Below are 72089 nucleotides of genomic sequence, written 5' to 3' on the forward strand. Positions count from 1 at the left end.
CGAAGGTGAGTCCTCCAAGATTGCCTAGATAGGAGTCTCTGGAGCAGCCATTTTGGAAACCACTGAGACCTGGTCCTCCAAGGATTAGAAGGGTGAGCAACAGCCAATCAGGGACCTGGTGGCCCAGATAAAAGGAGCTCCTGACCTTAGCTGTTCAGATAAAGCACAAGCTGGGGTATTAGTTGGTGTCTGCTACAGACCATGAGATAACAGTAGGGAACAGGATGACTGTGTCCTTATGCACCTATCTGTAGTGAATAGGGAAAAAATGCGGCATTATCATGGGGAACTTCAGTTTGAGATGCTGGTTCCGCCCCCTCCCAGCAGCAGCCTGCAGCCCTCCCACGCCCCCCCCCCCCCAGCAGCAGTCTCAGGGTCAGCCAGAGCAGCTCCTCCTCAGCAGCCCCCAGCAGCTAGTGTTGCTGGCCCCGGCACCCCAATCTAGGAGCAGCGGCCCCCCAGGGTGTCCCACCCACCACTGCCCCCCTCCAAGTTTTAGTCAAGGGTATAAGACAAAAAAACAAACTCTGACCTTGGAAACAGACAAGCAACTCCACTGCCTTCAATGGGAGCCGAGCGCATGCGTCTAACGGCAGAACATCCCCCCAAAGAGGCAGATAGGTGACTTGGGAACACATATAGGAGCAGCTATTGGCCCCAACTGAGATCACAGCCCCATTGTGCCGGGTGTGGCGCTGACACGCAATGCGACAGTCCCTGCCCCACAGAGCTCACAGGCTCAATAGACAAGAGAGACACGGGAAGGGTTATTATCTCCATTTTAGGAAACTGAGGCCCAGACAGGTGAAGGAGTCAGTGTCAGAGCTAGAAGTGAACCCAGGTCCCAGTCCTGTGCCTTACACATCAGATCATCCTTCCTCTCAGCGCAGACACCCGGGGGCAGAGTGAGGAGCAATGGGATGAAATTAAGAAAAGGACGTTTGAGGGCGAATGGCCCCGATTCTGATCTCACTCACATCAATGTGAGTTCGGGGTGAGTCCCCTGAAGCCAGTACAGTCTCTGCATTTACAGCAGCGCACCTGAGATCAGACTCTGGCCCCGTGTCAGGAAGAACAGCCTGGCAATGAGATCTACCAGGCCGGGGAATTGCAACGTCTTGGGGGAAGGGCGGGAGCCACATTTAATGCTAGAGCCCTGAGGGGAACAACCCCGCCCTGGGCCCCAGTATGGGAGGGAAATGGATTAGACGGTCCAATGCCAGTCACCTTCTCCACCTCTGCTTTCCATGATCCTGTCCCACAGCTCCACTCGCTGCAATAGCCGCCCAGCGTGTAAAGCAGTGATACTCGGACCTCAGTGGCTCAGGAGCCAAATTAGCCATCACCATTACGCAAAAAAAACACAGTAGGTGAATTCATTGTTTCATTTACTATAGTACTATTCATATTGAAACAGTGTGACGGGAAATATTTAATTTTATATCTATATATATTATTCTCACAGCAAATAATTTAGTAGCTTAGTGTAGGTTGATAACTTAATGGGTTAATAATATAGTAAAAGCATCCAGATTGGTTAATAACTTAGATCTGCTAATAATTAAATCACCGTGTTTTAATAGCATGTGCTGCAAAGAGCTGCAGGAGACACATTGAAGATCCTCTTGCAGCTTGCGAGCGGCAGTCTGAGAATCACTGATTTAGAGAGATGAAAGCTCCGGAGCAGTCCCACGTGGGGCAGGCTGTGTGACACTTCCCCTCTCTGTTGTGGATTCAGGGACTCAGCTAGCACTGCTGTTCACAGATCCAGTGCTCAGTCAAGGAGCAGGTGGCATCGTTCCACTTCCCATCAAAGCGCAGATGGACACAGTCCTCCCCGTGCTGCCCAACATTGTTGGGTTCCCCAGGCCCCCAGAACCTGAGAAGCAAACCGAAGCCCATGGAATTAGAGGTGGATATGGAAGTTCTAAAAGGGAGGTGGGGAACCAATAACTTTGGATGGAAGGACCCTGGTGGATGTCAGCTGCTTCACACAGCTCTAGCTGCCTTTCAATGTCACCATCCAAACAGCAGGGGTTGGCAGGCCAGGTGGTGCAGTAGGTGGGTAAGAGGAAGATGGGTGGATGGAAGAAGGCAGAGGATGGGTGGCTGCTCATCACAGCACAGAGGACAGTCAGGGCACAAAGAGACCTATGCTTGACTGTGCCTGCACTGCAGATACATGATTTGAATGGCTGTGATCCTAGAGCAACTCCCACTGGTGGATGCTGTGTATCCCAGCACCCCAGCAAATGCTCCACTTTGTGTAGGCTTCCACAGGTTGCCCCTGCTAGCAGTCATTTCCATCCCATTCCCAGTGCGGCTGTGGGTCTTAGCAACAGAACAGAGTCCACATGTGTACAGCGTCTCTGGTTCGAAAACCTCCTCCATGCAGCGGATGTGAAATGAGCCAGCTCCTAGGCGACACGTCTCCACGTCACTGCCACCAATGGGCACTGACTGGTCTGATAGTTTTAGCAGAGAGAGTCCAGGTGGGCATGGACTGATCTCCTACTCACTCCTTGAGGGGGTGCCTGCAGGTCAGGGCCATGGCAGGTTGGTGCTAGCCACTGAATAGGGGGAAGCTGGCCCAGCCACTGCTCAAGCTAGAGCTGTTCTCCGCTTGGATGACATCAGTTTCCAGTGCATTTTACAGGTGAGGAAACTGAGGCATAGAGCAGGAAGAGACGTGCCTCACAGTCGGCCAGCAGAGCACACTCATGGGGCTGGGACTAGAACCCAGGAGTGCTGCCTCCTTCTCCATGGCCCTGTCCCCTGGGCCATGTTGCTGTTCTCCCCAGCACCGTTCCTTAGCAGGACATTCAGAATGCCCCACGGTCAAGCAGCTTTCTGCTCCCCAGGAACATCCCAGGTCCTGCCCTGGCTCTGTGTTGACCCTGGATGACATTAGTATGGAGGCAGTTGTAGACTCATCATCTTCTTTAAGTGGTTTAGACACTAAAGAAGACCAGAGACCCCTTTACTATCAATTGCATTGGTATGAATGCTCCGTCTGGCTCTTTAGCAGGACAGGAGATGAAGCTGAAACAACTGATTGTAAGGGACAGTTCTCTCTCCAAAGAGGCTGAAGAAAGGGGAACTTGCCTGACAGACAGGGGGCTGTCATCCACCCAGCGCCACTCCCCTTCCTTCGCTGAGTCGCTGAGGCCGAGCCAGTACACGTCGGGCTCAATGAGTTGGTTTGACAAAAACGTCTATGTGGGAAAACAGGTGAAGGAGACAATCGTGATCCCAAGCAGAAGGTGAGGGGGGAGGTGAGGGGGTTTCACGGGGCCTGTGTTTGTGGCCATCAGAGTCTGTCACTGTAGAGTCTCACCCCTCCCCCTGTTTTTCCAACCCTTTACATTGGGGCTGGCCACCTTACATTCCCATGATGCACCAGGCACTCCCATGATGCATTGCTTCCTCTCTTCAAGAGGAGCAGGGCCGGCTCTAGGTATTTTGCCACCCCAAGCAAAAAAATGTTTGTCTGCCCGCCAACCCAGCCCTGGGCTACCCCCCGCACTCCCCTGCCTCCCCAGCCCTGGGCTCTCCCCCCACCTGCACCCACCTGCCGCCCCAATTCTGGGCCTCCCCCCACCACACCACCCTGCAGCCCCAACCTTGGGCTCTCCCCCACCCGCACCCCCTGCTGCCCCAGCCCTGGGCTCCGCCCCCCACCCACACCTCTGCTGCCCCAGCTCTGGCTCCCTCCCTTCCCCCCCACCAGTGCCCACACACACACACACACCCTACTGCCCCAGCCCTGGGCTCTCCCCCATCCACCCGCACTCTCCTTCTGTCCCAGCCCTGGGTCACTGGTAACTCGCTCCCAGGGTGGGTCATTCAGCAGGAATTTTAGATGTGCACAGAACACAGACAGGATTGGTTCCCATATGGTTACAGAACTGCAGTAAAGTGGAACAATTTTCAGCTTGTGTGACTGGAGGATATCTGGATGCATATTATGAGACTGTCCTCCAGAAATGAGGAAAAGTTGAGGTGCCTTTATTATTCTTTTGTTCCACTCTTTGTTTCTATGGGGAATTTGCCAATGCAAATCACTGTCTTCCTTTTAAACAAATAAAAGTAAAAACAAAAAACAAAAAAAGGCAATGGCTGTTGAAAATAGCAATTCCAGTCCTAATAACCACTGGGAAGCATTTCTTGCTCAATTTTATCCTATTTTTTCTACAGCAAGTTCCAGTGGATCAGTATATTTGATTTGGGAGAAATGAAGTAACAGCCGCCCAAATTGAGCTTGAGCAGTCCTGAATTTGGAGGTGTTCAAATCCGGAAGGCAGGTGCTAGATTCCCTTTCTGAATATTAGCTATATCTGGAAAGGAAAAGTCAATTTCTGCTTCCATGGCTCAGAAGTAGAAATCCTCCTAAGTGCCTGGTACTGTATCTAAAGCTGCCCAGGTCCAGAGCCTCCCCTCCCTTACTTTTCATTTTAAATTCTAGTGGGATCCACGTACCTCCCTTGCTAGGCTTCAGAGAGAGAGGGGCACCGTCCATTTAGTCCACCCAATTCCTTCTTTGGGGGCTGCAAGGTGAGGTCACACCGGTTTCCCTAATCCAGGCTGGGGATGTCTTCTGAAGGGGATAGCTGGGGCCTTCTACTCCTGCAGCACACTTGTTCCCCGTTCACAGTGCCAGCCCGTTCTAGCAGTGAGCTCTCCGTTCACATCAAGCTGCAGCATGAGGTTTCAGCTACAATACTCCCTCCCCCTCCCTTTCCTGTTGATAGCGGCCAAGGGAATGCTGGGAAATGTAGTTCTTTCCCTGCTCCAGAGCTGGCTCTACAGGCAGGGAGCTAATGAAGAAACTACAGCTCCCAGGGCCCCCTGTTGGTTCTCAGCTCCCATGCTGGCTCCCTGCCGGCTGCCACCCCTGCAAATGTGCCGCCCCAAGCACCTGTTTGCTTTGCTGGTGCCTAGAGCCGCCCCTGAAGAGGAGTGACCGTTGTGCATCATGGGAGATGTAAACTGACTGGGTAACTGACCTCTAAAGAATGGGGGCCTGAGACATCCAAATTAAAGCCCTCATGGAGCACTGCAGCAGCATTTCCAAATGGAAATGTTTCAGTTTTCATTCAAAAATTTGCCGTATATAATTTTTTGCCCAAATACATGAAATTTTCCACAGGAAAAAAACCCGCTCATTTTCTGACCAGCTGTACTTCATATGCATCATCTCTGCCCTTTGCCCTGCAAATCTCAACTTTAAAATGGGAGAGGAACACTGGGCCTGTTTCAGGCAGGGACTTTCTTTTTGTGACATGTGTACAGCACCTAGCACATGGGGCTCTGATTGGTGTTTCTACATGCTATCTCAATACAGATAAGTGATAATAATAAGGCTGAATATTACACTGCTGTTCCCTGAGGACTATTTTCAACCCTCCTACAGTTGCTGAGGGCCTGCTTTTGGGGCCCGTCAATCCCATGGCCATAGGTCTCCTCCATGCAGGGGGACCAAGGAATCATCTTACAGTCCCTGTTAAGTCCCATTCTGCACCCTGGTTACTGGGCGTACCTTAAATCCAGGCCCGAGGACAGGATGGCAAAATGGACACGCTATGAGCTGTGCTGCTCATGCATCAGATTTTGGTTCTGATTCACACCAATACCTTGCCCACCTCTGCACTACATGGGCATCCTCCCAGCACCAATTAGTCTCCCAAATCCTGTTCCCAGCAGGCACCAGGCTCAATTTAAAACTTAAAGTGGATCCTCCATCAGGGCAGGATTCCTTCTGCAAAGTCCCAATGAGGAATCTGGAGTGGGGTCTTCCATAGAACATCAAAAAGCCTTCCCTAGCGTTGTAGTGAGCTGCTCTGAAAAGCATTTCACCTACGGGTCAGCAGCTGAATTCCTGCCCAGGTCGGTAGCAATCAAATATTATTTTTAGGTCCCTATGGGACTCTGTGATTTGTATTCGCAGGGGATTAGAACTGAATCACGTGAATTTTGATTCATATCAAATCATCCACATCTGACACTGAGATTTCTGTTCACAAAGCTCACTCGACAATTTTCAAATGACTCTAAGTATACAGGTTCCCTCAATTCTTCTTGAACAGAAAGTTACATCCAAAGATATTGCTAAATTCCTGTAGAACTTGGGCCAGACTGTGATCTCAGTTACGCTGGGGTAAATCTAGAGAACTCCAGATTCACCCTGGTGTAACAGCACAGAATCTGGCCCCTTGTGCTTAATCCCTTCCATTCTTCATGATCTACAGTAGGAATCTGATTGGATGGTTTACCTGTTCCTGTTTGTTGTTAACAATAACCAGGTGAGACTCTTGACTGGTACAGAACTGCTTAGCGTCCAACCAGGATTTAGTCGATGTTGAAAAGAAGTAGCAATTTTTCTCAAAATGCTGCCAGCCAGGTGGACATGTTGTGCAGATGATTTCTGAGAGAAGTAAAATTATGGGACAAGCCTGCATCGGAGAGTCAAAATGCAGTCTAACTGAAATGCAAAAACTCCTCCGTGTCTCCATACTCTTTATTTACTTCTGAAATTCTCACTGGGATCAAGAAAATAATTTTCACCGAATTTGCATATTCCCTGAAATTAGATTCTTTTTTTCCTTCGACCAGCTGCTCTCAAGCTGTCAGAGACTGAATACCGCTGACATGCTTGGAAAAAGATCTTGCAAGCTGATGTACAACACCACCATCTGGTGGCTTCTGCCATACAGTATTGTATCCATAACCTGTTAGGCTACATTATGTATTTAGCCAAATTATCAGCTGTGTCCAGGGCCGGCTCCAGGCACCACCTTGCCAAGCAGGTGCTTGGGGCGGCCGCTCCAGAGAGGGGCGGCACGTCCAGCTATTCGGCGGATGGTCCCTCACTCCCACTCAGAGCGAAGGATCTCCTGCTGAATTGCCGCCGCAGATCGCGATCGCGGCTTTTTTTTTTTTGCCGCTTGAGGCGGCAAAAACCCTGGAGCCGGCCCTGTCTGTGTCCATTTCCATTACGTGTAGGGCAGGTATCAGGGAATTGGTTATGGCTCTCTGAGGCTTTGGCTGGTTCTACAACAACTCCGGTGCCCAAGGAATGGAAACAATGATGGAATCATGGTCAGGCAGGACTGTGGCATGGAAGACATCGGTGGTGGTTCTACAGCCACTGGGGACTCCCAGCTGGGAGATGTGGTCAGTTTCAGTGCAGGGCGAGCTGCGCAGGCCATAGGCCCTTTGGGAACCTGAAAGTCGAATGCCCTGTTCCCTGTTGCCTTTCACTGATTCTGGGCATTTGCGATTAACACTGTCACTGGTTTCAAGCCCTGTCTGGTGCCCCCTTACCTGTGATGTTCCGTAACTCGTCCTGCACCCTGCTCAAGACCTCCTGGAGTCTGTCATGGTCCCGTCTCACCTCAGCCAGCTCCTTCGACATACTGTGCGTTAGGTTCCTTATCTCTGTCAGGGCAGGCAGGGGGTAGAAAAATGCCACCGGAATCAACAGGTTGATATTTCTGGGCTGGCTCAGACCTTCCTTCACAGCAGCTGGAAATGTGTCCATCTATCTGCTAACACACTCTCTGTCCCCTTTCCAGCCTTTGACCTATCTATGGTCTGATACCGGAGTCCACCATTGTATTATCAAAGCACCTGTGCTATCCTGGGCTCATTGATTTTCCTTCAAGCCAACTGTTGGATTCAGTGAGGGAATTTTTACCGCAGTAGGCTCACAATCAGGTAGCCCACACTCCACTTCTCCATCATGGGCCTCTTCTTGGAAGTCTAAATCCATAATCATGACACTGACACCAGCAGAACCAAGATCAGACTCCAGCTCATGTTTCCACTGGATGGGCCTGATACCAGAAAGGCTGAGCATTCCCAAATTCCTTCTGCAGGCCATGGGAGCTGTGAGCTCTCAGCAGCGCTGAGCGAACCAGAGCACCCCACCACCGCCACCACCACTGCCACGTATCTACAGGGTACTGAGACCACAATGCAGCAAAGCACTTAAACACAAAGCCAGTGATTTTCATCCTGTTTTCATTTTCGGACCCCTGAACTTTAGAATGGAGGTGAGGATCCCTTTGGAAATCTTAGGCATAGTCTGTGGACCTCCACGGGTCTATGGACCACAGGCAGAAAACCACTGCTCTGAACATGTGTTACACCACACAGTAATCAGGAGCGTAGAGTTGTTTGACAGCTGCTATTGTGGGGAAGAACTTGGGGATTGAACTGGCGCCCTCCAGGGCTAAAAGCAGGAACTATTTCAGCTTGAGATAAAGCTGCCGAACCATCTCTTAGATCAGCACAGTGGGGGACCTGTCACACTGCTCACCAATGGGTTACACATGCCTAAGTGCCTTTGCTGGATCGGGGTCTGAGTTCCAAAGTTCTGCTGCAGCATGAACTGGGCTCAGGATAAAACCTGGGGTGGCCCTTGGGAGCAGGAGGCAGCTGATTCCAAACTAAAATGGGATTATCCATGTAGGGCTCCCGGCTCCATCCTCACACTTCCCTTTTCTCATCCTCCTTCTCTCCTTCCATTGCAGCTTGTCCTTCACACGGGAAGATCAGACCCAGGAGTCCCTATACAAGGAAGTAGTGGTGATCAGACGTTGGAAGGAACTGATGTTTCTCACCTGTGGCATCCTGGAGATGTGATGGGCCTTTCACGTTATCAGCTTGGATCTCCTCGATCCCCAACCTAACCCCAGCCAGCTCCTTGGACACTGCAAACAACAGAGGGCAGAAAAGAACTGCTGTACATGGGCATGTCAAAGGGAGAGACCCCACCCATGGGCAACCCCCATGATTTTATTTCATGTCTTGCGACAAGGGAACTGTTTATGCTGAAGCTCTTGAGAAACATCAACAGAACCTACCATTAAGAAGTCGACTGTTAAACACGTTGAATTCTTTGGACATCTTTAACTCTAAAAGGAAAATGAGAGAATGGGGAATTTCCATTTTAAATAATAACACAGAACCTCATGCTGCCCACGCACAAGCTCGACCACTGAGGAGCACTGGATAAGGACCATTCATCCTGGAGTCTGTGAAATTTCTGGAGCAAGCACAGACATTTGCAAGGATGTAAATGGGTTTCACTTATAGCTATTACTGATTTAAATTACCGTGCTATCTACAAGCCCCACCTGAGATTAGGGCCCCTTTGGGCCAGGTGCTGCACAAACCAGAACTGAGATTGGGTACCCTTGCTCTGGCACTGCATAGACACTGAGCGAGAGACCGTTCCAATACAAATAGACAAGAAATGTTACGCATTTCACAGATAGTGAAACTGAGGCACAGAGAAATGAAGGGCCGTTTGCTGGGTGTTTGGGGGCACACTATCACACTCTGCTGGGCAGACTGTGGCGTCCACTGACCCATATTCCTGCTTCCTTTTTTCAGATGGTCAGGGGAGTGTCCTGGACAAGACGGGTCTCAGTTCCCACTCACCCAAGCAGTAGTTGTCTTTTTGGGGGCCCTAGGCATCTGCCTACTCCTTGTACAGACAAATTCCACTCATGCCCATGGCTTCCCCAGCAGGATAACACTCTCAGCCAATGAGACACTGATAGAAACGTGACCTCATCACAACAAAATGTCATTGGATAATCAGTGATCCTAGGAGCAGGACAATGTTATCCAAAAAATCTAAGAGCTGCTTCCACCTCCTGTGGTTGTCCCACACCCCACAATAATCTAGAGTGCTGTCTGAGCTGTGGTCAGATCCCCAGCAGATGTATGTCTGCTCAGCTCCAATGAAGTCGAAGGAGCTACATCAACTTCACCAGCACTGCAACTGACCCCTTGGGCCCAACTCTTCCCTCCCTTGAGGTGTAAGGACAAAAAATAGATCCGCGAAGTCTAACAAGGAATAGAAACATTTCCTTTATCCTCTCACCTATATAGTCCTGGTGATGTGACAGATTTCTCTTGGCATCTCTTTCTATCGTATCTCGATCCAGCTGGGCTTTGGCAAGACCCTGGGACACTGTAAACATGAGACTTTTCATAGCAGGGTAAAATATATCAGCAGGGGAAACCCATATCTTTGGGGACATCCGTGCTGCTGTAAAATGCACTTTCCTCCCAGTTACTACCCAAGACTTCTGATGTCCATTACCTTATGCTAGCTGTGATCCTCCGCTACAGGCACATTGTGCTCAACACCGCGATTCATTATTCTGAATATCAGCTCGGTCCTCGGTACAATGTAGAGCTGCGTTGGGGCTGCTCTATGTTACACTGAGCTGTCAGTGGCCCCAAGATGTGCGGTGCAGCTGCTACTTCTACACATGGGTGCAGAATGTGGCTGGACAGCTCAAAGGGGCAGAGCAAAGCTGAGAGTGAAAAGGTTCAGCCTTCCCAGAGCAATGCAGGGCTCTGACTGCTGTGCGGAGCAGAAAGCCGCCTGCTGCCACGAGGAGCCTGTCTCGGTTTGTGTGTGGTTAGCTGGTTGCAAAGTTAAAAAGGGAAGGAATGCATTTGTCGGGCCCAAGCTCTCCTTGTGTTAATGGGGAAGAGGCAATTGTGGCAGCGCACTGTGCCATGCCCCCGTTGCATTGTTCTCACTCCCAGACATTCCCTCGCTGCTAGCGTGATCGGCCGACAGCCCTTTGCACTGGCCACAGAACACGATTCACAAAAGAACATTTTTGTATGAATATTTCACAACCTTCAAAATGTCACCACAAACATGCCCCGGTTACTGATTTTCAGTGGGATTTTTCTGAGATTTACGAGCACAAGTCCCATGGAAAGCTAGCGGGAGTTATGCTAAGGACAAATCCCACCCCTTTGAAAATCCGGTCACCTTAACTCAGAGGTGAGTGAAAGTTACCTAGCAATGGCAACTGCTCCATAATTAAGGTCACAGCTGAGCCTCCAGTCTCAGCCCAATTTTGTGCCCCACTGCTAAAATCCACCCCAAACTAGTCAGAGCAGCCTCACTCTTGGCAGGTGAGATCTGAGGCCGAGGTAGAAAGGAACAGGAGACTTACATTTCCCACGGTTCACCACGATGAGAGCTGTGACCACTGCAATGCAAATCGCCAGCAGGACATACAGGATGGCAATGGCCTTCCCTTGGGTGCAATTAGGGAGGCAAAGAGCTGTGGGGAGCAACACTGGTTAGATCTCTCAATGTGGGATCAACCCCTCCTAACATTCCCTTTGGGGAGCGACTCCAGGCACTGAACATGGTTCTCAGCAAGTGAAGATGACTGGACAAAGGGAGGGGAGGGATTCACCACAGTTCTCAGCCTTCCCTGTGTTCCATTTTCCATGTTGGGAATCCCTGTACCTTTTGGCAATATGGAAAAGGCAGGGTGAGTGTGACCCCCAGATTGAGAAGCCCCTGCCTCTCAGGCTCTAGAAGTAAGATATGGGCAGGCTCACAGGACCAGTTTCGTCCCTGAAATAGGAACTCTGAAGGCACTGGAGTGACCCAGGGATGCGTTTGCCCCATGATAATAAAGTAGTTTATGTGGATGATGAGAATAGATTCATAGATTCTAGGACTGGAAGGGACCTCGAGAGGTCATCGAGTCCAATGCCCTGCCCGCATGGCAGGACCAAATACTGTCTAGACCATCCCTGATAGACATTTATCTAACCTACTCTTAAATATCTCCAGAGATGGAGATTCCACAACCTCCCTAGGCAGTTTATTCCAGTGTTTAACCACCCTGACAGTTAGGAACTTTTTCTTAATGTCCAACCTAAACCTCCCTTGCTGCAGTTTAAGCCCTTTACTTCTTGTTCTATCCTTAGAGGCTAAGGTGAACAAGTTTTCTCCCTCCATACTTAACCAAGAAATGAATTGTGAGAGAGAGAGAGAAACTCTCCTGGGTGCAGGCAACGGCTAACCTCAAATGAGTGAAGCCATGAATCAGACACAGGCCTCTTGACTCCCAGGGCAGCTCCTTAATCACAAGACCACCCTTCCTCAGGCCAGCTCACCTTTACCGCCTCTCCCAGGTGCACTGCTCGCTCCCTCCATTGAGAGTTCCACCTCTTCTGAGTTGTCCCATTTGTGATAGGAGCTGTCTGGCTGCATGGCTGCAGATGTTTCTGTTCTACTCCTTGCCTTCGGTGCAGTTTATATTGATAGGAGACGTCATCATGCCTTTCCAGGGGAACGGATGCCTGTGGTCACACTTCCCATTCTCACAATTGCCAGGTCAGAGACTGTGGCCCAACCATTTCCTCTCCAGATCAGTGCAGAATCATAGAGTCTCTGTGGTTCCAGTTTCTGGTCCTTAAACCTCCAGGCTCTGTGATTGCTCAACTCCCATTGACGTTTATCAGAGCACGTTGAAATCAGCACTTCTCTCCCAGAGGCTGCTGAAGACAATCTGCCGCCCAAGGCAAAACTTCAATGTTCTATCCCCCTCCTCAGAGGCCTAGGGTGGCAGATTTAGCTCAGTCACTCCAACATCGTGAAGGAAAGGGCCGCAGTGCCAAATTTCATTGAGTGGCAGTGTGGCCTTGCATGACTGGGGGGCAACCAGGCTAAATTTGCCGCTGTAGGCAGCTTCCCAGAAGTCTGCCACTGTAGACAGCTGCCTACATTGCATGTACATAGAGCAGCTTCTGCCAGCACCTCACCTTATGGGATCCAGTGCTATTTCTGGACACACTAGACAGGATGGCAGGTGGGGTTAGCAGAAGGCTTCATGGCCAGAAAAAATGTCAGTCTCTCACCAATAACTGGAGTCAGACTCACTCTTCCAACTGTTAACTTGTGACACGGGCTTCCTAATCCCACAAGGGCAAATGAACACTTGAAGAACTAAGGGGACATTCTACACCAAGCTGGACTCCCCAGGGTCTGCTGGATCAGATAATCTCCTGTGGACTTCTCAGGGTTTTTGGGAACATGTGCAAGAGTCTGTGGGGCATTGGAGCTCGCCACACCAGCTGTAACCCTGCCAGGGGCTTGTCCACAACAGCTGGTTTAGAGTTTAGGGGCAGTGTTCTCTCTCTAAGCACTGCTTGTGCAGCTGAAAGAAGTCAGAGACTATATAGTGCCCATCTTTAAAAAAGGGAAGAAGTAAAACCTGGGGAACTAGAGACCGGTTAGTCTCACCTCAGTCCCTGGAAAAATCATGGAGCAGTTCCTCAAGGAAACCATTTTGAATCACTCGGAGGAGAGGAAGGTGATCAGGAACAGTCAACATGGATTCACCAAGGACAAGGCACGCCTGACCAACCTGATTGCCTTCTCTGATGAGATAACGGGCTCTGTGGATATGGTCAAAGCAGTGGACGTGATATATCTTGACGTTAGCAAAGCTTTTGATACAGTCTCTCGCAGTATTCCCGAGAGCAAGTTAAAAAATGGGTTTGATGAATGGACTATAAGGTGGATAGAAAGCTGGCTAGATTGTCGGGCTCAATGGGTAGTGATCAATGGCTCGATGTCTAGTTGGTAGCTGGTATCGAGCGGAGTACCCCTGGAGTTGGTCATGGGGCTGGTTTTCAACATCTTTATTAATGATCTGGATGATGGGATGGATTGCACCCTCAGCAAGTTTGCAGATAACACTAAGCTGGATGGAGAGGTAGATGCATTTGATACGGTCTCGCATGATATTCTTATCGATAAACTAGGCAAATACAACTTAGATGGGGCTACTAAAGGTGGGTGCATGACTGGCTGGATAACCGTACTCAGAGAGTTGTTATTAATGGTTCCCAATCCTGCTGGAAAGGCATAACGAGTGGGGTTCCGCAGGGGTCTGTTTTGGGACCGGCTCTGTTCAATATCTTCATTAATGACTTAGATATTGGCATAGAAAGTACGCTTATTAAGTTTGCGGATGATACCAAACTGGGAGGGATTGCAACTGCTTTGGAGGACAGGGTCATAATTCAAAATGATCTGGACAAATTGGAGAAATGGTCTGAGTTAAACAGGAGGAAGTTTAACAAAGACAAATGCAAAGTGCTCAACTTAGGAAGAAAAAATCAGTTTCACACATACAGAATGGGAAGAGACTGTCTAGGAAGGAGTATGGCAGAAAGGGATCTAGGGGTTATAGTGGACCACAAGCTAAATATGAGTCAACAGTGTGATGCTGTTGCAAAAAAAGCAAACATGATTCTGGGATGTATTAACAGGTGTGTTGTGAGCAAGACACGAGAAGTCATTCTTCCGCTCTACTCTGCTCTGGTTAGGCCTCAGCTGGAGTATTGTGTCCAGTTCTGGGCACCACATTTCAAGAAAGATATGGAGAAATTGGAAAGGGTCCAGAGAAGAGCAACAAGAATGATTAAAGGTCTTGAGAACATGACCTATGAAGGAAGGATGAAAGAATTGGGTTTGTTTAGTTTGGAAAAGAGAAGACTGAGAGGGGACATGATAGCAGTTTTCAGATATCTAAAAGGGTGTCATAAGGAGGAGGGAGAAAACTTGTTCACCTTAGCCTCTAAGGATAGAACAAGAAGCAATGGGATTAAACTGCAGCAAGGGAGGTCTAGGTTGGACATTAGGAAAAAGTTCCTAACTGTCAGGGTGGTTAAACACTGGAATAAATTGCTTAGGGAGGTTGTGGAATCTCCATCTCTGGAGATATTTAAGAGTAGGTTAGATAAATGTCTATCAGGGATGGTCTAGACAGTATTTGGTCCTGCCATGCGGGCAGGAGACTGGACTCGATGACCTCTCGAGGTCCCTTCCAGTCCTAGAATCTATTAATCTAAGTCTTAAAATGGGTTATTACAGGACTGGCTACAAGCACTGTCTTTGTTGTGAGATCTAAGATTCAATTGCCCTAAGTAAGTGACTGGTCTTTGGGGACAAGGTCAGGCTTGACAAAGCCCTGGCTGGGATGACTTAATTGAGGATTGGTCCTGCTTTGAGCAGGGGGTTGGACTAGATGACCTCCTGAGGTCCCTTCCAACCCTGATATTTTATGATTCTATGATTCTATGCACTGGAGGGTAGGAATATTGTCCAGAGTTACCTAGACAAATTGGAGGATTGAATCAAAAGAAATCTGATGAGTTTTAACAAGGACAAGTGCAGAGTCCTGCACATAGTACGAAAGATTCCCATGCACGGGTACAGGCTGGCTAAGCAACAGTACTGCAGAAAAGGACCTAGGGGTTACAGTGGACGAGAAGCTGGATATGAATCAGCAGTGTGCCCTCATTGCCAAAAGGCCAACGACATATTGGGCTGCATTAGTAGGAGCATTGCCAGCAGATCGAGGGAAGTGATTATTCCCCTCTATTCGGCACTGGTGAGGCTTCCAGATCACCTATTTTTGGTAGCTTTTCTGCTATTAGACGCAGATATTCAGCTCCCATTGAAGGCAGTGGAGTTGGTTATGTGTCTCCAAAGGCAGAGTTTGTCTCTTTGTCTTATATCCCTCACTAAATCTTGGGGAGGGGCAGTGGTGCCTGGGGCACCCCGGGGGGCGACTGCCCCTTGGTTTGGGGGCAATGCCAGCAGCACCAGCTGCTGGGGACCGCTGCTGGGTGGGGGAAGGGCCAGCGGCACCAACTGTGGGGGGCCATCCCAGGAGCACAGCTGAGGCCCACCAAGCAGAGGTGGCTCCTGCAGCCCCTGGGACCACTGTTCAGGTGGTTCCGGGGGGCCAGCCTCACCCCGGGCCAGTTGTACTGGCCGCTGCTCAGGGGGTCCCCAGGGCCAGCTGCCTAGGGTCACCCAATCAGTGACCGGTTCAGGTGGCTGCGGGGCCGCCCAAGTGGTGGCTGTGGGCTTCTCCAGCAGTGGCCAGTTTGGCTGTTCCTGGGGCCACCTGAGCAACTGGCTCCAGAGCCAGCTGCTTGAATGGCCCTGTAGTCAGCCACACTGGCCACTGCAGAAGTAATGGAGGACACGGAAAGTCACAGACAGGGGTCTCTATTTATGATGTTTAGAAATGCCAAGGATGTTTTAGTACCGGCAGCATGAGACTTCCAGCATGTGTCACTCAAACTGACCACACGGCATTTTTTCCTACTCATTACAGATAGGGGCATAAGAAGATGGTCATCCTATTCCCTACTGTTATCTGATGGTCTGTGCATATCTGTTAGGACATTGATCCCCAAGCATTCAAGATCCTTCCTAAAGAGGTTATAACAATTGATTTGAACATTCCAATCATGGGAATCATCCCCCCAGGTTTCAGTAATACCAACTAGATCCAATTTATGCTAATAAATGAGCCATTCCAATCCCTCCTTTGTTACCTAGCTCCTAGCATTGGTATAAAGGCAATTCAAGAATTCCTTCTCTTCATGGCCTTTGGTTCCATGATTAATTTTGTTCTCAACCTCTTGATTTTGTGCTGTGCTCATATCTTCCCTCTTTTTACCTTTCTCTTTTGCTATTGGTTTAGCCCTTTTGATAAACTCAGGACAGACAGCTGCAAGTGGGGAGGGGGGTAGAAATCAGTCTCAGAGGGTTGAAAGGCCCTCCTCCCTATCAACTGAGGGGTGGTAACTACAGGTCACTCAGGTTCAGCTGAGAAGAGGTCATCAGAGTATCAATTAGCATCAGCTGAGGGGGAGCTACCGAGCTCAATTCGGATCAGCTGATTCCAACTAAGGGCTGCCTGAGACCTTTTTAAACCCTCCCCTGGTGAGAGAAGAGTGAAGGAGTCAGTAGGTTAGGAGTAGCAAGATAGTGAGCCTCTCCAGATGGGGAGGCTGTATTCCCTCCCATAAGGGAGAAAAACAAGCTAAAGAGACTGGTGGAGACAAGTGTTAGGATATAGCTATTCAGGCCTGTCTGTAAAGGCCTATACTTTGAGAATTTAGGTGTATTCTTATCACTTAGCTAGTTATAAAAGAGAGAATCAAAATCACTATCTGTCTGTGTAAGGGCCTTCTCTTGCTGTGACAGTCTGAGGCCTGGTTTTTAGGCTAAGGCCTTTGGCTAAGCAGCAGAGACAGCTGTAAACTGGGAAGCGTCTGGTCACATCCTCACATTCCAAACTAGTCCCATTGAAATAAGGTGCTATTGGGCTGTTAGGAATCCAATCCTGTCCTGATATTCTTATCACCTCCAGAGAAAGGGAAGAGCCTAGAAGATGTAAAAGGAAACTTAGTTTGATAGCACCCTGTCTGGCAAGAACTCACTTATCAATAGCTGGGATGTGAAACCCTCATTTCTGTATTGTTCTATCACTGTAGTCTTCACTTCCCTGTTGTTTGTTTGTATAATCTCTGTCTGGTTCTGTGATTGTTTCTGTCTGCTGTATAATTAATCTTGTTGGGTATAAACCAATTAAGGTGGGATATAATTGGTTAAATAACCATGTTACAATGTGTTAGGATTGGTTAGTTAAATTTCAGTAAAATGATTGGTTAAGGTATAGCTAAGCAGAACTCAAGTTTTACTATATAGTCTGCAGTCAATCAGGAAGTGGGGGGGCAATTGGAATCATGTTTTGCTAAGGGGGGGAATGGGAGCAGGGACAGCTCTGTGGTGTCAAAGCTGGGAAGGGGGACACTCAGGAAGGAAACTGGAATCATGCTTGCTGGAAGTTCACCCCAATAATAAGGATTTTTTTTATGGATAAGGAAGAACCAGGGCCCATACCAGGTGCAGGGGTCAGCCTGGGATGAGATTAAAAAAGAAATGGCGGCAGTGTTAGGGGACCCAGTGGGATGGGGGTTGGCTAAGGAGCCCACCTTCCTTGGTATATGGGTAGCAGAAGAAGGTCCCTGCCCATTGGGACTGGATCCCTTCCAGGGAAAGGAGGCACTTCAGTCCACTTGTGAGAGGTTTGAAGTAAGGGCAGCATTAAGGGAAGCTGCCAGTAATCTTTCAAGTTTTGGTGCTGTTTCAGCAAGGGCTGCTGAAGGGTTGTAAATTAGTTAGGCGTGGTTAAAGATGATTTGGCACAACAGGGTTTAGAGTCAGAAGCAGAGTTAACAGACCACCTTTAGAGACAGGAGCTGGGACTTGGTCCTGGGGGAGTGGAGGGAGGGAAAAAAGGTTTCAAAGTGAAAAATGGCAGGGTTTGCAGAAGCAGGTAACAACCTCCACTCTTCTCCCAGAGCCAGGATGGGAACCTGGGGGGAAGGGTTCCCAACTGTTTCAACCCGGGGAGCCTACTCTTGGTTCAGAGCTAACGATATCCTTTTCTTCTTCTTTTCCTTCTTCTTTCTTGCCATTTACTTAATTTGCTGCTGGTAGCCTGTACTTTAAACTGACCTGACAGGCTTAAATGATTTCTTTCCACCTCTTCCCCTTCCTCTCTCCCTGCCTTTCCACACTTTTTTGTTTTTCTGAAGTTTTAATGGAGGGTACTTTGAATACTTATGTGAAATGTTTTGTTTTGTTTGGGACAAAGTATGACGGAGGTCTGCTGTAGTCCACTGGAATTTTTGGAGTAAAAGATCCATGGAGGCAAATGTTTTACTGCCTTTTGAACGGTCTCAAGGTAAAGACAGCATGGGTTAAGGCAGCTGTGTGGCAATAATTGTACTTGGTGGCTGAGTTGTTAGAAACAGAGTGCACTACCTTAAAGAACTAAATGTAGGAGTAAGTGAAAAGTTAAATACCTTTTGCAAAAATTGATGATACAGGGTTTGGAGGAAAGCAAACATTTGGGAGTTGTGAAAATGGTACAGAAATGGAAACAGGTGGCCCTAGCTAAATTAAAAGATGGAAAAGGAGACAACTGGAGTGGAGGCTGCACTGGGAACATATGGAATGAAGCATCCGAGTTGGGGATGGGCTTGCAGATTTTCTGTTGAACATGGGGGCTGGAATTCCTATAGTAAAATATGTATTTCATATATATCCAGTTGTGGAGGCTGTACAAATACAGGGCATATCAGGACCTAAGCCAACATATGATGTTAAAACCCTCCCTCTCCAGTTTGGTGTACGTACCATTCAGGAGAAGTGTGCTATTGCAGGGAGAGAAAAACTAATTGGGGCAGAAACTATTAAATAATTGGGAATACTCCTGGACTTCCCAAATATGTGTATCAGACAAACTGTCACTGTAATGGGAGAAATAAATAACGCTAACCTGATCTGGGGCTGGGGGGCTGAGATTCAAACCGTCTGGGCAGTGGACTCCCTAGATATGGGGAAAATACAAACGTCCATTATATTAGAAGGAGACATAACCCCATACATAAAACAATACCCAATACCTCAGGGAGCAAAAGAATCTGTAAGGCAAGTTATAGAAGAATTGGAAAAATGAAAATGAATTCGAAGGTGTTCAGTGCCTAACGCGCAGAACTGCCAAACGGGGAGCACCAGTAGTGGCTGCTTACCCAGAATTGTTGGAGGTAGTAGCCCCTGACATGAAGTGCGTCTCAATATTTGATGTGGCAAACGGCTTTTGGAGTTTACCTTTAAATCCAGAGTCTCAATACAGAACATCTTTTGTATTCCAGGATGTGCAATGTTGCTGGAAAGTTTTGCCTATGGGGTACTGTGACACAGCTACAACATCTCATACTGTAGTGAGAAATATGCTAGAGAAGGAGGGACTGTTACAAACGGGAAGGATAGTCCAGTATGTAGATGACATTTTTATAGTCAGTGAAACAGAACAGGAACATGAAGCGTTAATGCGGCAGTTACTGACTTGCTGCCAAGCGTACGGCTTGAAGGTTATCCCCTCTAAATCCCTGATTAAACAGAAAGAAAAGTCCAATATCTTGGAATTCGACTCAGGACAGGGGGGAAGGTCTGTGGATAAGGAAAGGGTGAAGTGTATTCTTAACCTCCCTATGCTGGTAAATACTAAATCTTTGCAATCTTTTTGGGGGCTCACTAACTTCTTCAGGGAATTTATGGTTGGATATGCAGAGAAGGCAGGTCCCCTGTATGAGGTACTTAAAAGACCACAGTGGACCTAGACAGAGGAGGCAAATAATGCATGGGAAAGCCTGAAAAAAGGTTTAATGGAGGCACCTACCTTGACAGCCCCTAACAACGATTTCCCCTTTCTATTGTACCCTAGTGTGAAGAATGTCTGTATTGTTAATATGCTTACACAGGATACTGGTGCTGGGGAGAGACCCATTGCTTATTATAGCAGAGCATTAACAGGTCCAGAAAGCAAACCGGGAATTTGTGAGCAAACTGCTCTCGCTGCCTACTGGATACTACAAAAAGCTCAGGCAATAATCGGAGCAAGCAAGGTGATTGTAAAGAGTCACCATCCGCTGGGAAAATTACTCAGTCAGGAAAATCTGTCTAAAGGACATATGAAAGTAGATAAGGCCATTCAATGGGTCTTTGCTCTCATGTCCGAGAATGTTCAATTAGTCCCATTGAAAGAACCTGAAATATGTGTATGGGGATTGACTATGAGCGGTCGAGAACATGTTTCTGAACCCCAACAGGAATCCAAAGCACACCCTGTCTTTAACCAACCCCAATTGAACAGGTGATTGGAAAAATCATTTGGTTTGTGGATGGTAGCTCATTTTACACTGAAGGAAGACGAGTCACTGGCTTTGCAGAGATTTGTTTAACTGGAAACCTGCAAATAGTTAACTTCATCCAGTACAAATTGATCAAAGGAGGAACACCATCTGCAGAAGTGTCAGCAGTCTTGGAAGTTTTAGTTAGAATGAAGAACAAGCAAATGGAGCTAATAATAGGAACTGATTCAGCTTATGTTTACAAGGGAACCACCACCTACCTACCATGGTGGAATAGTGTAGGTTTTACGGGAACTGACGAAATAAAACACAAGACCTCATGGCAGCAAATAGAGAAATTGGCAGGGCAGTAACAGAGAATCCAGATGGTTAAAATAAAAGCCCATAAAAAGGACAGGTCTGTTGTAAAAAGGAAATAAACACGCAGATAAATTTGCTAAGGAAGCAGCATTCACTGGAACACTGTGGGACCCCACGCCTGTGGCAGTAACCATCCAGGCACAGGCAAAACAAAAACAGGAAAGTGAAGAGAACAACCAGAAAGAGCTACAGCTTTTACAGGACCTGCAAGCAATGGACAGTAGAGTGCCCCTCACAGTGGCGGGGTGTCCCATTGAGAAAGAAGGGAAACCTAATTCTGGCAAAACCAGAAAATGAATGTGTTCTCGTAATCCCTCAGCAGATGCAGTACCTCCTTTTAGCATGGGTACATGGTTCAAATTGTGGGAGGTCACCCAAAACAGGAAGAGGCATTAGAAAAACGTTAAAAACTGGGATGGTGGCCTGAAATGAAAGAGGATTTAAACCTGCATATTCATAGCTGTTTAATGTGTGCTAAGCAAGACCCTGCTAGAAGAAAAAGATGTGGAGAGTTAATGCATGAAGTGTTAAAAGGCCCCCTCCAACGTTCACAGGTTGATTTCGTGGGACCCTTCCCTACTATTCCTAGGGGAAACAGATTGTTGTTTGTTATTGTGGATAGTTTTAGCAAATTTTTCCTAGGTGGGGGCTGCCACACAGCATTGATTCTGACAATGGTCCTGCTTTTATTGGACAGGTATACCGAATTATGGGGACATGGGCTGGTATTCCCCTACCATTACACGTCCCCTACTGCCCTCAAGATGGGGGACAGGTGGAAAGGATGAATAAATCTCTTATTGAACTGTCTAAAGTGTGTAATGAGCTGGGAACAAATTGGGACATGGTACTTCCATGGGTTCTGATGAGAATCAGGAGCCATTCAAACCACATGACAGGATTTAGTCCCTATGAAATACTCTTTGGAGACCTATGCCCAGCTGGAAAAACTTGCCAGTGCTGTAATTGTTTCCCAATCTGGGGGATACAGCAACTACCACTTGGATGACCAGCTTTAAATATCGGTTGGGCACAGTTCAAGGAGCAGTAGCAGTGCAGCAAAAAATGAATCGGGCATTTGATGAAAGCAGTGATATCAAACAATGGTGAATTGGAAGCCAAGTTATGGTTAAAACTGAACCAGCTCCAAAAATCTTTTTCCCAAAGGACAGTGGTTAGGTCCTTGGCTAATTTTGGATAAATTAGGACCCTCTCTGTACTTGGTTGAAACAGAGGAACAGCCTCGGTGGAAACATGTCATGCAATTAAAGGAATACAAGGGTTAAACTGCATAGTACACGTTCTGTGCTTTTTTACAGAAAAACACACAGGATAAGTGGTTAAGGTAAGCACAATGGAATCTTTCCAAATGAATAATGGAAGTTTTATGAGCTTTAATCTCCGAGCTCCATCACCACTCTGATTATTTATATATATTACTTCCAGTCAATTAAAAAGTTTTGATGTGTCCAGACTGTATCCCATTAGACAATTGAGAGCAAAAGTACAAATTGCTTGGGGTATTGGTAATGTGATCGCCATCTGGTGGAATGATAAATACATTTCCGTGTGGAAGCTGGACCAGGTAGGGAAACAGCCTTTGTGGATGTTGGGACCAGGAATTTCATGGATTAATACCACACATATTGTTCCCTTGGGAATAAGATTCTTGTTCCTGAACCCCCTAAGTGACCAAATGACGCCGGCATTATTGAACCGGGATTATATTCCTGTGGAGCAGGCCAGCAAAAAACATATACGGCTGGAGTGAAGTTAAACCATTTAGGTCCTATGACATTAACAGTTTGACATTACCACTGCTACTAATACTACTGCTACCTTAACCTTACATTATACACATTTACCTATGAAAGAGAAGCGAGTGTGGTTTTATATTTTAATAGGTTATGATGCCAACCTGGATATGGAACCTGTTGGGTGTTCTGGTAGTGGCCCAAGGGGCAAAGAGATGGGTCATTGTCAAAAAGATCAATGAAACGCATTCAGTGACCACAACTCTTTGGACAGAAACAGTTAATAACTCCACTGTATTGGATGCAGCAACTGAAGGAAAGCAACAAATGGAGCACCTTTGCTATTAAGATGGCTTTGATGATGAATCCAGTGATATTGCTGAATATTTCATCACCTTTTTGAGACTGTGCACTCTCCATGAGATTCCTGAAGATCAAAAGATGACTACTTTAGTTGCAAAATTTACTGGGAGAGCTCTGGACATATTCAATACAATGCCTATTGATGATGCTTAAACTATGGTAAATGTAAGGAACTGGTTTTGAAACCGTTCCAGATTACACCTGAAACCTACAGGGTAAAATGCAGGAGTCTTAAGAGGGGATCTGGATTAAGTAATGTAGCCTATGTAAATGAAATGGGAGATTTGTTGGATAAGTGGGTGAGGGGGAAAAGGAATCAAAAGCTTGGAAGAAATGTGTGATTTGGTTATTCAGGAAGAGTTCCTGAATATGTGCAGTGATAATGTAAAACAGTATTTGTGGGACAAAAAGGTGGATTCAGTGGGTGAATTAGCTGGGTTTGCAGACTCTTACGAGCAGTCACAAGCTTCAATTAAACATAAACCACTGGAAGAGGGGGTACAGGGTTGGTGGAAAGCAGAATCTCCGTTTTACCACTGGGCAAAAAAGAGGCTGGTCAGTCACCTCCTCAATCCCCTGTTACTTGTCCCAAGTCTCCTGTTCAAGCAGAGGAGCCCAGAAGGTGCTATCATTGTATGTCCACTGAGCACCTGAGGAATAAATGTCCTTGTGCTGAGCAGCAACAGGCACCAGGTAGCACATGAAGCTACTGCCTCTTACCACATAGGATTTGTAAAGGTTGCTTCTGCACAACCAAGCAGTGGGCCTATGCATGCTGTTAAGCTTAATGGCAAAGTGCTCCAAGGTTTAAGGGACACTGGTGCAGAGATTTGTGTGGTTAGGAGAGACCTGATCCAGGAGAAGGATTTTTTTTACCAGGAAAAATGGCAGAATTAGAATTGGTGGGAGGTTACAAAGTAATTGCACCTTTAGTTAAGGTACACAAGGAAACTGATGATTTGTAGGCTGAACTGACTGTTACAGCAGTGGCACACAATTTTTCACAGTTTCTACTGGGGAATGAGGGGGGACAGGAGGGTTTGCCTACCTTTTGTAGGGAGGCTTTTCCGCAGGAGGAGGGTGAAAGATCTGCATCTGAAATGCCAGACCCCTCACCTGTGGATCAAGTTTTAATGGAAGACTGGGGGTCAGATCTCCTGGAGGGGAGAGTCCACCCAGCTGACATTTTGGGAACAGAGAGTGCGGTGTCTAAGGGGATCTTACTAATTCAAAGCATTCCACTGAAGATGATGTTCCTGCTATGCTTGTAAGAGAGAAAACTGTTTCTTCAAGGCATGAGGAAGAAAAACTTTGCAGTGGGGAAGCTTCACAATTGGGTGGGGCCCAACACAAAGATTCCAGAGGGAGGGACTGAGGCCAGGCATGGTTCCTTGCTGAAACCTCAAACAAAAGCCTGAATTGAGAGCCTTCCACAAAGAGGCAGGAGTACCTGTATCTGAACACCTACCATGGTACACAAAGGGATTGGAAAATGGAATAGACACTGAACAAGCCAAACGGTGTGAACAAAGTCTGTCTGCCATAAATTGGCTGTTAGTCTTGTGTCTCTTGATACTTCAGCTATGGGTCAAGACAAAGGAGTTGATGATGATAACAAACCCTTTGAAGATGTGTGACATACCTGATTTGTGGGGGAAAAAAACTTTGATACATTCTATGGATGGTCCCACAACCATGTTGGTTTTCAGCTAATACCTGAAATAATAATAAACAGGCTGCAGGCTTGGCACAGCAGCAAAAGCATAACAGGCCTACACTGCTGAGTAGAAGGGGAAACTGAGACACACTGCCTCATGGCATTGGTGGCTAAATGCCAAGTAACCTGCACTTTAACAGATATTGCTATCTGCATTCGGTTAGCAATGCTACACTCCAAAATGTTTTCAGGCACCAAGGGACCAGGAACCCAGAACTTTGCCAGAACACCTATGAAGGACATCATACGGTTTAAAGGTACTGAAAGGGTGTGTAACCAGAAACAAACAGGGATTTTACATGGACTGCCTCCACCATGGACAGTGACCAAGTCTCTGACAGTAAATTCAGGAGGAGGGTGTTACTTTGCACTTCATATGTTTATGAGTTTACCCTTATAAACTTTGGGGGCATGGACCGATTTGCAGAAATCATAGGCAACCATTTCTAGTCCATTCCGTCACGTCATCGGTTCTTTGTCTTTGCTTACTAGCCATTCTACTCATACACTTCCAAAGAGACAATCCTGGGTGCAACGCGGTGTGCCATTTCCTCCAATTCTTATATAATTTTATATCAGTCCAGCTGGTGTTGTTCCCTTTTCTGCTGAATCTCTGTATATTTCCTGGAACATAAGATTGTTTTTGAACAAATAGTTCTAATAGTTCTTGACTGTATGTTCTTGCTTTGGTTGCCAGCTTGCAACACAAGTATTCATGTCAAGCATACGTCATTCATACCAGGCCTCAATGACCTATAATATATTACACGGCTATCTGAATAACAGTGTATATTGATACATATATATATCCCAATACATCATGCGTTCATCTTCTATTCTGAAAACAGTGCACACACTCATGGTCTTTGGCCATATAAAGTCAATTTCTGCTCAGTGAATTCCCTTTTCTCGGGTGTTTTCTGGTGGCTGTTGTGTCTGGATTGTGGGGAGCAGTGTGGTGTTGTTCATTTGCCTTATTTCCTCCTCTCAAACCTCTTGAACAACACATTCCCACATGCATTTCTTTGACTTTCAGTTTGCTGGGAGCTGGTGGAGTGATTCTGGCACTGTTTATGGGGTGGGCATTAATCAGAGGGGCCATTATATTGTCCTGCCAACAAAGTCTTTGTTCTCTTAATACTATATTGGATCCATACCTTCCTCATTTGAGTGACTGCTTGGAGACAAGTGTTCCTACCTGAGTAAGAGCCGGCAGAACTGTTCTGAGCAGATTTCATGAAGGTCCAAGGGCATTAGGTTCATGATCACAAGTTATCATTGTAGAAATACAATTATTCCCTTATCCTTATGTTCTGAGAGCCAGTAAAAATCATGGCCTTGGTCCTGCACTGCTATAAATCCATGGAGTTCCATGAAAATATAAGGAGTTACACTGATTTATACCAACTAAATTTCTGGCCCTTCATCCTGAAGATATATAGACTTGTATGTATCCCTCCCCTCAGCCCAGCATTGACCCCAGACATGCAAAACACCCGCTGTAGGGCACAGCAGAGCACTCCACCCCAACCAAGACATCCATGGGGAGCATGACCCAAGCTGGGAGTTGGTTGAAAAAGCATCTGTAGATAAGCCACCGACAAAGGCTTTTCTATATGGGAAAGTTTGAAGGACATAAATCTACACCGTGTAGAGGTCAAGCATAGGAGTTTATTACACACAGCGCTGGCGGAGTGTCACCTGGCTTATCAGGCTCAGAAATACTGTCAATCAATTGATTACAATAGAATATATAGATTTTCCGTGGGCGGGGGAAAGTTACGGGGTAGGCAGTTCCACACCCCGGGACAGGTTTTGCAGCAAGACAAGAAAGCACAATAGCCAATGGTTAAAAGGTTACATAATGTCTCCGCCCATGGTCTCAAGTTAGCAGGTTAATCTTTGATAAAAGTATTAATTAAATGTTATTAGTATAAATATTTATATGTCGAATTCTGATTTGGGGTCCATAAGAATGGAGCAACTCCTTTGATTGTTCAACAGGTACATTACTAGGGGTTAAAGCAAAGAAACAGTGAAAGGATATGGTAATCCATATACCAGGTTGTTATATAAAATGCACATGGATTTTAACCCTTCAGTCCCTCCTCTTGACCCTAGGGTTCCCTAACCCGCCAGGTCAAATATACCAATTTTAATGTACCCAGCCTACTGCGGAGTCGCCGATAAAGCACCAGTACCATCAGGAATGGCAGGATAGACACTCCCCATATAACGTGACAAAATAGCACCCAGATCCATTCCCAGGGGACCTTGTCACCTGAGATGGCATCACCCATAATTATCGCTTTCACCTCCACTGCCTGGTTCCTTTGCCTTCGAGTACTTCACATCGGCCTGGTCCACGGTTTCCCCTATCTGAGTGTACCTCAGATGGCCTTCCCCAATATGCCTCGGCCACCAATGCCTCGATCTTCGCCTGCAAGGGCTGTAGACCCTTCTCTAGATACTTACTGCCGTAGTGCCATTCTGGATCCCATGTTAGGTTACCCATCATTGGTGGAGTACGGTGGAGCCGCGTCCCGTCAACAGTCAGGGTTGACCTTTGGGGGACCGTCATGCATACGGATGGATGTCTCGAGGGGCAGGGCTTTCCATTTAGCTCGATGGAGTGGTTCTGGGCAGTCACACACCAGTAGGTACTGTTCATCTGGACCAGCTCCGTGTGTGCCAGTTTCTCAGTAATGGCCACTTCGAACCTAGACAGATTCATTAGAACATTATATGGGCATGTAATTTCCTTATTAGAGTGGGTGTAACATTCACTAGGATACAATGCTCTCCCAGCGACCTTAGTGTATGCAACGCCTTCTATTTTAATAACATGACCCCTCCTCCATACTGGAAGGGAGGTCACCATCCTGGCTCGCTGCAAATGAGGGATGCCTAAAGGTACCAGAAGGCTAAAGAGTATACTGTTACCTGTCCAAATTGGTCTTTGGACTCTCATTGATTCTCTGTTTCCCCATGCCCACGGAGGGGTACTGGGGAGATAGGGTCCGACCACTTCCATAAGAGTTGGGTGGACCCGGCCATCAAGGAGATCGGTTACAATTCCTTGTGTGGTGATAGTCAAAGTGTGTCCTGCTCTCCAACAACTTTCCTCCAGTGCCTTTATTTTAGTCCCATTTATTAGCAGGCTGGTGACTTCTTGACCCAGAATTTTGTTATATTGAATGAGGTAGATACAGAGTTTGACAGATCCTTTAAGCAGTCTAGGATCAATCGACTGGCCTTAGTAGTATACAGTCCTCCCCGGGCATTAGAAATTACAGCGTCAGTCAGCCTTGATTCCAGCCGGTCCCTCCTCTCAGCTTGGCATGCTATGGTATAGGTGTTGCCAATAGAATTACCTGTACCAAACCATTCTGCAAGGGTATCTAGTAATCCCCTCTTCTGTCTAGTGAAGCGCTCACCAATTTGGTTTGTTAGGCTAGTAATGTTTCTACTCATTTGAGGCTTGACCTTTGCACATTGTCTGTTCACTTCCTCTAAAGGAATATACACCTCGACCCTGTAAATGTGGAATACCACTGAGGTGAGGACTGGTAGGGCTGGTCCTATCATTATCAATCCTGGTTTTGGAACAGGGATTTGTTCAGGGCATGACACACAGTCGGGTGGTTCCACTCTGTCTCTGATAACCCGGTTAATTGTTACCAGTCGTGGACATTCTAATTTGGGCCATCGTTTAACAAATTTATGCTATGCCTTTGGGGTTGCCTCTGTCCGTGCTTTAAGTGGTAAGCCTCATCCTGATTCAGCAGGCCTAACCCCCACTGGTACCATGTCAGTATAATTGGCACATAATCGTTCATGAGTGTTTGGTTTCTTTCCCACAAAATCCCACACAAATTCCAGGATCGAGGTCTGTGTGTTTCCTCCCAAGCCATCGTGGCAATATGCCATGTAATTGTGTTCAAATGAGGAATAGCCCAACACCTTGTAGTCCCCTTCACTAGTATTACGCAGCTGTCCCCCTTTAAAGGTAACTCGGACACTGGTTGCATTAAGTATAGACACTGTCCCTCTAAGAGGGCCACAACATCGTCTAAGAGCGTCGCCCTGCTCAGAGGGGTAGCTCATACACTTCCATGATTCCTTCCATATGCCTCCATGAAACTCCATAATCTGTGGTACCTGACACCAGCGGATAACAGGGCAGTCAGCTGTTATTAAAATTGTAATGTTACTAGCCTCCCTGTTGTTATGAGCATCAGTGTATGATTTTATTTGGACCTTCTTGCATTCCACTGTGTGCTCATGTCCTAACCACAGTGCCACCTTTACTTCTGGCCAGACTTGTTTATTGGCCACTGCAGGTGTCTTGCAAAAGCTAAGTGTTTCCTTAGCGCGGCAATTAAAGCGAAGCAAACCCGGAGGAGGGGGGTTAGTGACCCAGTCCTCCTTTTCACATGGCACACTACTTGCGTCCTTCCTCATGCACCACAGGGACAGCAGATGCCTTCCCATGGTTGCTCTGGTTGTCCTGGTCACCCTTCAGTCCTTCCTCCTTCACTTTTTGTTGGACGCACCTGTGGAGACACCTGTGGCAACATTGTTAGTATTGACAGATGCCGATTCAAACAATTTTAACTGGTTTTGGTGACGCCAAAACGTTTTGAATTTCCCCCCAATCTTTGCACATGTGTCAGTAGTCAGAAGGACCCTCATAGGGCCTTGCTATTTGGGCTTTAAAATTCCTTTAACCTCTGGGTAAATGCGACACATTCCTAAATCCCCAACTTCAGATGCAGGTTTGGCCAGACTGCTATTATTATTTAGCTGGGGTTGATTTTATTTTTTTTACTTGGTTGTTTAAATCCTTTAACTCTCTGTCCAATGCCTTGATGTAGTTTTGCAGCCTGTCGGCAAAAAGCCCCGACTCCCCCGCAGGGAGGATCACAGGGCTAGGCCTTCTGATTGCTCTTCCTGTCATTAGCTCAAAGGGTGTTAGTTGAGTCAGCCTATTTGGGCTGCCCCTAATTCGATACAATACACCAGGAAGCATACGAAGCCCACCCTTCTCCTGTATCCACTACTGCTTTTGTTAAGGCGGTTTTTATTGTTCTATTTATTTTTTTCACCATTCCTGAGCTTTCAGGGTGGTACGGTATATGGAATCTTTGCTTTATTCCTAGTGCCTTGCATGCCTCCTTCATTACTCGCCCTATAAAGTGAGCTTCTTGCTCAGAGTCTATTGACAGTGGCAAACCCCATCTGGGTATTATTTCTTCTGCTAGGATTTGAGCTACTGTTGTAGCAGTACAATTTTTGGTTGGGAATGCCTTTACCCGTCGGGTAAAAGTGTTAATAATTACCAAAATGTAAGTGTACCCTCTGCTTTGTGGCAAGGGTCCAGTAAAATCAAGTTGCAAATTTTGTCACGGTCCCTCTGGTCGTGGTTGGTGATTCAGAGGCACCTTTTTCCTTCTACCCACATTCACTTGTGCACACGTCACACATCTTTGGAGAAATTGTAAAGCATCTTTTTTCATAGCTGGCCACCACCAGTATTCCAGGGCGGCCCTCATTTGTCTCCACCCCAGATGAGCTGGAGAGTGGATGGCATGCAGCAGTTGAGCCCGTACGCACTCCGGGGCTACCAGCTCCACCCGCCCTGGCCCATACTAGAGGTGATTTTTATTCACACAGCCTTGTTTTTTCCAATTTACTTTTCTCTTCTGGGCTTGTGGTTGCATATAACTTTTTTAAATTCACTTCCTCTTCTGGCACTCTAGCTGCACAAACTTTAATAGGACTTGCTTGTGCAATTTCCTTGGCACGTTTATCTGCCCAATAATTTCCTTTTTGTTCCTCCCTTGAGATCTTATTGTGGGCTTTTATCTTTACTACCGCTAGTTCTGATGGTAGTTTGGCAGCTTCTGTTAGTCTTTGAACTGCTTCCATATTATTAATTGGCTTGCCAGTTGTTGGTCTAAAACCTCTGCGTGACCACACGTCCATGTAGTCATGCACTACTCCAAATGCATATCTGCTGTCTGTATATACAATGAGCTTCTTGCCTTCCCCCACTCTCAAAGCTTCTGTGAGGGCTGTTAGCTCCACTTCTTGTGCTGACTTTGATCCTTCCATCTGACCTGACGCTAGCACTGTCCCATCACTGAGTACCACTGCCCATCCGGTGTGTGGCACTCCATTTTCATACTTTCTTGATCCATCTACGTACAAAACTATATCTGGATTCTCTAATGGCTCTTCTTTAATTCTTCCCAACACTTCCTCTTCTCCATCTATAAGACAGTCGTGTACCTCTCCCTCTACGTTCAGACATTCGGCTACATTTATTTCCTTGTCTTTTACTATGGAGAAGTTAGGGCTTTGCAAGCACAATGTTGATTCCCTCTGACTCCTGTGGGCATCTGGTACAGATCTTAGTCGCCCGGTGTTGTGGAGATTGATAAGTATATGGGGTGTATGCAGGGTTTTGGCCGCCCCAAGCAGCCAAAAAAAAAAAAGCTGTGATCGCAATCTACGGCAGCAATTCGGCGGGAGGTCCTTTGCTCCGAGGCGGACAGAGGGACCGTCCGCCGAATTGCCGCCGAATACCTGGACGTGCCGCCCCTCTCCGGAGCGGCCGCCCCGAGCACCTGCTTGACAAGCTGGTGCCTGGAGTCAGCCCTGGGTGTATGCAACACTAATTTCCCCATAAGGGTGTATGATTCACAAGCTTTTACATCCCACGTAGCACAATCTGGAGCCAGTAATCCCTGGGATACAGGGGGGGGTTATAGTAGATAGGTATGTGTCTGTCTCTATGAAGCTGAATACTGGGTCCCGCTATGGCTACAGTAAAGGTGGAACGGCTTTCCCATATCGGGTAAGCCCAGGCTGGGGGCGGAGGCTAAAGCCTGTTTTATTTTATAAATGCCTCCTCTTGCTCTGTGCCCCATATCACTAACTCATTTGCAGGCTTTCCCCCTCTAGTGAGGTTTTGAATTGGTTCCACCATCTCTGAGTACTCCGGTACATAGGTTCTACAGAAATTAAGGAGTTCCAGGACCTTCCGGACTTCCTTAACTGTCCGTGGTTTCTTTAACCCACTTGCTTTCTGTCTGTTGTGAGCCTTTTCTCCCTGCGATATGTTAGGCCCTAGGTATAAAACTTGCTGCTGTTGCAATTGGGCTTTCTTCGGGCTTAATTTAAATCCTGCCTCGCGAAGATACATGAACAGTCTGGTTAGGGTTTTTAAATGGTCCTTTTCATTTGAACTGGCAATTAGCAAATCATCTACATCCTGCAGTATCGCAGTATCCCCTTCCAAAGGCACTTGTGCTATCACTTCTGCCATTGTCCTGTGGAATATGGAGGGAGAATTATGGAATCCCTGAGGTACTCGGGTCCAAGTGTACTGCTGGTCTCCTACTATAAATGCAAATTTCTCCTGACTCTCCTTTGCAAGGGGACTACTCCAAAATCCATTAGCTACATCCAGGACTGAAAAGACTGAATGTCCCGGTGTTAGCAAATTAAGAATAGTGGCAGGGCTTGCCACCATACAATGTGTCACCCGGTTAAGGTGGGTGTCGTCTATAGTTAACCTTCAGGTCCCGTCTGCCTTTCTGATGGGCCAAATTGGGGAATTAGTTGTGGAGGTGGTTTTTTAAATTATCCCTCTAGATTCCAAATGAGTGACTATATCTTTAACTGCCTCTAAGGCTTCTGGTTTAATTGGGTACTGCCTGTGGGCTCTGTGAGTTGGTCCTTCTACAGATATAGGCTTCATGTTTACTAGCCCACAATCTTGTTTATCTGTTGCCCACACTTCAGGGTGAAGGGAACACAGGGTTTCTACTGGACTCCCCCCCCCACTCTGGTATTATTACTTTATTACTGGCAATTATGGCTATATTTTGAGACGATCTTTCCTATTTGGACGCTTTGGCCCACTCAATGCAGCTAGCTCTGGGGTTGATTACTCCCCTGAGCTCCTTTTACAATTACTGCACGTTTTTATTTCATTTTTACAGTTACGTGCCAGATGTCCGGGCTTATTGCACGTGAAGCAGGTAGTGGTTTTGACTGCATGCATAGCTACCACTTCTTCAGAGGGGGTGGTTGCTGCGACCTTCCTCTTTTTTCTGTTTTCTACTTCTGTGGCCCATTTCATTACTGCTGAGTATGTCTCTCCCACTGAGATGCCAATGCCAGGACTGCTTGGTGATCTGCAGACAGCCCTTCCTTTAGGATTTGAAGGAATACATCATGGTCTCGGGATGTTATATTCTCCAGACCTGAATAAGCTCGGAATGCATTCCATTTCTTTTCAGCACAGGCCATGGCAGACTCCCCCTTCTGCTGAACCACAGACTGCAGAGCCCCGCAGTTAGTGGTCTGGGCTCCTAGAACAACAGATAGTGCATTCCTAAATTCTGTTACAGTGCCTGCATCTGGGTTTGGGATTCCTGCTGGTTCTTCAGCCTGATCCCCTCCCACTGGGTTGGGGTTACGAACTTCAGCCCAGCACCCTGTCTTCCATTTATTATCTAGGTTCTCCCACACATCCCTGGGGCACTTGCACTCAGGGCTGGCTCCAGGCACCAGCCCACCAAGCATGTGCTTGGGGCGGTGCCTGGAGGGGGGCGGTGCGGTGGGGTGCTCCGTCCGAGAGCGGGGCCGCGACTGGGCTCGCCGCCCTCCCCGCGGCGCTCCGGCCGGTCAGGGAGAGCGGTGCCCCGGCTGGGCTCGCCGCCCTCCCCCCGGCACTCGGGCTGGCCGGGGAGAGCGGAGCCACAGCGGGCTCGCCACTCTCCCCCCGGCGCTCTGGCCGGTCGGGGAGAGCAGGGCCCCAGCCAGGCTCGCCGTCCTCCCCCCAGCACTCTGGCCGCCGGGGGCTCGCCGCCCTCCCCCCGGCACTTTGGCCGCCGGGGAGAGCGGAGAGCCCCAGCCGGGCTCTCCGCCCTCCTCCTGGTGCTCTGGCCGCCGGGGGCTCGCCGCCCTCCCCCCGGCGCTCTGGACTTTGGGTCTGGAAAAGAGCTGGCACAATCCATATACCAGGTTGTTATATAAAATGCACATGGATTTTAACCCTTCAAAGTTTTACCACTTATGCCAATAAGCGATACAGGTCTTGTTATCCCCATCTAACCCCACATGAGGACAAACTTCTGTTTAGCCTAAAGCGCTTCCCAAGTGGACATAAGCTAAACTGAATAAAGGTCACTCTTACACTGAACTGAGAGAATCCATACAAGGGGTTAAGCTAGGATAACAAGATTGAATTAAATTCACCGTTTAGTTCATACCATTATAACGTAGAAAAGGGCTGAGAGTGACCACAAGGGGTCAGATCTCCCACTAGTGTAAAACAGCACTGTTCCATTGGAGGGAATGGGGAGAGATCCCCAGCTGGTGAAAATCAGTGTCACTCCTTTGGGGTCAATACACCCATTTACACCAGCTAAGGATCTGGCCCTATGTAATAAAGTTCCACACACTGAAGAATGGAACTGGGCCCAGAATTAGCTCTGGAACTAGGAAGAGGGAAATTAACTAGAATGAGGAAGCGCATCAGAAATGACCCTAATATTTAAATGGAGGAAACTCTGTGCAGAGGCGGCTGGAACCAAACCATGGAGCCCCACAGGAGGCAAAGCCCAGATACCCAGGCACAGTGAGGCTCCCTGCTTATCCCCGGCTGAGCTTCATAACCCCCGGTCGCCACAGCCCCTGCACCGTCCATGCTCCTGGTTTTGTTTGCTCTGGTACCATCATTAGTGCCCCTCACCCCGCCCACGTCCCTGGCCTTGTCTGCCCTTATCCAATAACTCCGCCCCTTGTTCTATGTCCCAGCCCAATCTCCGCCTCGTACAGTCATCTGCCACCCCCATTGCACCCATGTCCTCAGACTTATCTGCCCCTTGTACAATTGCCCCAGGCCTCCTGCTCGGCCCATGTCCCAGCTTTGTCTGCACCTGGTACAGCCACCGCTGAACCCCCCTCCAGGCAGGTGCCTATGCATGGTACGACCTCCCATAGCCCATTCCACAGGCTCCAACCCTGTGCATGCTTCAGTCCCTCTCTGCTGGGCTGTCTCTAGTGAATCTGCTGATTGGTATTTGCCTATCTGGTGGTTCCCCTTCCCTGGCCCCTGATTATTTGTCTGTCCATCCTTAGCCTGTGAGTTCCTCAGGCAAGGACTGTCCCTTCTTGCGTCTCTGGAAAGCACCCGGTACATGGCAGGCACTGCCACAAACATGTCACCAAAGTGAACGCAGCACAGAATTAGCCACAGCAATTCATTACTGCTGGATATCAGTGAGGCAGAGGGTGAAGGGCCTGATTCTGATTTCCAAACAGGGCCCTTTGCACTGATATAAAGGGACCTAAGAATCAGGCCATCTTTATATTAAGCATAAAAAGAGCCAGTTACATTAGACAGGATAAACAAATAAATATAAGGGCTCTGCCCCTGCGCCCTTCTGCTTCATGGCACAAACCAATCACTAATTGCAGGAGTCAGAAATGTCCCCGTATTTCAGAAGTGTCCACCTTAATTCTACTTGATTTGAATGAATGGCTAATCCCAAAGGGACATGGCCCCTGCAAAGTGAGCGCCACCCAGGTCAATCTCTGGCAAGGTATTTAGGGTGGTCTGACTGCACACTCCTTTGATGTCCATCACTACCAATCATAGGCTTTTGGCTCCCAGATAATTGCTGGTGTTTAGCAGCATTTCTTTTTACACCTGCTTTGGAATTCGTTGGGTCTTTCGATCTTATAATACTTCCCTACCAGGAAAGCTGCTGATCTCAAACCAGTCCTGATGGAGGCAATTGCTGAGTTCAGCTTCTAATACCCTCATTTCTGATCTTGTCCTGCCGTTTGATATGAAACAGCTGATGGAAACAACGACAACATCAGGAGAATCGACAACATCAGTCCGGTGTCCTTCAGCCTTCCTCACCACACACATTTCACTTCCAGATGACAGAGTCGGTATAATTGTGGTTCTATATGTCCCCAGTTTCATAGCGAGCCTGATGTCATGATGGTCCCACAGAGACTCCTGAAGGATCTGAAATGTGGCAGCTGCTGCTCCTATACGAGCTACAGGCACCCACATCTTTCAAGCATCTTCCAGGACTGTCTATGATGCTGCCCCAATATTTAAGAGTCCAGACAGGTTAACGTTGAGCTGGTTGTAATTTGGAGCTGGAGGCTGTTAGATGCTAATGGCCAGGAACTTCATTTTATCTGGGTTAATAACCAGACCAATGCATTTCTTGCCTGAGCGGCTCACCATCAGCTGCAGCGACTCACTGACCTGGGCCAACAGGAGAACGTCATTGGTGTATTCAGGTTCTCAAAGCAGAATGGTGTTCAGCTCAACGCCACTGACAGCCACCTCCTCAAATGTATCCAATAGCCAATCAGTGCTGGTATAGACTTGTCCACCTAGGAGCTCCTTACACCTTCCACTGAAGCGGTGATAGTGGTTCAAGTCAGTGAGGTCTAATATATATAATGTGCCCTGGTCTTCATCAGCAGATCTCAAAATGCTTCATAAAGGAGGTCAATGTCATTATACCCATTTTATTGATGAGGACACAAATGCACAGAGGGTTACCCTGCAACAGAGCCAGGACTGGAACCCAGATCTCCTGACCCCCAGTCTAACCCCGCTGCCACCAGACCCCACCGTCTTGCCTCCAACATAAACTTCAGGAACCTCCCATTGCTGGAGGAAGCTGCTGGTGGCAGTGGTGCGGAAGTAAGGGTGGCAATCCTGCAATCCCTCTGCAATAGCCAGATGTCATGGTCTGTGACATGTTTTTCATGGCCGTGAATTTGGTAGGGCCCTCCTCATGACCATCTCTGGGATCATGTAATCGCTGACCTAGTGGATTTGTGCTGGAGTGAGCGAGAGCATGTAGAGTTATCAGCAAAATGCTCAGCTGCTGTCTCCATGGAGTCAATACGAGGCAACGCCTGCTCTTGGAATCGGCTATTATTGGACATCCTTCCCCCAAGGGCTTCTCCTTTCAGAATTACTAGTGGAAGGGAGGGATTCTGGCTACTGCTTCCCGCATGGCTAGCCTGCCTGCCTGCCTACTCAAACTGCCTCTCAGCAGAGTACATTAACATTGGTTCTACCCGTGGCACAGTCATAGAGTGATAGAATCATAGAATATCAGGGTTGGAAGAGACCTCAGGAGGTCATCTAGTCCAACCCCTGCTCAAAGCAGGACCAACACCAACGAAATCATCCAAGCCAGGATTTTGTCAATCCGGGCCTTAAAAACCTCAAAGAATGGAGATTCCACCAGCTTCCTAGATAACACATTCCAGTGCTTCACCACTGTCCTAGTGAAATTATGTTTCCTCAAATCCAACCTAGACCTCCCCACTGCAACTCGAGACCATTGCTCCTTGTTTTGTCATCTGCCACCACTGAGAACAGCCAAGGTCCATTCTCTTTGGAACCCCCTTTCAGGTAGTGGAAGGCTGCTATCAAATCCCCCCTCAGTCTTCTCTTCTGCAGACTAAACCAGACCAGTTCCCTCAGCCTTTCCTTGTAAGTCATGTGCCCCAGTCCCCTGATCATTTTCGTTAGCCTCCACTGGACTCTCTCCAATTTGTCCACATCCTTTCTGTAGTCGGGGGCCCAAAACTGGATGCAATACACCAGATGTGGACTCATCAGTGCCAAATAGAGGGTAATAATCACTTCCCTCGATCTGCTGGCAATGCTCCTACTAATGCAGTCCAATATGCCGTTAGCGTTTTTGGCAACGAGAGCACATTGCTGACTCATATCCAGCTTTTCATCCACTGTAATCCCCAGGTCCTTTTCTGCAAAACTGCTGCTTAGCCAGTCGGACCCCAGCCTGTAGTGGTGCATGGGATTCTTTCATCCTAAGTGCAGGACTCTGCACTTGTGCTTTCTGATCCTCATCAGATTTCTTTTGGCCCAAACCTCCGATTTGTCTAGGTCACTCTGGACCCCATGCCTACCCTCCAGTGTATCTAACTCTCCCCCCATTTTAGTGTCATCTGTGAACTTGCTGAGGGGGCCATCCATCCCCATCATCCAGGTCATTAATTAAGATGTTGAACAAAACTGGCCCCAGGACCGACTCCTGGAGTCCTCTGCTAGATACCAGCTGCCAACTAGACATCGAACCATTGATCACTACCTGTTGAGTCTGACAATCTAGCCAGCTTTCTATCCACCTTATAGTCCATTCATCAAGCCCATACTTTTTTAACCTGCTGGCAAGAATACTGTGGGAGACCATATTAAAAGCTTTGCTAAAGCCAAGATATATCACATCCACTGCTTTCCCCATATCCACACAGCCAGTTATTTCATCATAGAAGGCAATCAGGTTGGTCAGGCATACCTTGTCCTTGGTGAATCCATGTTGACTGTTCCTGATCACCTTCCTCTCTTCCAAGTGCTTCAAAATAGTTTCCTTGAGGACCTGTGTCAGGGTTCTTTCCCCACTCTGAACTCTAGGGTACAGATGTGGGGACCCGCATGAAAGCCCCCTAAGCTTATTTCTACCAGCTTAGGTTAAAACCTGGTACACTGCCACCAGCAAGTGATTTAACAAGAACAGACATTCTGGAACAGACATTCTCTAGGCTCAGGTTCCCAGATACAATAGACTCAGACCACGGTCTGCATTTCATAGGAGAAATGGTTAAATGTCTATGCCAAGAATTTCATACAAAACGAAAGTTTCATATCACCAGACATCAGCAGAGTTCAGGTCTGGTTGAGCGGACAAACCGAACTATCAAAACAGCATTACGGAAAATTGTCACCAGTTCTGTTCCATGGAAAACTAGGAGGAGTCATGCTAAGGAGAAATCCCACCCCTTTGAAAATCCAGTCACATTCACTCAGAGGTGAGTGAATGTTACCTAGCAATGGCAACTGCTCCATAATTAACCTCGCAGCTGAGCCTCCAGTCTCTTTCCAATTTTGTGCCCCATTGCTAAAATCCACCCAAAACTCGTCAGAGCAGCCTCACTCTTGGCAGGTGAGATCTGAGGCCGAGGTAGAAACGAACAGGAGACTTTCATTTCCCAAGGTTCACTATGATGAGAGCTGTGGCCACTGCAATGCAAATCGCCAGCAGGAGATACGGGATCACAATGGCCTTCCCTTGGGCAGAGTTGGAGAGGCAAAGAGCTGTGGGGAGCAACACTGGTTAGAGCTCTCAATGTGGGATCAACCCCTCCTAACATTCCCTTTAGGGAGAGACTCCAGGCACTGAACATGGTTCCCTACAAGAGATGATAACGGACAAGGGGAAGGGAGGGATTCACTGTAGACTAAATACCTTGAGGTAGTTCACAGCCTTCCCTGAGTTCCATTTTTCATGTTAGGAGCCCCTCTCCCTTTTGGCAATATGGGAAGTGTAGGGTGAGTGTGACGCCTAGATTGAGAAGCCCCTGCCTTAAAGGGATCATGAGAATCCTATAGCGGGAAAATCCTCTAGGCAGATTCACAGGACCAGTTTTATCCCTGGAATAGTAACACTGAAGACACTGGAGTGCCCCATGATAAGAAAGGAGTTGATGTGGATAATGGGAATATCCAGACTTAACCAAGACACTACTTGGGAGAGAGAGAGAAACGGTCCTGATTGTTGGCACCGGCCAACCTCAAATTAGCAAAGCCAGGAATCGGACACAGGCCTCCTGACTCCCAGGGCAGCTCTTTCATCACAAGACCACCCTTCCTCAGGCCAGCTCACCTTTACCGCTTCTCCCAGGTGCACTGCTCGCTCCCTCCACGGTTAGTTCCACCTGCTTTGAGTTGTCCCATTTGTGGTAGGAGCTGTCCATCTCCATGGCTGTGGAGATCTCTGTTCTGTTCTTTGCCGTCGGTGCAGTTTATATGGATAGGAGCCGTCATCATGACTTTCCGGGGCAACAGACGGCCGTGGTCACATTTCTCATTCTCACAATTGCCAGGTCAGGGACCGTGGCCCAACCATTTCCTCTCCAGGTCAGTGCAGAATCATAGCGTCTCTGTGGTTCCCATTTCTGGTCATTACGCTTCCAGGCTCTGTGATTGCTGAACGCCCATTGAATTTTATCAGAGCATGTTGAAATCAGCACTTGTCTCCCAGAGGCTGCTCAAGAGATTTTTCCAGCTTAGGCAAACTTCGGTGTTCCATCATCCTCCTTGGAGGCCTAGGGTGGCAGATTCGGCCCAGTCACTCCAACATCGTAAAGGAAAGGGTGGCAGTGCCAAATTCCAAGGAGTGGCAGTGTGGTATTGCATAACTGGGGGGCAGCCAAGCTAAATTTACAACTTTAGGCAGCTGTTCAGCAGTCTGCCTTCGTAGACAGCTGCCTATATTGCATGTACCTAGAGCAGCCTCTGCGAGCACCTCACCTGATAGGGTCCTGTACTATTCCTGGACACACTAGATAGGATGGCAGGTGCGGTTAGCAGAAGGCTTCATGGCCAGAAAAATGTCAGTTTCTCACCAATAACTGGAGTCAGAATCACTCTTCCAACTGGAAGCTTGTCGCATTTCCATCTTGATCCCACAACAGCAAATGAACACTTGAAGAACTAAGGGGACATTCTACGCCAACCTGGACACCCCAGGGTCTGCTGGATCTGATAATCTCCTGTGGACTTCTCAGGGTATGTGGGAACATGTGCTAGCGACTGCAGCGCAGTGGAACTCGCTACACCAGCTATAACCCTGCCAGGGGTTCGTCCACACCAGCTAGTTAAGAGTTTAGTGGCAGTGTTCACTCGCTAAACACCGCTTGTCCAGCTGAAGGAAACCAGAGACTGTCCCATGGGTGGAACCAATGCCAAGGTACTCTGCTGATGGGCAATTTGAGTGGGCAGGCAGGCTAGCCATGCAGGGGGATGAAGCCAGAATCCCTTCCTCCCACTTGCAATTCTGAAAGGAGAAGCCCTTGGGTGAAGGATGTGCAATAACAGCAGAATCCAAGAGCAGGCGTTGCCTCGCAGTGACTCAATGGAGACAGGAGCTCAGCATTTTGCTGATAACTCTACATGCTCATGCTTACGCAGGCACAAAATCCACTCGGTCAGCGATTACATGATCCCAAGGATGGTCATGAGGAGGGCCCTACCAAATTCACGGCCCTGAAAAACATGTCACAGACCATGACATCTGGCTATTGCAGAGGGATTGCAGGATTGCCGCCTTTACTTCCGCACCGCTGCCACCAGCAGCTTCCTCCAGCAATGGGAGGTTCCTGCAGGTGGGAGCTAGCCCTCAGCTGGGGTGCCCTAAGCCCTGCCCCTCCCTGGCTCCAGGCCGAGCGCTTGGGTTAAAGGGGTTACAAAGACCTTGGCCTGGTTGTGTGTGTGTGTGTGTGTGTGTGTGTGTGTGTGTGTGTGTGTGTGTGTGTGTCAGGTGGCCATGGCACCCCCGGACCACAGCATCCTGGGTGGTCACACACCCATACGGACATCCCTTCCCTGCCAAAAAAGTTATGACCCCACCCATACCATGTCACCGTCACTTCAGCAATGCTGTTGGTGGCAATGCTGCCTTCAGAGTTGGGCTCTCAGCCAGCAGCTGCCACTCTCCGGCCACCCAGCTCTGAAGGCACTGCCGCCGCTAGCAGCAGTGCGGAAGTAATGGTGGCAATATCACAACCCCCGTACAATAGCCTTGCAATCCCCCAGAAACCCCTTTTAGCTCAGGACTCCCACAGTTTCAACACTGTGAAATTTACACTTTTTGAAATCCTATCACCTTGAAATTGACCAAAACAGACCGAAAATTTGGTAAGGCCCTAGTCATGAGATTTTTGGCAAGTAACAATTCTGAGGCCAATTGTATTTTTTTTTTTTTTAAATCACCCTGAAGGTTATGTTGGAGGCAAGACAGTGGGGTCTAGTGGCAGCAAGGTTGGACTGGGGGTCAGGAGATGTGGGTTCCAGTCCTGGCTCTGTTGCAGGGTAACCCTCTGGGCATTTGTGTCTCCATCAATAAAATGGATATAATGATATAGATCTACTTTATGAAGCATTTTGAGATCTGCTGATGAAGACCAGGGGACATTATATATATTAGACCTCACTGACTTGAACCACTATCACCACTTCAGTGGAAGGTGGAAGGAGCCCCTAGGTGGACAAGTCTACACCAGCACTGATTGGCTATTGGATATATTTGAGGAGGTGACTATCAGTGGCGTTGAGCTGAACACCATTCTGCTTTGAGAACCTGACTATGCCAATGACATTGTCTTGTGGGCCCAGTTCAGTGAATCGATGCAGCTGATGGTGAGCTGGTCAGGTGAGAAGCCACATGGATTGGTCTGGCTATTAACCCAGATAAAATGAAGTCCCTGGTCAGTAGCATCTAACAGACAGCCAAATGCCGATCAGATAGATTGCGTATCTTAGTTCAAAGTGGGGGGTTAGTGTGGACCAGGCCTTACTCATGCAGGGACTGGGGAGTTTACGCTTCTCTCCAAGCAGCCACTCAAATGAGGAAGATCTGTATCCAATATAGTATAAAGAGAACAAAGACTTTGTTGACCCCCTCTGATTAATGCCACCCCCATACACAACGCCAGCATCACTCCACCGGCTCCTGGCAAACTGAAAGTCAAAGAAATGTGTGTAGCCACTGGGAATGCGTTGTTCATTTGCTTTATTTCCTCCTTTGGCACCTCTTGAACAATTCCCCACTGCTCACCACAATCCAGACGGAACAGCCACCAGGAAACACCTGAGAAAGGGGAATTCACTGAAAAAAAAATTGACTTTATATGGCGAAAGCCCATGAGTGTGTGCACTGTTTTCTGAATACAAGATGGATGCATGACGTGCCAGGTCGTGAATGTGGAAACTTTGGAAGATACCTCTCAAGAGAATGGAGAGATATACAGAACATTTTTGAATGGCAGTTTGGCGTATGGAGGCCTCTTGTCTGGTTTCACACCAGATAGTCCTCTTATTGTCTGGTTTGTCTCCCATCCGGTAGTGGTAAAAACTGGGGGTGTTTTTTCCCATATCAGACGGAAGATCTCATTTTGGAGAGTGCACTTCTCTGCCCTGCCAGTATGACTTTTGTACACCTGCTACATACATTGTCAGGCCAGTGGGAGCAGGTCGCTCTCAAAAATGGCATCTCCCATGCAGTGTGACCTTGGACACACCATGTGGACTAAGCTACGCTGGCAAGGGGTAGGTAATGGAGGCATGGGTGGGCGCATGCCATTCCGAGAAGTGCCATGATGTTTGGTATTCCAGGAATGTGTGAGTAGCCACCGTTGCTTGGCCCAACCTGTAAGAAAATGAAGCTTGGCTGCACAGAGTTTTCCAGCTGTCCAAGGAGGACAGATAATCATTCCTGGAGATTCAATACTCCAAAGAATTGAAAGAACATTCTGCAAGGGATAGGAGGACAACAGGACTGTCCCCGGCCCTCCCAGAGCCAAGACACAAGATATCACACTAAGATTGGACAGGCTTCAGAAGTCAAAATGCAAAGATCTATTGGTGATGGTTCATATTGGCATTAATGTAACCGCACCGCGGGATATCTCACGGATAGTAGATGACTTCTGGAGAAGAATGTCCAAGCCACCTTCGAAAAAATCCCTTCTATCCTACAAGTAAAGGAAGACAGAATGCAGAACATTATGGAAGTGAACTGCTGGCTAAGTGAGTGATGGAGGGTTGTGGTTTTGTAGAACAATGGTCCACTTTCTGTGGGGAGAGGGGGCTGTATAGTGTGCATGGCCTCCACCTCAGTAGAAGGGGGACCACTCTTCTTGGGGATAGGCTGGATAAAGTTGGTTTGAGACGGGGTATATTTGGCCTGCTGGGAGCCCTGTAGTCCTTCTACAACCTACTGCCCCCCAGCCCCAAGAAATAGGGGGCTGAGAGGAGAGGAGGAGTGAAGGTGAGTCCTCCAAGCTTGTCTAGGAGTCTCTGGAGCAGCCATTTTGGAAACCACAAAGACCTAGTCCTCCATGGTCTAGAAGGGTGAGCAAGACGAGTCAGGGACCTGCTGGCCCAGATAAAAGGAGTTCCTGACCTTAGCTGTTCAGATAAAGCACAAGCTGGGGTATTAGTTGGTGTCTGCTACAGACCATGAGATAACAGTAGGGAACAGGATGACAGTCTCCTTATGCACTTACCTGTAATGAGTAGGAAAAAATGCTGTGTGGTCATGGGGAACTTCAGTTTGAGCAACACATGTGAGAAGTCTCATGATGCCCCTGCAGCTGGTGCCACTGGCTCCAACCACTCAAAGCAGCAGCTCCCAGCAACTGGTGCTGCTGGGCCCAGCCCCCCACCCGAGAAGCAGGGGCCCCCTGGAGTGTCCCACCCACCAGTGCCCCCATCCCCAAGATTTAGTCAGGGGTATAAGACAAAAAACCAAACTCTGTCCTTGGAGACAGACAAGCAATTCCACTGCCTTCAATGGGAGCTGAGTGCGTGGTCTAATGGCAGAACAGCCACCTAAAGATGCAGATAGGTGACTTGGGAGCACTTATAGGAGCAGCTATCAGCCCCAGCTGAGATCACAGCCCCATTGTGCCGGGTGCGGCGCTGACACGCAATGCGACAGTCCCTGCCCCCCAGAGTTCACAGGCTCAATAGACAAGAGAGACACGGGAAGGGTTATTATCTCCATTTTAAAGAGAAGGAAACTGAGGCCCAGACAGGTGAAGGAGTCAGTGGCTGAGCTAGAACTGAACCCAGGTCCCAGTCCTGTGCCTTACACATTAGATCATCCTTCCTCTCAGCGCAGACACACGGGGGCAGAGTGAGGAGCAATGGGATGAAATTAAGAAAAGGACGTTTGAGGGCGAATGGCCCCGATTCTGATCTCACTCACATCGATGTGAGTTCGGGGTGAGTCCCCTGAAGCCAGTACAGCCTCTACATTTACAGCAGCGCACCTGAGATCAGACTCTGGCCCAGTGTCAGGAAGAACAGCCTGGCAATGAGATCTACCAGGCCGGGGAATTGCAACCTCTTGGGGGAAGGGCGGGAGCCACAGTTAATGCTAGAGCCCTGAGGGGAACAACCCCGCCCTGGGCCCCAGTATGGGAGGGAAACGGATTAGACGGTCCAATGCCAGTCACCTTCTCCACCTCTGCTTTCCATGATCCTGTCCCACAGCTCCACTCGCTGCAATAGCCGCCCAGCGTGTAGAGCAGTGATACTCGGACCTCAGTGGCTCAGGAGCCAAATTAGCCATCACTGTTACGCAAAAAAACCACAGTAGGTGAATTCATTGTTTCATTTACTATAGTACTAGTCATATTGAAACAGTGTGATGGGAAATATGTAGTTTTATATCTATATATATTATTCTCACAGCAAATATGTTAGTAACTTAGTGCAAGTTGATAATTTAATGGGTTAATAACATAGTAAAAGCATCCAGATTGGTTAATAACTTAGATCTGCCAATAATTAAATCATAATGTTTTAATAGCATGTGCTGCAAAGAGCTGCAGGGGAGACATTAAAGAGTCTCTTGCAGCTCACGAGTGGCAGTTTGAGAATCACTGACTTAGAGAGACGATAGCTCCGGAGCAGTCCCACGTGGGGCAGGCTGTGTGACACCTCCCCTCCCTCCTGCGGATTCAGGGACTCAGCTAGCACCGCCGTTCGCAGATCCAGTAATGAGTGAAGGAGCAGGTGGCATCGTTCCACTTCCTGTCGAAGCGCAGATGGACACAGTCTTCCCCTTGCTGCCCACCATAATTAGGTTCTCCGGCCGCCCAGAAACTGAGAAGGAAACCGAAGCCCCATGGAATTAGAGGTGGATATGGAAGTTCTAAAAGGGAGGTGGGGAACCAATAACTTTGGATGGAAGGACCCTGGTGGATGCCAGCTGCTTCACACAGCTCTAGCTGCCTTTCAATGTCACCATCCAAACAGCAGGGGTTGGCAGGCCAGGTGGTGCAGTAGGTGGGTAAGAGGAAGATGGGTGAATGGAAGAAGGCAGAGGATGGGTGGCTGCTCATCACAGCACAGAGGGCAGTCAGGGCACAAAGAGACCTATGCTTGACTGTGCCTGCACTGCAGAAACATGGTTTGAATGGCTGTGCTCCTAGAGCAACTCCCACTGGTGGGTGCAGTGTATCCCAGCACCCCAGCAAATGCTCCACTTGCTCCTGGCTTCCACAGGCTGCCCCTGCTGGCAATCATCTCCCATCCCATCCCCAGTGCGGCTGTGGGTCTTAGTAACAGAACAGAGTCCACATGTGTACAGTGTCTCTGGTTTGAAAACCTCCTCCATGCAGGTGGTGTGAAATGAGCCAGCTCCTAGGAGACAGGTCTCCACGTCACTGCCGCCAACGGGCACTGACTGGTCTGATAGTTTTAGCAGAGAGAGTCCAGGTGGGCATGGACTGATCTCCTACTCACTCCTTGAGGGGGTGCCTGCAGGTCAGGGCCATGGCAGGTTGGTGCTAGCCACTGAATAGGGGGAAGCTGGCTCAGCCACTGCTCAAGCCAGAGCTGTTCTCAGCTTGGATGACATCAGTTTCCAGTGCATTGTACGGGTGAGGAAACTGAGGCACAGAGCAGGGAGAGACGTGCCTCACAGTCGGCCAGCAGAGCACACTCATGGGGCTGGGACTAGAACCCAGGAGTGCTGCCTCCTTCTCCATGGCCCTGTCCCCTGGGCCATGTTGCTGTTCTCCCCAGCCCCGTTCCTTAGCAGGACATTCAGAATGCCCCATGGTCAAGCAGCTTTCTGCTCCCCAGGAACATCCCAGGTCCTGTCCCTGCTCTGTGCTGACCCTGGATAACATTAGCATGGAGGCAGTAGCAGACTCATAACCTTCTTTACATGCTTTAGCCAATAAAGGGGACCAGAGACCCCTCTAGTATTAATTGCATTGGTATGAATGTTCCATCTGGCTCTTTAGCAGGACAGCAGATAAAGCAGAAACAGCTGATTGTAAGGGACAGTTCTCTCTCCAAAGAGGCCAAACAAACAGCAACTTGCCTGAGAGACAGGAGGCTTCAGTCCACCCAGCGCCACTCCCCTTCCTTCGCTGTGTCGCTGAGGCCCAGCCAGTACTCGTGGGACTCAATGGTTTGGTTTGACAAAAACGTCTATGTGGGAAAACAGGTGAAGGAGACAATCATGATCCCAAGCAGAAGGTGAGGGGGGAGGTGAGGGGGTTTCATGGGACCCGTGTTTGTGGCCAGCAGAGTCTGTCGCTGTAGATTCTCACCCCTCCCTCTGTTTTCCCAGCCCTTTACATTAGGGCTGCCACCCTACATTCCCATGATGCACCAGGCACTCCCATGATGCATCACTTCCTCTCTTCAAGAGGAATGGCCATTGGGAGATGTAGTCTGACCTCTAAAGAATGGGGGCCTGAGGCATCCAAACTACAGCTCCCATGAGGCATTGCAGCAGCATTTCCAAACTGAAATGTTTCGATTTTCAGTCAAAAAATTGCAATGTAGAAATGTTTGCCCCAAAAATGAAATTTTCCACAGGAAAAGAAAAGATCATTTTCTGATCAGCTGTACTTCAAATGCTTCATCTCTGCCCTTAGCCCTGAAAATTTCCCCTTTAGATTGGGAGGTGAATGCTGGCCTGCATTTTGTGACGTATGTACAGCACCTAGCACAACAAGGCCCCGATTGGTACTTCTAGGTGCTACCACAACACAGATAAGTGATAATAATAAGGATGAATATTATGCTGCTGTTGCCTGAGGACTGCAGATCATTTTCAATCCTTCTACAGCTGCTGAGGGTCTGCCTCTGGGGACTGTGAAATCCATGGCCATAGGTCTCCTCCAGGCAAGGGAACCAAGGAATCATCTTACAGTCCCTGTTAAGTCCCATTCTGCACCCTGGTTACTGGAGGAGCCTTAAATCCAGAACTGAAGACGTGATAGCGAAATACACACGCTATGAGCTGTGCTGCTCGTGAGTCAGATTCACACCAGTATCTTGCCCACCTCTGCACTACATGGGCACCCTCCCAGCACCAACTAGTCTCCCAAAGTCCTGTTCCCAGCAGGCACCGGGCTCAATTTAAAACTTAAGGTGGATTCTCCCTCAGGGCAGGATTCCTTCTCCAATGTCTTGATGAGGAATCTGGAATAGGGTCTTCAACAGGATATCAAAAGGCCTTTCCTAGTGTAGTAGTGAACTGCTGTGAAAAGCATTTTACCTCTGGGTCAGCAGCTGAAATCCTGCCCAGGTCAGAAGCAATCAAATTTATTTTTAGGTCCCCATGAAACTCTGTGATTTGGATTCACACGGGATTAGAACTGCCCTCAACACACACATGAATTTTGATTCACATCAAACCATCCACATCTGACACAGAGATTTCTGTTCACAAAGCTCACACAACATTTTTCAAATGACTGTAAGTATCCAAGTCCCCTCAATGTCCCTTGAACAGAAAGTTACACCCAAAGATATTGCTAAATTCCTGGAGAACTTGGGCCAGACTGTGATCTCAGTTATGCCGGGGTAAATCTAGAGAAACTCCAGATTCACCCTGGTGGAACAGCACAGAATCTGGCCCCTTGTGCTTATTCCCTTCCATTCTGCATGATACACAATAGGAATCTGAGTGGCTGGCTTACCTGTTCCTCTTCGGTGTTAACAATAACCAGGTGAGACCCTTGATCGGTACAGAACTGCTTAGCGTCCTCCCAGGATTTAGTCGATGTTGAAAAGAAGTAGCAACTTTTCTGAAACTGCTGCCAGCAAGGTCGACATTTTATGGAGGTGAATTCTGTGAGAAGTCAAAATTATTGGACAAGCCTGGATTAGAGAGTCAAAATGCAGTCCAAGTGCTCACAAGCAGTTAAAGAAATTCTAGCATTTATTCAGTATTGGGACTTATTAATAAATTTCACGAAGAAATTTCCCCCCAACCTCCTGAAAAGTTTGCCAAATAGTTTGTTGCAAATATTCATACATTTGTATTCATCCTCTGTGGAGTGGTTTTATAAGTTACATGGCAGTGTCACCCCTCTGACATGTGGTAGCAGATGGCAGGCCCTGGTAGGTCGCTTTCCCATTGAAAAATAAATCAGTGAGTTAATATTTTCCTAGTATAACTTGTTGATTTTCGCTCTGTGCACTAGTCCTGAAAACGGGGTGCCCATAAACAAAAAGCAGGCCAGTCTGTGATCTCAGCCCAGACACTGATGCCCAGTTTCCTGGACACAACTGTGCCCCAAGAACTGACTCTAGTTAGAGTGTGTCAGGCAGGGAGCAAACTCCCTTGCTAGTTGCAACAGCTCCCCCCCCAAAAAATATCACAGCCTGCAAATAACGACATAGCATGTCTTCAAAGACTGAATACCGCTGACATGCTTGGAAAGAGAACTTGCAAGCTGATGTACAACAGCACCATCTGGTGGCTTCTGCTATACAGTATTGTATCCCTCTCATGTTAGGCTTCATTATATATTTAGCCAACTAGGGCCAAAGTTATCAGCTGTGTCTGTTTCCATTGGGTGGAGGGCAGGTATCAGGGAATGGCCTATGGGTCCCCGAATCCCGAATGAGAGAATCGGGGCCAGACAGGAGAGTGGCAAAGGAAACATCTGTGCCGGCGCTACAGCCAGCTGGAGAGATGTGGTCAGTTTCAGTGCAGGGGGAGCTACACAGGCCATAGGCCTATTGGGAATAGGACAGACAAATGTGCTGTTCCCTGTTGCCTTTCATTGACTCTGAGCATTTGAGGTTAATGCTGTCACAGGGGTCACAGCCCTGCCCGGTGCCTCTTTACCTGTGAGGTTCCGTAACTCCTCCTGCACCCTGCTCAAGACCTCCTGGAGTCTGTCATGGTTCCTTTTCACCTCATCCAGCTCCTTCGACTTTATCTCTGTCAGGGCAGGCAGGGGGTAGAAAAATGCCACTGAAATCAACAGGTTGATATTTCTAGGCTGTCTCAGACCTTCCTTCACAGCAGCTGGAAATTTCTATGTGTCCATTCATCCGCAAACACACTCTGTGTCCCCATTTACAGACTTCGACCTATCTATGCCCCGATACTGGAGTCCACCATTATATTATCTAAGCACCTCATTGATTTTCCTTCAAGCCAACTGTTGTATTCAGTGAGGGAATTTTTACCTCAATAGGCTCACAATGACGTAGCCCACACTCCACTTCTGCATCACAGGGCTTTTCTACGTAGATCTAAATCCATAGTCACGGCACTGACACCAGCAGAACCGAGATCAGACTCCAGCTCATGTTTGCACTGGATGGGCCTGATACCAGAAAGGTTTCACTTATAGCTATCTTAGATCTTGTGAGTTCCAGCCCATGCCTTAGCCCCAACAGCAGCCAACCTCTACTCAGCTGGGGTTCAGACCCTGTTTTGGAGTAGCAGGATTTGAGTACTAACCCACTGTTGCTGTGAAGTTCAGAGTGCCCAGGACATGCTGCACAAAGACAACCATGCAGTCCAGATGGGTTCGGGATCATTAGAGTCGCAGGGGCAAATTAGCAAATTAACACCAGTCTTTATTAAGAGAGATCCAGTCAATGACCCACTCAGGGGAACTGTGGTGGAAAAAACAGGTCAGACCCAGGACTGCATTAAGACAATCCAGGGGCATCAGGGACACCTCAGCATGAGGGCTCCTATTGGCCCTGCTCCTGTGCAATAATACCAACTGTAGGTAAGTTGGCAGAGGCCATTAGCTGGGTGTTTGGGGACACACCACCACACTCTTCTGGGAGGGCTGCTCCCCCTCTCCCGCCCATATTCCTGCTTCGTTTCTTCAGATGGTCAAGGGAATTTCCTCTAGAGGATGGGTCTCAGTTCCTATTCATCTAAGCAGGAATCGTCTTTATGGGGGCCCCAGGCATGTGCCTACTCCCTGTACAGACCAATTCCACTCATGCCCATGGCTTCCCCAGCAGGATAAAACTCTCAGCCACTGAGACACTGGTAGAAACGTGACCTCATCACAACAAAATTTCATTGGATAATCAGTGATCCTAGGAACAGGACAATGTTATTCAACAACTTTTAAGAGCTGCTTCCACCTCCTATGTTTCTCCCACACCCCACAATAATCTACAGTCCTGTCTGAGCTGGGGCCAGATCCCCAGCTGATGTATGTCTGACCAGCTCCACTGAAGGCCAAGAAGCTACAACAACTTCACCAGCCCTGCACCTGACCCCGTGGGCCCCACTCTCTCCTCCCTTGAGGTGTAAGGACCAGAAAAGATCCTTGAAGACCGACAAGGACTAGAAACATTTCCTTTATCCTCTCACCTAGATAGTCCTGCTGAAGTGACAGATTTCTCTGGGCATCTCTTCTGATAGCATCTCGATCCAGCTGGGCTTCAGCAAGACCCTGGGAAACTGTAGACATGAGACTTTTGATGGCAGAGTAAAATTTATCAGCAGGGGAAACCCATAACTTTGGGGACATCCCTGCTGCTGTAAAACATGATTTCCTCCCTGTTATTACCCTAGACTTCTTATGTCCATTCCCTCATGCTAGCTGTGATCCTCCGCTACAGGTGCACTGTGGTCAACACCGGGATTCATTATTCTGGACATCAGCTGTGTCCTCGGTACAATGTAGAGCTGCGTTGGGGCTGCTCTATGTTACACTGAGCTGCCAGTGGCCCCAGGATGTGCGGTGCAGCTGGTTCTGCTACACACAGGTGAGGAATGTGGCTGGACAGCTCAAAGGGGCAGAGCAAAGCTGAGAGTGAAAAGGTTCAGCCTTCCCAGAGCAATGCAGGGCTCTGACTGCTGTGCGGAGCAGAAAGCCGCCTGCTGCCACGAGGAGCCTGTCTCGGTTTGTGTGTGGTTAGCTGGTTGCAAAGTTAAATAGGGAAGGAATGTATTTGTCGGGCCCAAGCTCTCCTTGTGCTAATGTGGAAGGGGCAATTGTGGGAGCGCATTGTGCTTTGCCCCCATTGCATTATTCTCACTCCCAGACATTTCCTGCCAGCCAGCTCCTTGGACACTGCAAATAACAGGGGGCAGAAAAGAACTGCTGTACATGGGTGCCTCAAAGGGAGAGACCCCACCCATGTGCAACCCCCATGATTTTAGTGCACGTCTTGTGACAAGGGAACAGTTGATGCCCAACCTCTTGAGAAACATCAGCAGAACATACCATTAAGAAGTCGACTGTTAAACACGTTGAATTCTTTGGACATCTTTAACTCTAAAAGGAAGATGAGAGAATGGGGAGTTTGCATTTGAAATAACAACACATGGTGCCCCACCCACATGCCCTACCCCTGAGGAGCGCTGGATAAGGACCATTCATCCAGGAGTGTGTGAAATTTATGGAGCAAGCGCAGTCGTTTTCCAGGATGCAAATAGATTTCACTTATAGCCATTAATTATTTATATTACAGTGCTGCCTACCAGCCCCACCTGAGATTAGGGCCCCTTTGTGCCAGGTGCTGCGCAAACCCGAACTGAGATTGGGTACCCTTGCTCTGGCACTGCAAGGACACAGAGCGAGAGACGGTTACAATACAAAGAGACAAGCAATGTTACCCATTTCACAGATAGTGAAACTGAGGCACAGAGAAATGAAGTGACTCTTTAAAGGTCACACATGGAGTCAGCGGCAAAACTGGGAACTAAAGCCAGATCTTGTGAGTTCTAGCCCATGCCTTAGGCACAAGAGCAGCCAACCTCTACTCAGCTGTTGCTTAGACCCCCTTTGGAGTAGCAGGATTTGAGTACTAACCCACTGTTACTGTGAAGTTCTGAGTGCCCAGGACATGCTGCACAAAGACAGGCATGCATTCCAGATGGGTTCAGGCTCATTAGAGTCCCAGGGGCAAATTAGCAAATTAACACCAGTCTTTATTAAGAGAGATCCAGTCAATGACCCACTCAGGGGAACTGTGGTGGAAAAAACAGGTCAGATCCAGGACTGCATTAAGACATTCCAGGGGCATCAGGGACACCTCAGCATGAGGGCTCCTATTGGCCCTGCTCCTGTGCAATAATACCAACTGTAGGTAAGTTGGCAGAGGCCATTAGCTGGGTGTTTGGGGACACACCACCACACTCTTCTGGGAGGGCTGCTCCCCCTCTCCCGCCCATATTCCTGCTTCGTTTCTTCAGATGGTCAAGGGAATTTCCTGGAGAGGATGGGTCTCAGTTCCTATTCATCCAAGCAGGAATTGTCTTTATGGGGGCCCCAGGCATGTGCCTACTCCCTGTACAGACCAGTTCTACTCATGCCCATGGCTTCCCCAGCAGGATAAAACTCTCAGCCAATGAGACAATGGTAGAAACATGACCTCATCACAACAAAATTTCATTGGATAATCAGTGATCCTAGGAGCAGGACAATGTTATTCAACAACTTTTAAGAGCTGCTTCCACCTCCTATGTTTCTCCCACACCCCACAATAATCTACAGTCCTGTTTTAGTGATGGTCAGATCCCCAATTGATGTATGTCTGCTCAGCTCCAGTGAAGTCCAAGGAGCTACATCAACTTCACCAGCCCTGCACCTGACCCTGTGGGCCCCACTCTCTCCTCCCTTGAGGTGTAAGGACCAGAAAAGATCCTTGAAGACCGACAAGGATTAGAAACATTTCCTTTATCCTCTCACCTATATAGTCCTGGTGAAGTGACAGATTTCTCTGGGCATCTCTTCTGATAGCATCTCGATCCAGCTGGGCTTCAGCAAGACCCTGGGAAACTGTAGACATGAGACTTTTGATGGCAGAGTAAAATTTATCAGCAGGGGAAACCCATAACTTTGGGGACATCCCTGCTGCTGTAAAACATAATTTCCTCCCTGTTATTACCCTAGACTTCTTATGTCCATTACCTCATGCTAGTTGTGATCCTCCGCTACAGGTGCACTGGGGTCAACACCGGGATTCATTATTCTGGACAGCAGCTGTGTCCTCGGTACAATGTAGAGCTGCGTTGGGGCTGCTCTATGTTACACTGAGCTGCCAGTGGCCCCAGGATGTGCGGTGCAGCTGCTATTACTACACCCGGGCGTGGAATGTGGCTGGACAGCTCAAAGGGGCATCGCAAAGCTGAGAGTGAAAAGGTTCAGCCTTCCCAGAGCAATGCAGGGCTCTGACTGCTGTGCAGAGCAGAAAGCCGCCTGCTGCCACAGGGAGCCTGTCTCGGTTTGTGTGTGGTTAGCTGGTTGCAAAGTTAAAAGGGAAGGAATGTATTTGTCGGGCCCAAGCTCTCCTTGTGCTAATGTGGAAGGGGTAATTGTGGCAGCACATTGTGCTTTGCCCCCATTGCATTATTCTCACTCCCAGACATTTCCTGCCAGCCAGCTCCTTGGACACTGCAAATAACAGGGGGCAGAAAAGAACTGCTGTACATGGGCGCCTCAAAGGGAGAGACCCCACCCATGGGCAATCCCCAGGATTTTAGTGCACGTCTTGTGACAAGGGAACAGTTGATGCCCAACCTCTTGAGAAACATCAGCAGAACATACCATTAAGAAGTCGACTGTTAAACACGTTGAATTCTTTGGACATCTTTAACTCTAAAAGGAAGATGAGAGAATGGGGAGTTTCCATTTGAAATAACAACACATGGTGCCCCACCCACAAGCTCCACCCCAAGGAGCGCTGGATAAGGACCATTCATCCAGGAGTGTGTGAAATTTATGGAGCAAGCCCAGTCGTTTTCCAGGATGCAAATAGATTTCACTTATAGCCATTACTTATTTATATTACAGTGCTGCCTACCAGCCCCACCTGAGATTAGGGCCCCTTTGTGCCAGGTGCTGCGCAAACCCGAACTGAGATTGGGTACCCTTTCTCTGGCACTGCAAGGACACAGAGCGAGAGACGGTTACAATACAAAGAGACAAGCAATGTTACCCATTTCACAGATAGTGAAACTGAGGCACAGAGAAATGAAGTGACTCTTTAAAGGTCACACATGGAGTCAGCAGCAAAACTGGGAACTAAAGCCAGATCTTGTGAGTTCCAGCCCATGCCTTAGGCACAAGAGCAGTCAACCTCTGCTCAGCTGGGGCTCAGACCCTGTTTTGGAGTAGCAGGATTTGAGTACTAACCCACTGTTACTGTGAAGTTCTGAGTGCCCAGGACATGCTGCACAAAGCCAACCATGCAGTCCAGATGGGTTCAGGCTCATTAGAGCGTTTAGAGTCCCAGGGGCAAATTAGCAAATTAACACCAGTCTTTATTAAGTGAGATCCAGTCAATGACCCACTCAGGGGAACTGTGGTGGAAAAAACAGGTCAGATCCAGGACTGCATTAAGACAATCCAGGGGCATCAGGAATCCAGGGGCAATCAGGGACACCTCAGCATGAGGGCTCCTATTCGCCCTACCCCTGTGGAATAATACCAACTGTAGGTAGGTTGGCAGGGGTCATTTGCTGGGTGTTTGGGGACACACCACCACACTCTTCTGGGAGGGCTGCCCTCCCCTCCCCGCCCATATTCCTGCTTCCTTTCTTCAGATGGTCAAGGGAATTTCCTGAAGGAGATGGGTCTCAGTTCCCACTCACCCAAGCAGGAGTTGTCTTTATGGGGGGCCCAGGCATGTGCCTACTCCCTGTACAGACCAATTCCACTCATGCCCATGGCTTCCCTCAGCCACTGAGACACTGGTAGAAACGTGACCTCATCAAAACAAAATTTCATTGGATAATCAGTGATCCTAGGAGCAGGACAATGTTATCCAACAACTTTTAAGAGCTGCTTCCACCTCCTATGTTTCTCCCACACCGCACAATAATCTAGAGTCCTGTCTGAGCTGGGGTCAGATCCCCAGCTGATGTATGTCTTATCAGCTCCACTGAAGTCCAAGGAGCTACATCAAGTTCACCAGCCCTGCACCTGACCCCGTGGGCCCCAGTCTCTCCTCCCTTGAGGTGTAAGGACCAGAAAAGATCCTTGAAGACCGACAAGGACTAGAAACATTTCCTTTATCCTCTCACCTAGATAGTCCTTGTGATCTGATAGATTTCTCTTGACATCTCTTCTAATCGTATCTCGATCCAGCTGGGCTTTGGCAAGACCCCGGGACACTGTAGACATGAGACTTTTGATAGCAGAGTAAAATTTATCAGCAGGGGAAACCCATAACTTTGGGGACATCCCTGCTGCTGTAAAACATGATTTCCTCCCTGTTATTACCCTAGACTTCTTATGTCCATTACCTCGTGCTAGCTGTGTTCCTCCACTACAGGTGCACTGTGGTCAACACCGGGATTCATTATTCTGGACAGCAGCTGTGTCCTCGGTACAATGTAGAGCTGCGCTGGGGCTGCTCTATGTTACACTGAGCTGCCAGTGGCCCCAGGATGTGCGGTGCAGCTGCTATTACTACACCCGGGCGTGGAATGTGGCTGGACAGCTCAAAGGGGCAGAGCAAAGCTGAGAGTGAAAAGGTTCAGCCTTCCCAGAGCAATGCAGGGCTCTGACTGCTGTGCGGAGCACAAAGCCACCTGCTGCCACGAGGAGCCTGTCTCGGTTTGTGTGTGGTTAGCTGGTTGCAAAGTTAAATAGGAAAGGAATGTATTTGTCGGGCCCAAGCTCTCCTTGTGTTAATGTGGAAGAGGTAATTGTCGCAGCGCATTGTGCTATGCCCCGTTTCATTGTTCTCACTCCCAAACATTTCTTCTCCACTAGCGGGATCCGCAGCCAGCCCTTTGCACTGGCCCGAGAACACCCTTGAAAAAACATTTTTGTATGAATATTTCACAACCTTCAAAATGTCACCACAAACATGGCCTAGTTAATGATTGTGGTTCATATTTCTCTGAGGTTTACGAGCACAAGTCCCCTGGAAAGCTAGCAGGCCACATGCTAAAGACAAATTCCTCCCCTTTGAAAATCCGGTCACCTTAACTCACAGGTGAGTGAACGTTACTTAGAAATGGCAACTGCTCCATAATTAAGGTCACAGCTGAGCCTCCAGTCTCAGCCCAATTTTGTGCCCCACTGCTAAAATCCACCCAAACTAGTCAGAGCAGCCTCACTCTTGGCAGGTGAGATCTGAGGCCGAGGTAGAAACGAACAGGAGACTTACATTTCCCAAGTTTCACCACGATGAGAGCTGTGGCCACTGCAATGCAAATCGCCAGCAGGAGATACAGGATTTCAATGGCCTTCCCTTGGGAGCAGTTGGAGTGACAAAGAGCTGTGGGGAGCAATGCTGGTTAGATATCTCAATGTGGGTGTAACAATGCTGACTCTGGTGGGACACAACTGAAAGTATCATTTCAGGACAAGTTGCTTAGAGCAGGGCAGTCATTGCCCCAGGCTGGTTGTTCTCCATCTCTAAGGCACACCAAACCTGCCAAACAGAGAGGACTTCGGTCTCACCCCACTGGCTACCATAGATCATACAATAATTCCCTTAGACACTCCAGTTTCCCAGTATCAGCACCAGTGCCATTCATTATGAGGACGAAATCAATACCCCAGCAAAAGAAAAAAGGTTCTCCCAATCCCAAAGGACCAAGTCACAGACCCAGGTCAGTATACAGGTCAGATCTTAACCACAAATCATGCTGTTGCCAATTCTTTAGAATCTAGAATCTAAAGGTTTATTCATAAAAAGAAAAAAATATAGATGGGAGCTAGACTTGGTTAAATGACATCAATTATATACAGTAATGGCAATGTTATTGGTTCAGGCTTGTAGCAATGATGGATTAAACTGGAGGCTCAAATCAAGCCCCTGGAGTACATCCACAGCTTGGATGGGTCATTCAGTCCTATGTTCGGAGCTTCAGTGAAACAAAGTTCCTCCAGAGGTAAGAAGCAGGATTGAAGAGAAAATGGAGGAGTTTCCAGGGCCTTTTATATCATCTGCCATGTGACTTCTTCTTCCTTTTTCTCAAATACAAGCTGCCCAGCCATGGCTTGAAAGCCTTAGAGTTCTGTCCCGAGGCATGTCCCTGCATGCCTTGCTGAGTTACAAGGTGTATCTGCCTTCTCTCAATTGGTCAGTTGTATGGCTGATGGTCCTTTATGGGCCATTAAGCAGGCTAGGCAATGCTGATGCCCCACTGTCTGGGGTGTCACCCAGAAGCATAGTCCAAGTTTGAAATACAGACAGTATAGAGCCAATACTTATAACGTCAAATAGAAAAACGATACGTGCATACAGATAGCATAATCATAACCAGCAAATCATAACCTTTTCAAGGACACCTTACTTAACCTCCTTTGTACAAGGTTTGGTGCCACTATATGACCTTGGTTGCAACAATGGTCTATACGGTCACAGTTCATGTCAATAACTGTCGCGGGAAGACATGGGCAGGCTCACAGGACCAGTTTCCTCCCTGAAATAGCAACACTGAAGGCACTGGAGTGACCCAGGGATGAGTTTGCCCCATGATAAGAAAGGAGTTTATGTGGATGATGGGAATATCCATATTTAAGCAATACACTGATTGGGAGAGAGAGAGAAGCTATTCTGATTGTTGGCACTGGCCAACCTCAAATTAGCAAAGCCAGGAATCGGACCCAAGACTCCTGACTGCCAGGGCAGCTCCTTAATCACAAGACCACCCTTCCTCAGACCAGCTCACCTTTACCGGCTCTCCCAGGTGTGCTGCTCTCTCCCTGCACTGCCAGTTCCATCTGCTTTGAGCTTTCCCATTTGTGGTAGGAGCTGTCCGGGTGCATGGCTGCAGATGTCTCTGTTCTACGCCTTGCTGTCGGTGCAGTTTATATCGATAGGAGCCTTCATCATGCCTTTCCAGAGAAATGGCCGCCTATGACCACACTTCCCATTCTCACAATTGCCAGGTCAGGAATCATGGCCCAACCATTTCCTCTCCAGGTCAGTGCAGAGTCATAGAGATGTTGGGATGTAGATCATTGAAGCCTGATCTGAATACCGAAGCATGGAGTTAAGGTCAAGGACTCTTAGAACTCTTGTTGCAAAAACAATTTTACAATCCAAGAAAAATACAGAAAATCATCAGAAAAGGAAACAATTCCAGCTGGACTGAGATAAAGTTGTATACGAATTGCAGGAAATGGCATTTCTTGGCTCATGGCCTGGGCTCATGGCAGCCCGCCCAAGGTTGTTTCTTTGGAATTGTGCGGTGAGAAGGCCTGATGGAAGGAACCTACACTGGCAATTGGGACCATTCTGAACATACGAGCATAAGAACGGCCACACTGGGTCAGACCAAAGGTCCATCTAGCCCAGTATCCTGTCTACTGACAGTGGCCAACGCCAGGTGCCCCAGAGGGAGTGAACCTAACAGGCAATGATCAAGTGATCTCTCTCCTGCCATCCATCTCCACCCTCTGACAAACAGTGGCTAGGGACACCATTCCTTACCCATCCTGGGTAATAGCCATTAATGGACTTAACCTCCATGAATTCATCCAGTTCTCTTTTAAACCCTGTTATAGTCGTAGCTTTCACAACCCCCTCAGGAAAGAAGTTCCACAAGTTGACTGTGCGCTGTGTGAAGAAGAACTTCCTTTTATTTCTTTTAAACCTGCTGTCCATTAATTTCATTTGGTGGCCCCTAGTTCTTATATTATGGGAACAAGTAAATAATTTTTCCTTATTCGCTTTCTTCACATCACTCATGATTTTATATACCTCTATCATAGCCCCCCTTTAGTATCCTCTTTTCCAAGCTGAAAAGTCCTAGCCTCTTTAATCTCTCCTCATATGGGACCCATTCCAAACTCCTAATCATTTTAGTTGCCCTTCGCGGAACCTTTTCTAATGCCAGTATATCTTTTTTGAGATGAGGAGACCACATCTGTACACCGTATTCAAGATGTGGGCATACCATGGATTTATATAAGGGCAATAAGATATTCTCCATGCTAGTCTCTATCCCACTATGACCTTTGGACTTTGGTATAGTATGTTTAGGGTATGAATGTGGAAGGAATAAGGTTTGTTTTGTTATCAATAAAGAGCATTTAGACTATTATATACCAACACTGTGCCCAGTATCTCCTTGCTCCCCATCCCGTAGGGAGACCTCTATTGCGGGTCTAACAAGTGGTGGAGAATGTGGAGAGATATTAAGGAGTGCCAGATTTGGAGACGGGGTCTTACAGTGTTGGGGGAGTCCTTATTTAAGACTAATAAGAGTGACTCCTTATTTGTGAAATTTGTGAGGTGAAAACGTGTGGGGAGATACCGCGTGGTGTCAGTGTAATAATGTTTAAAATACTATTTAAGAAGAGAAGAAAAGGGATGGAAGAGGAACCCCAGTAGACGAAAGTTAAAGCCCTTTCTTTGTTAGAGAAGGAGATTATTGCATTTGGGACATGCCCTTGAATGCAAGGTGCAGTGGAACCGGATGTAACATTTGATACCTTAGAAAACATGTTTGAGAAAGATCTATAAACGTAGAAGCCGAATGCCAGTAAAAAGCAAATGGCCGTAGTATTGTTGTTTTGGCAAGCTGTAAAAGGCAATTGTATGTACGGGGGAAATCCGTGCAGATTTACAAACATTACAAGAAAATTTTAAAGCTTGCCAGGAAAATTTGGAGTGGGAAATGAGGCAGGCGCAGCTAATGCAAATTCAGTTAGAACCAATGGGGAAACAAAATAGGGAACTGGAGAAAAGAATGATGGATTGGGAAAGGATTAATGCAGACAAAGATAAATTAGATCATCAAGTGGTAGGAATGAAACAGTGAATTCGAGATTTGACTAATGGAAAGGAAGAGGAGATCATAAGTGTTTCTCACAGTTGGTGCCAGAAAACTATAGCAGGACTGAAAAAGCAAGTGAAAATACAGGAGCTGCAAGTTGCGGATGTGTGTCAAAAAGAAAGAGATGTGTATTTGTGTTTGGATTCAAATATTTGGTATGGAGAGGATCTGCGGGGGGGTTAAGAGAAAAGGGAATTTGACCAACCTCAAGAGGGGCTTTATACTAAGTTGAGGGAAGAAATAAGAAACTGGCCTGCAGAGCTTAAGCCAGAAAAGTCTGTAGCAGTGATAGAACGGAGGTCAACCATTAAGGAGTTAGTGGGGGAGATACAGTCAGAGCAGACACAAATAATTCCTGCGAATTCATCAGATTTATAGTTGATGGTAAAGTCATTAGTCCCATTGAATATGAAAAATTTAGCTCCATGGGTAGTACCGTGGGCAGAGTTAGGAGGAAGAGAGAATTTAAATACGGTGAATCTTACAGGTTAATCAGAGCAGCTACCACTGGGAGATTAGACAGTCAGTAGATCGAGTGAAAATGTTTTGGACAGGCAGCCAGAAGCACACCAACTGATAGCACGATTTATTATGCTGTTAGGGAAAGATATAGGCCAAAGACCCATGAATGTTTTATCTTGTGCAGATTACATGAAGCCTGGAGATTCAACCTATTAAGGAGACTAACATTGAGATTCTTGGCTGGAGAAATACAACTGGTAACTAATCCCAGGGTGGAGGTCGCCAGACATGTCACGGCTGATTCTTTGATGGCAGTTGATTTGAATCAGAGGGAATTTTGGAATTATTTGTTTGAAGGATTGGACAGAAATTTATTAGTTATGTCTACTAATTTGGTGAACCAAGCAGCCCATGATGAGGGGCTAAGTATTATGGATGACCTGGAGCACTGGATAGCATGCGAACGAATGATGAAAGGGGGAAGCCAGGTCAAAGGATTGAAACCCAGAGTACCTTTTGTTGAAGCAATAACATATTCAGATGAGTGTTTATAGATCAAGATACAGTGAGAGAGGAAGAGGCAGTGGTAGAGGACAAAACACCCCACCCCAAGGAGGTAGAAGGTGGAAAAATCAAAATGAGCTCCAGAAGGGAGTAGATGGGATTCGGAATATCGCTTGGAGGTATTTGAAACTGAGGGGAGTAGATATGGATAAGTGGGATGGGAAATGTACTGATGAATGGGGGGGTGCAGGGCAAAGGCTGGGGTGCTCGGCTCATGGGGGTGCTCCCAGCCCCCTGCCCTGAGCAGCTCACGGCAGGGGGCTGGAAGGGCTATGCCCTGTTCCACCCCCTTCCCCCAGGCTCCGTCCCTACCTCTCTCTGCCTGCTGTATGGAGCTGTGTGCCCGCTGCCGCTCTTCCCCCTCCCCCCTCGCTAGGGCCATCAGCTGATTGGCGCAGGGAGGGAGAGGAGGAGGGGCAGGAAAGCACCGCTAGGGGAAGAAGAGGGGAAGCGGGGAAGCTTGGCTGCCGCAGAACCAAGTTTCTGCCTCCTGCCCCCACAGGGGAGAGCGGTGGGCGGGGGGGCTGAGTGGGGCTGGGGGCCGGGACCGTGGCAGGGAGCTGCGTGCCACTCAAAATCGGCTTGCGTGCCTTGGTTGCCGACCCCTGAACTAGATTAAGATGGGATTCAAATGGGAGACCAAGGACAACTGTCATTGTGGCAGATAATGGACGCAAAGATGCCCTATTGGATAGCCGGGCAGGTGTAAATATTGTAAATAGAAGTTGTGATTTGATCATTACAGCAGCCTCCTTAACTGGGGAAGGAGTGACAGGAAAAATGTATTAGCTCGAAATAGCTATACCCAGAGAGAGAGTGGGGGATTTTTGTTGTAAAGAACAAATGCTTCAGATAGATCAGGCAGCTACACTAGTAATATTGGGGACTCCTTTTTTGAAGAGGAATTACACTGTAGTTGATTTTGGATTTAACTAATGGAGTTCTGTGGCATGTGCCCGGCTGGACGGAAAGCGTCCTGACAGCAGGGACATTCCAAGAATATGTGCTGCAGAAGCAGTGGAGGAGATTGTAGTGGATCAACGGGATGTGGGTAAAGGAGTTTCCCGATGTATGGATTAAGAATAGAGCAGAATGAGGTAAAATCGTGGGGCACGAAGTGCCACCACAGAGACAATATAAATATCCTGTGCAAGCAGAGGCAGGAATTGAGAAAATAATTGGCTCATTAGAACAACAGGGAATGATTGAAAAGGGGAATTCTGCATACAATAGCCCAATTTGGCCCGTATTAAAAGCCTCAGGAGTTTGGAGATTAACAGTGGATTTTAGACAAATTGATAAAGTGAACCCCACATGGCACCAATAGACTCATAGAAGATTAGGGTTGGAAGAGACCTCAGGAGGTCATTTAGTCCAATCCCCTGCTCAAAGCAGGACCAACATCAACTAAATCATCCCAGCCAGGGCTTTGTAAAGCCTGACCCTAAAAACCTCTAAAGAAGGAGATTCAACCACCTTCCCAGGTAACGCATTCCAGTGCTTCACCACCCTCCTAGTGAAATAGTGTTTCCTAATATCCAACCTGGACCTCCCCCACTGCAACTTGAGACCATTGCTTCTTGTTCTATCATCTGCCACCACTGAGAACAGCCGAGCTCCATCCTCTTTAGATGCTGAAGGCTGATATCAAATCCCCCCCTCACTCTTCTCTTCTGTAGACTAAATAACCCCAGCTCCCTCAGCCTCTCCTTGTAAGTCATGTGCCCCAGCCCCCTCATCATTTTCATTGCCCTCCCCTGGACTCTCTCCGATTTGTCCATATCCCTTCTGTGGTGGGGGAACCAAAACTGGACACAATATTCCAAGTGTGGCCTCACCAGTGCTAACTAGAGGGGAATAATCACTTTCCTTAATCTGCTAGCAATGCTCCTACTAATACAGACCTATATGACATTGGGGCTGCATGCTGACGGGGGGGCAAAAGGGGCAGCTTCCCTGGGGACAGTGATTTAAAAGCGCCTGGTGCTCCTGGCCTCCTCCACAGCTACCGCAGCAGCAGCCGGAACCCCGGGCCCTTTTAAATCACCACTGGAGCCCCGGGCAGTGCGGGGCAGTCAGCATGAATTAGCTGTCTGGGGGAGGCTGACCCCCAACCCCACCTTTCCACCAGCTCCTTCATCCCGAGACCCTGATAGTTCCAGAGAGCTGGAGCCAGGCCCCCGTAGCGGTAAGTGTTTAATATTACTTTCACCCCTGGTGCAAGGTCACACTGCATAGGGGATGCTATTTTCGAGAGCGTCTTGCTCTCTTAGGCCTGACCTTGGATGTAGCAGGTGTACAAAGTCATACTGGTGGGGCAGAGATGTGCACTCTCCAAAATGGGGTCTCCCATCTGATACCAGAAAAACCACCCCCAGTTTTTACCACTACCAGATGGGAGACAAACCAGCCAAAAAGAGGACGTCTGATGTGAATACAGACAAGTGGCCTCCCTAGGCCAAACTGCCATGTGGCATTATGCCCCACATACTTCATTGTAATATTATTATGATATGATTATGGCATAATTATGATTTATTATATGTAAGATAGATGATGTAAGATATCATTGGAAAGGTTATGATTCAGTGAATATGATTGTCCTATTCCTATGCTTGTATCATTTTGTTATATGAAATTAGGAATATTGTCTATACATCTATTGGAAATTTGTTTACAGCTGGGGAATGCCAACTATGGAAAATGCAATCAGTCTTGATGGCTGGCTTGGAAGGGCCATTAGGGAGAACAAAGGTTTTAGAAGATGCTAATCTCCCACTGGGGAGCCTTTCTGAGGACCCTACAGCCTCCGAGTCATAGCTGCTGTGTCCCCACAGGGATATGTGACCAAGTCACCTGGTACCAGACTCCATCATAGAATACCAGTGTTTTCCCACTGAAAGGAGTGGGAACTAAAGTTGGAGACAAAGGGTTCCTACCATATGCAAAAGCAGGCAGGGGAGTGACATCATCAGGGTTCTTCATTGACTCCCTGTCCAAAGGAGATTCTTGGAAACACCTGAGAAACAAGGATTGAACCGGGGAGAATGGCTGGACCCAGGCCTGTGAAAAGAATACCTGGGGTTTTAAGCTGCAAGCAAGTGCAGCTTGCCCTCAAGAATCTCTGCAAACCACCTAAAACAACAATTAGGGTGACAAGTTGCTTCTCATATCCAATTCCTTTAGTATATTAAGCTTCGATTGCATTTTTATTTTATTTGCTAGGTAATCTGCTTTGATCTGTTTGCTATCCCTTATAATCACTTAAAATCTAACTTTTGTAGCTAATACATTTGTTTTTGCTTTGCCTAAAACCAGTGTGTGTGGGAGTCATTACTTGGGATAGAAAACTGTGTATATTCCTCTCCACATTGAGGGAGAGGGCGAATTTCATGAGCTTACGCTGTACAGTTCCCTTGCAGTGCAAGATGGTATGGCTTTGGAGAAACAGGGTAGTCCATTAGCTGAGCCTTCCCACGCAGAGCTGATCTCAGCATCTGAGTGTGAAGCTGCAGCTGGGCGTGTCCCTACCTGTATGTGTGCTGGAGGGGCTTGAGAGCCTGTCACAGCAGTACAGTGTAAAGGGAGCCCAGGCTGGTGGGTCAGATGGGCTCAATGGTATCTACTTCCAGGTGGCACCCCAGGGGGAACCTGTCACATGCGATTCAAACACGTCCTATATATCTCTTCATTTTCTTAAACCTGCTGGACCTTGAGAGGTATTTTCCAAAGTTATCACATTCATGACCTGGTAAATCTGTTACAGCCGCAATAGAGGTCTCTTTATGGGGTGGAGAGCAGGCGGATAGCGGACACACTGTTGGTATATAATACTCTAAATGCTCTTTATTGATTACAAAATAAACCTTATTCACAACGCATTCACACCCCAAACATACTATACCAGAGTCCAAAGGTCAGAATGGTCCCAATGGCCTGTCAAGATTGCTTCCGATAATAAGCTCATAAGATGTGGGGAGCCGTCAAAAACCACATCTATATCCACACGGGGCTCTGGATCAATAAATGACTGTGATCTGCAGAAATCATTTATGGGTCATTCTGTTGCATTATTGGTTCTCTGCCCTTGTTTATTAGGCCTTCTACCCATACAATTCCAAAGAGACAATGGCGTGCCATTTCCTCCACTTCTTATACCATTTTAAATCAGTCCAGCTGGTGTTGTTTCCTGTTCTGATGATTCTCCATATTTTTCCCAGAACATAAGAAGATTGTTTTTGCACAAATAGTTGTAATAGTTCTTGACCTTAAGTTCTTGCTTTGGTTGTCAATTTGCAACGCACGCATTCATGTCAAGCACGCGTCATGCATACCAGGCCTCAGTGACCTATAACCTATTACATAGATATATGAATCACAATGTGTATTGATATATATATCTCCCAACATTCCCCCTCTTGATACATGATTAATGATAATTATTGTATCGCTTTATAATTTCACAAGCACTTCAATTTTATATATCACTTGCTCCAAAACTTCTTCTCGCTTCCTTATTTGACAGTATAAGCATAGCATAATAAAGCTTAACAAAATCATTAATGGAAAGAATATCACAATAGGATGGATCCTTAAATTTAGAAGATCTGTGACCATCATTTAAAAACATCATACCAATGAGAAATTGCCAGTTCTTCTCCTTCTTTCCCCAATTTTAATATTTAACCATTGTGGATCAAAATGTTTGTTTTTCCTTGCTGAGCAGACTTAGATACATCTTTTGTGTATTGCCCCATTAGTTTTTGTAAAGCAACTCAATCTTATTATTATGAAAGGATTTGCCATTACACCATTTCCCATAATTTAAGAGCCATTGACTCATTCCATCCCACATGAGTATTAGCCAATTCCTGTTCATTAGTCACATCTAGGATGACTACCTCAAATCCCAAACTCCAAAAGGTACAGTTCAGAGCACTCATATTCATATTGTTCTCATCATAACTAAATCTAAACATTAGGTGACCTTCCCCCATTAGTCTGTACAAATGCCTCCATTGCTCTTCCAAATCTTTTAGCTTTAGATATTCCCATGTCACATTTTTGCCCTCTTCCCACCATATTTCAAATTCTACCTCAAAAGATTTTTGTTTACATTGTGTTTTGTTTGTTCCTGTTTTTCCCATTCTGTGCCATGAATAGTTGAATGTATTATTCCCTTTGATCCATACCTCCATCCTAGAGGTGCTCCTACATGTATATCCATGTGCCCCTAAATTTCCCCAAATATTCAAAAAACATAAAAGCCAAAATCCATATTTCCACTCTTTTTGAATTATGAGGATCCTCAATATTGAAGCCAGAGCCATTATTCCATAGGAATAATGGCCGATGCTTCTGGCCATATGATTTTAAATACTTACACTAACCTCGTCTATCTTTGCTTGACCTCTGTACTATTTTTTTCTTCCTAAAATATAACACACACAACACAATTCTTCTAAGCAGCACAAAATGCAAGACAAAATAAGCATAAGCAATAAGCCAGTTACAAAAATTGTAGCACCGTATCCACACTCCAAATCCAAGGTCCGTACAGGATAATCTCTGGTGCAATTAGGCATTCCTTTCCCTCTCTAAGATAAACTAAAAGAAAAAGAATGAAACATTATTTAATCTTTAGGGCATAATTTGAATTGTTATGTGTGGAGCCACTTTCCTTTTTTCCCCTTGTTAATCTGCACAACAGTAGGTGAAATTTAATTCATGATGGAAAATGGTCCAACCCATCTAGGCTCCAGGTCATGATTTTTGTATATTAATTTCAAATACATTACTCTATCTCCGATTTTCCATAATTTACTGTCCTGAGCCACACGAGAATCCACATGGTCTCTTCCTTTTTCAATGGCATCAGTCAGTTTAAATTCCATTTTCTAACGTTCTATCAGTAACTCCCTTTCCCATTGGGTAACTGATACCTCCTCTTCTTCTTCTTGGTACAATAAGAGGCTCCACAATCTCATAGGACTTCCAAGGAGAATTTGATAGGCTGGTAGCCAGTTCCCAATCGATCACTACTTCAGATGTCTGCCAACACCATTGGGAATCAATTATCCCAATCTTTCAGAATCTATCCCATTAGTTTCTTTCTACTGTCCCTGATGATTTAGTATGATAGAGAATATGTAGTTGTTGGTTTATTCCTAAAGCTTTTAATAAACTTTTAATTACTTCTGCTACAAAATGTGGCCCATTATCTGACTCAATTACTTTTGGAGTTCCATATGTAATAAACACTACTTCCCACAAGTGTTTGGCAGTGGTCTCTGCAGTATAATTTCTGATGGGAATTACCTCCACCTATTCAGAAAAGGAATCTACTATCACTAGTAAATACTGGTTCCCCCTTTGGGTCTTAGGCATTTTATCAATGTAATCAACCTGTAGTCTACTCCATGGCCCCAGAATTCTTTGGTGCAACAAGGATCCCAAATTCAGTGATCTATTCAATTCTGCTGCACACCTTATGCAGTTTTAACAAAGTTTTCTATGTCCTTTTGCACCTTAGACTATATTCAATTTATTTTACCTTAAAGAAAGTATTCTCTATTCCTTGGTGGACAATAGAGTGACACAGGTTAATAATCTCTTTTCTTTGAAGTTTGTCAGGTACCCACTTTACCTGGGGATTTAACCTGCAAGCAAGTGCAGCTTGCCCTCAAGAATCTCTGCAAACCACCTAAAACCAGGTAGTTGAAGGCTGATATCAAATCCCCCCCCTCACTCTTCTCTTCTGTAGACTAAATAACCCCAGCTCCCTCAGCCTTTCCTTGTAAGTCATGTGCTCCAGCCCCCTAATCATTTTTGTTGCCCTCTGCTGGACTCTTACCAATTTTTCCACAAAAAATGCCAGCTACATTTCTGGCCCTTCAGCCTCAAGATATATAGACGTGTATGTATCCCTCCCTTCCCCAGCACTGACCCCAGACATGCAAAGCACCCCCTGCAGGGCATAGCAGAACACTCCACCCAACAAACAGACATCTGTGGGGAGCATGACCCAGGCTGGGAGTTGGTTGAAGAAGCAACTGTAGATCAGCCAATGACTAAGGGCTTCTCTATGTGAGAAAGTGTTACCAATTATACCAATACAGAGATACAGGTCTTGTTATACCAATCTAATCCCACATGTGGACAAATTTATTCTGTTTAGCCTAAATCCCTTCCAAAGTGACATAAAATAAACTAAATAAAGGTCACTCTTCTGCTAGACTAAGAGAATCAACATGAGAGTTTAACCTAGGATAACAAAGTCAATTTAAATTCACAGTTCAGTTCATACCCGTATAATGTAGAAAAGACCTAAGAGTGACCAAAGGGGGGCCAGATCTCCCACATACGTAAAACAACATTGTTCCATTGGAATCAATGGGGCCAGATCCCCAGCTGTGAAAATCGGCATCATTCCATTGGGGTCAATACACCCATTTACACCAGCTAAGGATCTGGCCCTACAGAATAAGCTTCCACACACTCAAGAATGGAACTGTGCCCAGAATTAACTCTGGGACTAGGAACAGGGAAATTAACTAAAATAAGGAAACTCATTAGAAATGACCCTAATGTTTACATTGAGGTAACTCTGTGCAGAGGCGGCTGGAACCAAGCCATGGAGCCCTGCAGGAGGAAAAGCCCAGACACTCAAGCACAGTGAGGTTTCCTGCTTATCCCCAGCTGAGCTTCATAACCCCCGGTCACCACAGCCCCTACGCTGTCCATGCTCCTGGTTTTGTTTACTCTCAGACAATCATGCATGCCCCTCACCCTGCCCACGGCCCCAGCCTTGCCTGACCTTGTCCAGTAACTCTGCCCCTCATTCTATGTCCCAGCCTAATCTCCCCCTTGTACAGTCATCAGCACCCCCCACCCCACCTATGTCCTCAGTCTTATCTGCCCTCTGTACAATTGCCCATGACTCCTGCTTGGCCCATGCCCCAGGTTTGTCTGCAGCTGGTGCAGCCATGGCTCAGCCCCCCTCCAGGCAGTTGCCTATGCGACCTCCCACAGCCAATCCCACAGGCTCCAACCCTGTTCACACTTCAGTCCCTCTCTGCTGCGCTGTCTCTAGTGAATCTTGCTGATTGGCATTTGGCTGTTCCCCTTCCCTGGCCCCTCCCTGTCTGTCCGTCCTTAGATTGTGAGTTCCTCAGAGCAAGGACTGTCTCTTCTTGTGTCTCTGGAAAGCACCCGGCACCTTGCAGGCACTGCCACAAACATGTCACCAAAATGTACACAACACAGAATTAGCCAGGGGAACTCCCTGCCACCGGATGTCAGTGAGGCCAAGGGTGAAGGGTCTAGTTTGATTTCCAAACAGAGCCCTTTGCACTCATATAAAGGGTCCTTGGTGTAACTAAGAATCAGGCCCTATATATTTTAAGCATAAAAAGAACTAGTTACGTTAGACAGGATAAAAAAAACAAACATAAGGACTCTGCCCCCTTCTGTCTCAGGGCACAAACCAATCGTTAATTGCCTGGAGTCAGAAATGTCCCCATATTCCAGGATTGTCCACCTTAGTTCAATTAGATTTCAATTCATGGCAAATCCAAAAGGGACATGGCCCCTTGCAAAGTGAGTGCCACCCTGGTCGATCTCTGACAAGATAGTTAGCTTGCACACTCCTTTTATATCCATCATTGGCAATTGTAAGCTTTTGGGACCCGCATAAGTGCTGGTTCTTTCGCAGCATTTCTTCATACACATGCCTTGGAATTTGTTGGTCTTTCAATCTACCAAGAAAGCTGCTGAACCCAAACCAGTGCTGATGGAGGCGATTGCTGAGTTCAGCTTCTAATATCCTCATTTCTGATCCTGTCCTGCCAATAGATATGAAACAGCTGATGGAAACAATGAAAATTTACATCAGTCCAGTGTCCTTCAGCCTTCCTCACCACACACATTTCACTTCCATAGGACAGAGTTGGTGTAACTGTGGTTCTATAGGTCCACAGGTTCATTGAGCTGGTTGTAATTTGGAGCTGGAGGCTGTTAGATGCTGTCATAAATATAAAGGGAAGGGTAACAACCTTTATGTATGTTGTAATATCAAATCCCTCCTGGCCAGAGGTACAGAATCACTTACCTGTAAGGGGTTAATCAGTTCCATTAACCTGTTGGCACCTAACCAGAAGGACCAATGGGAAAAGAAAATACTTTCAAATCTGGGGAGGGGGGGGCGAAGGTTTTGTTTGTGCTCTCTTTGTGTTCCCTCTGGAGACAAAGAGAGAGACCTAGCAGATAATTCAGCTCCTCCTGAAATAATACATCTAAAATTACAAAAATTGTAAGTAATAGCAAGAAAATGCATTAAATTACCTTATGTTTTAGCTTGTGAATTTTCCCTGTGTCAAGAGGGAGGTTTATTCTTGTTCTGTAACTTTAAAGTTAAGCCTAGGGGGGAATCCTCTGTGTTTTAAATCTTTTTATTACACTGTAAAATGACCTTCCATCCTGCTTTTACAAAGGTGCTTTTTTTACCTTTTTTTTTAATAGTAAAGTTCTTCTTTTAAAAACCTGATTGGTTTTTAGTGTCCTAAAAACCCAAGGGTCTGGTCTGTGCTCAACTTGTTAACCTATTTGGTTGCTATATTATTCTCAAGCCTCCCCAGGAAAGGGGGGAAATTGGCTTGAGGGGATATTTTTGGGGGATAGGGCTCCCAGTGGCCCCTCCCTGAATGTTTGTTTGAATAACTTGGTGGTGGCAGCAATACTGTCCAAAAACAAGGAAAGAAATTTGTGCCTTGGGGAAGTTTTTATCCTCAGCTGGTAAAATATAAGCTTAGGGGTCTTTCATGTGGGTCCCCACAATCTGTACCCCAAAGTTCAAAGTGGGGAGGGAACCCTGACAGATGCTAATGGCCAGGGACTTCATTTTATCTTGGTTAATAACCAGATCAATGCATGCTGCTTCTCACCTGACTAGCTTGCCATCAGCTAAAGCGATTCAGTGATCTGAGCCAACAGGACAATATCATTGGCGTATTCCGGTTCTCAGAGCAGAATGGTGTTCAGCTCAATGCCACCTACAGCCACCTCCTCAAATGTATCCATCAGCCCATCAGTGCTTGCATAGACTTATCCACCACTGATAGCGGTGATAGTGGCCACTGTCCGAGATGGGATACCAGCAGGGTGGTGGATGAACCATGGTCTTGGGGAGGAAAGCCCCCAGGTGGGCCTGCTCCTTCTGCCCAAGGGCCAGCCCCTCCCACCCCCTTCCCCTGCCAAAGCCCAGAGGGCCCCCTCATGGCTGGCAGCTCTCCCCGCTCCTAACCGCATCCTGCTCGAGTGCCTCCAGCCTCAGAGTCCCGGGCGGATGGCATGTCCCTCCCAACTCAGGAGAACCAGGTTGGTGGCGTGTGTCCCACACCCCTGAAGCACTGGGCAGGCAGGCGGCGCAGGACTTCCAGCTCCAGTGCACCGGGTGGGCCTTCCCGAGCCCCCAGTACCACCAGCTCCCCCTCCCAGCACAGGGTGGGGAGCCCCAGCACCTCTAGCCCTGGAGTACTGGTACAGTGGCCTCAGTGCTAGGCCACATACATTAAATGCGACATTAGGAGCAGTCAATCCAAAGACTATAATTATTAGAAAACTGGAAGACAAATGAGAAGCTTTTGAGCTCCAGAAAGAGGCATTTCCAGGCCACTGGGGAGGAAAAAAGATAGCTGCTGTGAAGGAAAGCAACCCATGACAATAGATGTCTGGGGACGCCCGCACTTAAACAGCCGAGTCAGGGACGGGCTTTTCTATTGGACATGGGGGCTGGAATTCCTATAATAAAAGATGTATTTAATGTATATCCAGTTGTGGACTCCATACAACTACAGG

The 72089-nt window shown here is 47.4% G+C and overlaps 1 protein-coding gene across 2 annotated transcripts; it reads right to left on the reverse strand.

The window, feature by feature from the left end:
* Positions 1 to 813: 813 nt before the first annotated feature.
* LOC101952036 (CD209 antigen-like protein C) lies at positions 814 to 59940 on the reverse strand. 2 transcript variants are annotated; one of them, XM_065576118.1, is made up of 13 exons: positions 58098 to 59940; positions 56585 to 56695; positions 55491 to 55580; positions 54013 to 54063; positions 53155 to 53244; positions 51688 to 51738; positions 50829 to 50918; positions 8868 to 8918; positions 8625 to 8714; positions 7324 to 7437; positions 6273 to 6424; positions 3106 to 3215; positions 814 to 1879 (listed from the first exon to the last, which is right to left on the reverse strand). In XM_065576118.1, exons 1-13 carry the CDS (start codon positions 58192 to 58194, stop codon positions 1747 to 1749), a joined length of 1230 nt encoding a protein of 409 aa, XP_065432190.1. In that variant the 5' UTR covers positions 58195 to 59940; the 3' UTR covers positions 814 to 1746. The 2 variants fall into 2 exon arrangements, with proteins under 2 accessions (XP_065432190.1, XP_065432191.1); XM_065576119.1 differs by lacking the exons at positions 50829 to 50918; positions 51688 to 51738; positions 53155 to 53244; ... (2 more) ...; positions 56585 to 56695; positions 58098 to 59940 and adding exons at positions 9896 to 9985; positions 10995 to 11105; positions 11956 to 14349 and having other exon boundaries at positions 821 to 1879.
* Positions 59941 to 72089: the final 12149 nt, after the last annotated feature.

Source organism: Chrysemys picta, chromosome 22 (genome assembly GCF_011386835.1).
Source record: "Chrysemys picta bellii isolate R12L10 chromosome 22, ASM1138683v2, whole genome shotgun sequence".
Taxonomy (NCBI): Eukaryota; Metazoa; Chordata; order Testudines; family Emydidae; genus Chrysemys; species Chrysemys picta.

What these genes read in the sequence shown, in the direction of transcription:
- LOC101952036 (XM_065576118.1), bottom strand. Translation starts at nt 58,194, where the DNA reads ATGCACCCGGACAGCTCCTACCACAAATGGGAAAGCTCAAAGCAGATG. An exon ending in ACCTGGGAGAGCCGGTAAAG is followed by an intron (nt 56,696 to 58,097) that starts GTGAGCTGGTCT and finishes TGCTCCCCACAG; the next exon opens with CTCTTTGTCACTCCAACTGC. An exon ending in CGTGGTGAAACTTGGGAAAT is followed by an intron (nt 55,581 to 56,584) that starts GTAAGTCTCCTG and finishes TCATGTCTACAG; the next exon opens with TGTCCCGGGGTCTTGCCAAA.